Source organism: Cryptomeria japonica, chromosome 8, assembly GCF_030272615.1.
Source record: "Cryptomeria japonica chromosome 8, Sugi_1.0, whole genome shotgun sequence".
In the NCBI taxonomy this organism is placed as follows: domain Eukaryota; kingdom Viridiplantae; phylum Streptophyta; class Pinopsida; order Cupressales; family Cupressaceae; genus Cryptomeria; species Cryptomeria japonica.
In genome coordinates, this window is record NC_081412.1 from 414,006,029 (window position 1) to 414,078,117 (window position 72,089).

The window sequence follows — 72,089 nt, forward strand, 5'->3', positions numbered from 1 at the left end:
GATTCCGCAACAAAATCATAATATCTCTCATCCCTGAAAATTTTGAAAAAAGTTGTGAGGACCGTGTGCACCCCGAGCGCCATTGTCCCCGACATTTTTTTTGAAATTTCGGGAGCAAGATTTTACTGTATTTTTCTGCTAGAATCTAGAATCTTGGCTGATTTCATCAATTCTAACACTTTCAAAATTAAAGTCAAAGTTGGTCTAGTGATTGCTTGGATTAAGGCTTCTAATCATTCAAAAATTGTTGAAATTTAAATTTTGTGTTAAAATTGTGTTTCTTACTATCCTAAATCTGAAAAGTGTGTTGGCATTCATTCAAAGTTTCAGTGCTTTATTCAAATTTTTGCAATTTGTGACTTTTGAAATTAAGTGTTTAATTGCAACAACTTTGATTTCCGCTTTCAAAATTGAATTTTGCATGAAATTGAGTCAACTTTTAAATTTCAAAGCTTGCATTGCTTTCAATGTTCCCTCTAAAATCATAAAATTCAAAATTTCAGTTTCCCTCTCTTTTTCAAAACTCAAATTTTGCATTTTTCAACAATCTTGGTAGGGTTCAATTTTGAGATTGCAACTTTAATTTGGCCTATCTACAAATCGTAAAATCACTCAATTTTTTCAGATTAGCTTTAAAATCATCATAACTTTCATCCCTGAAAATTTCAAAAAAAGTTACGAGGACCGTGTGCACTTTGTTCGCCACGGTCCCTGACATTTTTTCCGAAATTTCAGGAGATTGTCATGTCTCAAGAATACCCCGATAGTCAAGCTCTTTCATTAATTGAGGGTCTAAAACATATGGTTCAAAGTGATAAGAATGGAATTGATATTTTGTGTAGTATTGCAAACATTGTGGATTCAAATGTGATGCCTAAGAAGAGTTGTGCTCAAACTTTAGGTTATACACAACCTCCTACTCAAGTCAATCATTCTATCCCTTTGACAATTTCTATTGCTAGTATACCTACTTTTACATCAAACATAATGACTACTTCAATATAAAACATTCCACCTATGATCACCAGTCATGGGGGCAATCCTTCCTCTTCAATTAACCCTCTTCCTTCATTCAATCTGACTTCTTCATTCATTCCTTCAATGAGTGTCCCTATTACATCTCCACAAATGAACATGACACAAGGGGGCAATTCATTCAACCATTCCATTCCTCCTTATAGTGCTCCTTTTTTCCAATCATCTCCTATGGCTAACTATCATAGTGTCCTGCCACCTTACTCTCAATCAATACCTTCTTTCAATAACATAATACCTCCATCACAATCTAACATGTCTAATATGAACTATTCGACTGAAGCGACCATTAACAATCTTGCACAAACTATCTCTTCGTTACAACAACAAATTGCCTTTATGAATCAGTCTAAGTTTAGTGTGCCCACATTTGATGTTGCGAGCCCACTTTCTCTTGACATTGTTTGAGCTATCCCCCCTAAGCATGTTGAAATCCCGTAGTTGGAGCTTTATAATGGTAAAGGTGATCCTCTAACACATGTTAAGACCTTTCAAACAATATGTACCGATTTTGCTCATGACCAAAGGTTGCTTGCAAAAATGTTTACTAGAACATTAAGAGATAAGGCTTTACAATGGTATTGCTTGTTGCCTTCCTATTCTATTACTTCTTTCCAACAACTTGCAAATGCTTTTATTCAACAATTTCAAAACAATATAAGTCCTAAAGTTACTTTGATTGATTTAATGCATTGTAAACAAGGTGTTAAAGAAAAAGTGACTGATTTCATTGGTAGATATAAGTATTTGTGTGCTCAAATTTCTTTTCTAGTACCTGACAATGATATTCAAAGAATCTTTATTTCTAATTTACAAAAAGATATTAGAGAAAAACTTATGTTTTTTGAGTTTACTTCTTTCCAACAGTTGTGTGCAACTCTTCACAATTATCAACTGACTGTGAGTCAAATGGAACAAGTAAATCCTATGGCTCCGAGTGATAAGGGTGATAGTAGTCAACAACCATTTGGGAAGTTTAAACCGAACAGAGGGTTCGTTAAGTTCAATGAAAACATCACCAACAACAATGTGAATGCAGCATCAAGTGTGCCTCCTATTTCTAAGTTTTTCAAGAAAGAAAGAGAGTTTACTCCTTTGAATGAATCATTGCATAGTATTATGAATAAGTTATTGGAACAAAATGTAATTACTCTCCCTCCTATAAAGCAAATAGATCCTGCAAAGATTAATTCACCCTATTTTGATAACAAATCTTTTTGTCAATTTCATCGTCAACCTGGGCATGATACTGAAAAATGTTTTGCTTTAAAGGGTAAAATTCAAGATTTGATTGATAATAATACTATCTTTGTTTCAGGTGTGAATGATAAAGGCAAGACATCTGTAGCTCTTCCTAACCAAAATCTTAAGATTTTTACTGATCCATTACCTTCTCATACCTCTAATGTGATTGAGACTAATGATTCCTCTTCCTCACCTGATGGTCTTGTGTCTATGACTCCGAATGTGATTAACTTTGTAGAGCAGCAGAAAATCCCTAAAGAACCTTCCATCACATTTGGTTCTAGTGAAACTATTAGGGCACCTGATTGTCCTTTATATATAGTTGCAAAAGTCAAGAATACACCTTGCCGTGGAGTGCTTATTGATCCTTCTTGCATGGTTAATGTCATTACTGAAGAATTTCTTTTTACTTTGCAATTGAATCAAGTGATCTATGACAAAACAAATGTGGTTGTGAAATTATTTGATGCATTTTCTTCTCCTGCAATTGGTTCTATTACATTACCTATTGAGGTCCATAACAAATCCCTTGATGTGAGCTTTGCTATTATTCCATCATCTGAACAATTTCGTGTGAAGCTAGGCTATCCTTGGCTATCTTCCATGGAAGCTATTGCTTCTCCTATTCACAAGTGTTTGAAATTTCCCCATAATTGTGAAGTTGTTACTATCAATCATAGTCTCTTTAAACCAGCTGAAAGAACTTCTAGTGTTCCTATTGATTTTTTTTGGCCTAAACAATTCCAATCTCTTCCACCGCGAAGTGATCATCTTTTCAAATCTTATCAAAAGTGGAAAAAAGATATGATCCTATCTCTAAGTGAACCTCGAACACCCAAACTTGATATTCCTATCGTTCTTGAGAAGGAAGTTCTTCCTTTGAAAGATAAAACTAATGTCTTTCCTCAAGAATATTTCCAACCCATTCCTATGGATGTGACTATGTCTATGTCTAATAAACTTTCTAAAAGTAGACCTATACCTCCTCGTCATGATGGACTTGGTCTCCTTCCTAAACCAAATATTCCTCCTTTATATGGAGCAGTTCCTCCTCCTTCCTCTTATAAAGAGAAGAGACCTTCCTCTTCTCCTATTATCCAACCTAAGAGACCACAACCTAAACACCCAAGTGATAAGGATGAGAACATTCCTCCTCCTCAATCTTCTCAACTTCCTACTAAGACTAGACGAAATCATTCTGCACGTGAACGCCGACGAAAGTGTCGTCTTAGAGCTCATGTAGCTACTTCTCAAACTTTGCAATCCCCAAAAACACCTTCAGCTAGTATTATTCCATTTTCTCCTTAGCCGAAAATTGAGCCAAAATCTCCTAAGCATAAGATGCATGATGGTTTTGATCCTGTGCAAGTTAAAGATCCTATTTTTATAAATCTTGATGATGATATAGATGAAAATGTTACCTCTCTTACTTCTGATAGTGAATATGAATATGTTGATATTGATAACCATTTATCTAATGAATTTCCTAAAGCACTTATCTTAGCTCCTAGACAAGAACAACGTGGCTTGGAACATGAACATAGCCCCTATTTGGATCTTGTGATAGCTCCATGTATTATGTTGGATGTTCCTCCTCTATCATGTTTCCTGCCTTCCTGAAATATTGATCAGCAAGATTGGGGGGTGGATGACGCGCTAGACTAGTTCATTAGCATAGTAGACTCTCTCCTCCTCTCTTAATATCTTTTGTTACTTCTTCTATGTGTTATTATCATTCTTCTATTTGTTGTCCTTAGTGTTGTGTACTTGAGGACGATGCAAAGCATTGAGATCTCTTTTGGTCTCTCTCATGTTGACTCAAAAGACACATGTGTTCCCTTCTTCTAGGTGACCTTCCTTGATTGGGGAATGAAGAACAATTATGCATACATACATATGATATACATGAATTATCATACAACATACTAACCCAAAGGAAAGTGAAGTCACCTCGTTCTTTTTGTTTTGTGTCTATTATCCTTGGGTTTATCTCACACTTAGGGGCTAAATCTTTGTGATAACATGCTCCTTTCCCTTCTCATTTCTTATGTGTATCACTACCTTAAAGCAATCACCCCCGATGAGGCATGTGCGATCGCTTTAACATAGGGGGCATACACTCCGTTCATATCTCTTCAAGATTCTTGAAAATTTCTTGGCAAACTTAGCTTTGCCTTGAAAATTTTTGGTATTTTTCTTGCATGACTCATAGTGAGGGAACCTTACTACTGACAGTCATGGTTCTCCCTCGTGATCTTCCCTTTTACTTTGTCAATCGAAGTCGTAAGATCCTTAGTCCACTGGGGGCTTGGTGTATCTTGCCTCCTTGATGTGGTGAAAGTCTGTCAATGTTGTTTCCTTGTACTTTACCAGAAGTATGGGTGTACGCTTATACTCCAGCTAAAGTGGGGGCTAAATGTAGCATCATAAAATTGCGATACTTGCAATTTCGACTACATTTGGGTCTTCATGATGGCGGTGCAATGTTGAACCTAAATGGAGACCCCAAAACCTGTTTACGACATCAAAAACTGCATCTTTCTGCACCTTAGCCTGATCCTCCTTGCACCCTGTTGTCCCGGGAGGTGGGACCATGGCGCCCAGCACCCTGGTCCCTGGCCCTATTTTGGGCCCGGTCTCTTGTTGGGCATCGGGTCTTCAAGTTTGCAATTCGGAAAATAGTTTTCCTAGGTCAGCCTAAGGTCAGAAAAATTAGTCTCCTAACCCTAATTAACAAGTATATAAACTACATTTCCCCTCCCAGAAAAGGAGGAGGAAAAACATATGTGTGCAAGAGGTGGAAGCTATAGGCAAACATTAAAGCATTCAAACATTCAAACATTCAAGAATTCCTTCAAGCAATTGAGCATCCTAGGTCTCCATTCAAGGCTAGGTGTTGCATTCAAGACAAGGATTCAACCATTGAAGAGGAGATCACCTACAACATACAACATCATTACACCTTCGCATGTAAGAATACAAACATTCTTACAACAAGGTATCAGTACTTGATTACATTACAAACATTTACATTTACAACATTCTCATTTCTTGGTTAATTCCAAAACTGGGGTTTGACCTGAAGGCAAACCCCTAATCCCTAATCCCCCAATTGTCCTCTCTTTTCTGTGTGTAGGTTGCAGGTACGCGGCTGTAATTGAAGATCTGGAATCCTTGTGTAGAGACGAACAGATTCCCCTTCATTTCACGGATTTTTTGAAGGACTATGTGCACTCCGGGCGCCATCATCTCGTCAACTTTCACTCAAACTTGCAGGACAACATCGTCTCGACATTTTATTGCTAATTTTAGGTCCGCAGCTTCATCCCGTGTCTCTATCTCCGTCTACAAGCGAATCTTTCCTACTTTTACATACACTTCTAGTTCAATCCTTCTATCTACATTCTTTACAAAAGAGGGTATCCTTGCTGTCTCAACTAATGAAACTCATTTAGAATTCAATCTTGCATTGTGTGGGATTGGATCTTGTGAGTTTCAACCCCTTTTTTGAATGTAAAGTCTCTCCTAAGTGAAAACCGTCAATCCTAGTGACCTCCTTTCTCTCTCCTTGGAGTGGGGGAACACCTAGGGTTCGATTTTCCGCTTTACAGCATGATAGTCTCATTACCAGATTGAATAGTCACATCAATATCATTCTTCTTCTTCCTTCTTGCAGTACTAGATGTAGATGAAGTGGTTACTTTTGGTTCTTGCTTCTGTGCCGGTATTTTGAATGTAACCTTCCTAATCAATTGATTTTTAGCTTCTACCTTTGTTTCCTCTGTTTTCTTCCTTACAACCCTCCTTAAAGCCAAGGGTGTGTCATCCTCAGATTTAGACTCTATTATAACAGGCTCAATGTGTACTTTTTGATCCTTCCTCTTCCTGCCTTTCTCTGGGACAACATTAATTAATGATTTAATGTCCTGTGAAACCTTCTCAACAAATTTACTAGCCTTTTCTTCCTGCTTCTCTCTTTTCTTCCGGTTGAAATCTATTTCAACTTCTTGTGTTTTCTATTTTGTAGTACCACAGGGATTCTTTGCCTCATCAACAAGTGCATCAATCAATATTTTTGCATAAGGATCAAGGATCTGTGCATCAACTTCATAGCCCATTTTCTCAATCCAAATATTATGGGGCTTAATCGCTTCCATAAGTGTTCATCCTTCTTCACCATGAAGCATATGTCAGTTGAGTATTTTTCAACAATATGCTTAGGAACCCTTTCCCAAGATTTCATTGTCTTCTGGAATCCCTTAAAAGATCCCCATACTCTATCATCTCTCTAACTGCCTAAAGTAGCAATTGACTATTTCAATTGTCTCCCTACCAGGATATCAAATGCTCATTGTTTTTTCCCAAAACCAGGAGTGTCAGTCCTAAAAAATAACATTAAGCAGACAATTAAGTTTCCATACCGGAAAGTTCCTTTCTTTTCACCTTTAATCTTTCTTAGGTTTATTAATAACTCATCTAACATCCAACTACATAGATCCAATTTCTCATTTTCTCTCATCATTTTGTATGCTGTGAAAATGCAAGAACTGGAAATAGAATTCAATTGGTTTGACCGAGTTACCTTATACTTGATGATCATGCTACCGAATCTGACGTCCATGTCGGTAATAATGTTTATTCTCATAGATCTTCTGTCAGATGTCACGCCGGTGATTTTATTCACATAATCATTCAAAACCTTCTTATCGGGATGTTGCCCAACCTGTGGCAAACCAGTAATTGCCCTAATGGATTCCTTGGTGTTCTTGTAAGGTCTATCTAACAAGATAAATTATCCATGTACTCTGCTCAAAACATACCTAATTATTTCATCTTCAAATTCCAGGATGTTCAAAATGCCAGTAAACTCTAAGTCTTCAATGTGCTTATATGTTAGTTTGATCTTTCCAAATTCTCCCATCAGTTCACTCATGTATATGCCATTTATTTTAGATGTCCCCAAGTCCTCAATGTGACAATGTATGTATGCCCTAACATCTTTGACATAAACAACTCCCTCTGGAAAATGCAAAAATTCTCCAACCAAATCTTCCAGGGTAGTCACATGTGGATACGGCTTAAAAATTATCTTAGGACGGTCCTTGACTTCTTCAACAATTGTATTTGCAACAAAGATTGGAATAGATGATGATCTTGCTTCCATATTTAAAGATAAATACCTGATGATTGCTTTCGGTGAAAACCTTAACAAATTCTTCTAGTCACCGGTGAAATCTCTCAAGAAGAAATTGTTACAAGGTGTATGCCCTTGGTCTCCTTGTGATGTGCAGCGCAACACTTGGGTTTGTGACATGGATTAACCGCTTCCTATGGATTCTATAAGTATAGTGGTTGTATCGAGCATTAATAGGTCGATCTTTTGGTGCAACGACAACCACACTTGTAATAAGTGGTATCAAAGCTTGGTCACAGGTTCAAACCCCTTGCTTACATTGGGGGGATTGTTGCAAGGTGTATGCCCTTGTTCTCCTTGTGATGTGTAGCGTAGAACTTGGGTTTGTGACATGTCTTAACCTCCTCCTATGGATTCTATAAGTCTAGTGGTTGTATCGGGCATTAACAGGTTGATCTTTTGTTGCAATGACAACCACACTTGTAACATAAATTTGATCGCACTGAATTACCTTTAATTGCACCGAATCACTCTTAACCATACTGAAATCTCTCTAAATACAAGGTGATAAAAAATAAAGTGAATTTGACCTTTTATCCTCCAAGAAAAACTCTAATCTTGGATTGACATCAATGACTACCGATGAAAGGTACTGAATCAAAAACAGAACACCTCCATGTCGGATAATCATCTCTAATGTCTGAAACATCTTCCAAAACCTCTTCCCAGGGCATATGTAACATCTTCATGAATTTTTCATACCCCTAAGATATATGATTTACTTATCATATGAGCTACCTGTCGATGCAGGAGCAACCTCCTCTACAGGATAAGTAACCGGTGCATTCCCATCTACTGATTATTCTTCAGTCTTCCTGACCCATCTCTGAATATGATCTTGCCGGATTTCTCTAACCTTTTCTTTCTCTTTCTCGTTTGATCCTCCATTACCAACCAGTGGATTTCTACTTCTACAGAATTTAGCAATATGACCAACCTCATTACATGCATAACATGTAACATTGTTCCTTTGAATTGCTTGACCTGCACTGATTAGCCATATGTCCAAATTTTCCACATGAATAGAATTTTAAATTCAATCCACAATCTTCTATCTTATAACCATACTTATTACATTTAGAACATTTACCGAGAACAGAATCAGGGTTCTGATTTGCTCTGTTTCTACATTGCCTAGCCATGTGACCAAATTTATTGCAAACAAAACTTATACCTGTATACACCTAAAAATGGTCTGAATATAATTAATTGAATAAGAAATTATTTAATTAATCTCCCTCCCCAATTTAATTGAATTCATCAAACAATTTGATTAAATCTCTCATTCATCTACTTATTAATAAATCTAAGGATTTATTAAATAGGTTCATTTCACCCCTTTAATTAATTAATTCCCTCCACCAAAATCATTTCTTCTAAATCCCCTAAGTAATTAAAACAAATCATTCATGAATTGTTGAGATTAATTATCCTTTTCCTATTATTTGAATTTTTAAATTTAAATTCTCCTAACTTCTACCATTCCTAAACCTAACCCATTCTACCTACCACCATGTCCCCTTTCATCCAACATCTTCTAGAACCTTTGTGACACTTGTCACTAAGTGTTCCCTTTAATCCAACTCCCTTTGCCAACCTCCTCCAATTTAACCATTGATTCATGCCAACTCACCCCTAGCCTTGGAAAATCCTATAAATAGACCTCATTTTGAGTAATATGGATCCCATCTCATTCGTAGCTTAAGCATTGTTACTATAGGCATCTAGCTTCTAGTTTATCATTTCTTAGGAATGTTATCATGCTCATTTTAGCTTAATTGCATCTTCATTATAGTTCATTTTCTAGATCAATCATGAACTCATATAGCTTAATCATGCTATTCTTGCAAGATCATGCATTTTCAGTATTCAAATCCTCCATCTAAGTGTAGTCAAGTCACTAAATTTTGCATAATCTGATCTTAGAGAATTTTTCATACTCGCATTTACTACGAGGCAATAAGTTGATTAGCTATGGTTTTTCATTTCATTGATTTAATCTACTAACCATGCTTGCAATGATTTATTGAGTGCATTGTGTTTGCAGGTACAGGTACACATCACAGAGCACGACATTTTGGTGCCCACCGTGGGGCCAAAATCATCATTTTCAGCCTCCCAAGCTTCCTCAAACTTCATCTCTACTAGATCAGAATTAGACTGTCATACGAGTTGCCTTTCTGGCTCGTACGAACTTCCTTTTAGTCTCGTACAATATCTCATCCTGACTCATACTAGGTATAATCCCGACTCGTACGATATTTTAAACTGCAAATTCTTGTCTCGTACTATGCTGGTCCTCTGTCGTACGAGTTTGTTTTCACTGTCATATGATAGGTAAATCCTTTTCGTATGAGTTTCTACTTTGAAAATTGTTTACTCGTACTAGGCTGATTTTGTCTCATACGAGTCTGTTTTGCTCTCTGTGCGAAGTTTAATCCTCTGTCGTGCTAATTGCAAATTTGTGTTGTACAAGTCTCTAGTTCTGTGTTTTTTTTTGAAAAAACTGCAAATTAGAAGTTTCAAATTTGTCTATACGTTGGTAATCTACGTTTTTGAAGGCTTTCTGATCATCTTTAGCCCTTGAGAGTGGTTGGCTGAAAGCCATGCTCTTTAAAAATTGCATCTAGAACTCTTGGAGACCTTTCCAACGAGGTAAATGACTTGTAATTTCGAGACCCGAGTAGAAAGTTATGCCTATTTGAAGTTAGGCTAAAATTTCATATAATTTTTTCTAAAAATTTCATAGTTTAGATCACTAATGGTAATCTTGTTATGTCTATGAGATGTTTGCAGCCTAACTCTTTTATGCAGGATGCTTGCCAAAGATATGCTTGTCAAAGACAAAATTCAAAACAATGACTACTAATGAGTTTTTGCAGGTTGCCTAAGGATTCAACAAAAAACTTTGTGTATTCTTTAAGATTTTTAGGCGCATTTCAATTTGGGCTTAAAGAAATGAACTATCATGTCTTGTGTGTCTTTGATGATAGGCAAGTATGCTCTCACCTTTATTAGGTGATCAGAAAGCTAGACTCATCTTTTTGCTTTCATTAGTGCATCTCTTTAGCAAGCCTGCCCTCCCGAGGAGTTATTAACTCTTAGCCATTAAGGCCGGTGAGAGGAGAATGACCTAAGTGGGAACGGCTAATGCCAAGTAATCCAACCCACTATAAAATAAATGTGTTTTTGATGAAAATCAAAGCAACGACAGTGCTCGGGAATAGCTCTCCTCCATACCTTTGGGTATATCAAACCTTGGTTTTCAAGGTTGGGAGACCTCTTAATTGAGTTTATACCCCGACGCACTGAACGGATCCCTTACTAGTGCCGGTTAAAATAGAAGCTACCTAATTCACCTCTGAAAGGGTGATAATCTTTGTGCAAGAGAGATAGTAACTCTCCCAAGACACTTGCCATATCGTGCCCCCATTAGCGTTTGAAGTCGGATAATACGGTGTTGAGAATCCATTGCATGAGACTCAACGACTGTATTCTGATTAGCTATTGGGTGTGTACCTAAGTCAACAAGCAAAGGTTTTCATTCTCAGCCAACTTCCTTAGGGTTTAGCTTGATTGAGAGTAATGCATCACATCATGTGTTTGCTATGTATTCATCCCTAAAATTGAAAAATCAGACACTTAAAATTGGAAAACCAAAGTAAAACATCAAAATTCAATGATCAAAACTCAAACAAAAAAACACTTTTTATCATTGTTCAAATACCTATCGTACGAGTCAGGAGTCTCTATCGTATTACTTGATCTTCTGTCGTACGAGTCAAGTTTCTATGTCATACAAAAAACTGCTATTCACATGAAGTCAGTAGTCTATCGTTCTATCTTGTATCTCTTGTCGTCCTATGCTACATAATCTGTCATACGAAACTCTGCATTTGTTACTCCAGAACTGTGTCTTACATGCCTGTTTTAGACTTATCATTTCTACCTAATCAATTTACAGTAAGCATAAACACCTGTTATTTGTCAATCTGTGCTTAAATTGTTTGCTTGGTTTACTTGGTCAAGTTATCACTCATCAAAATCAGACTTTAGAAAATATACACCTCAAGATTTTCAAGTGCTTACCCCCAACAAGTTCAAGATCTAAACATCTCAAAGTGCATATCACCCTCTTTGGTAAACTGATCACTCAAACATAGTTTCTCATCAGGATCAATTATCCTTTATCATGAAACTGAAATGTTTGGTTAGGATAACTTTGTCCCACATCGTAGGATAAATCATTCCTACTGGACTTGGTTCTTATCAATCATCATCATTGCACTCCTAAATCGAAGATCGAAAAAACTTGCAAACTTTTAAACACTTGAATCCTCTTTTAGTGTCATATCACTCTATTGCCTTGAAATTGACAATTGCTCACTTACCCAAAACAACCTTTTGGACAATCAAATCCTAAACAAAATAACACACGTGTATGCCCATTCTAACTAGAGCTTAGAGAAGAAAGATCGCAGAAACTGAAATTGAAACATTGGAGACAAATAACCATGGAACATGAAAATGAAGTACAAGTCAAAGAAGAAATAACAGAACAAAACATCACAGACATCAAGAAAGATCCCCAATTTGACAAATTTATGTAGAAATTGTTGGAAGAAGAAAAAGAAAAATACTTTCTAATGCTAGCCAAATCTGGTGCTACATTTCCCCAAGATTTTGATGTGAATAAACTGACACAAAAGGAAAGTGACCCTCCCCCTAATAACGAACAACATGAGGACATCTTTGGTATCAAAATGAATAACATGTCAATCCCTATTAACACCAGAAAAAATGAAGAGACTTACATCCCCAAAAGGGATGAAGTAGAAATTTTGAATAACATTCAATTTGATGAGAATACAAGAAGGACTAGAGATGAAACAAGACGAGATCCAGATCCTACTAGAATGCAAAATCATGGTCATGCAAGAACAAATCACGTCGATAATCCTATCATGACTCTTACACAACAACTGCAAGCAATGCAAACACAAATCCAAGAGATGCAAAGAGGAAATTTTAGACGATATTCACTTCAAGAAATATGTCCTTATCCTTTTGACAAGAATCTAAATATGATACCATTTCCAATAGGTTTTGAAACTCTGAGATACGAAAAATATGATGGAAGCTATGACCCTCAAGATCATATAAGAGAATTTTGTACCATGATTATGGAGTTTGCACATGAAGATACCTACCTAATGAGACTATTTCCAAAAAGCTTAACAGGACTAGCTATGGAGTGGTTTTCCAAACTTACACTCGGAATAAGATCATTTTCAGAGTTGGTGGATAAGTTCATTTCACAATATTCCTACAATATACAACATGAAGTGACCATGCTAGAACTTTGTAACACTAAACAAAAAAGTGGAGAACCCTTCATGGCATTCTTACAATGATGGAGATGCCTAGCATCACAGTATCCTCGCACATTGCCAGAGTATGAAAAAATGGATATATTCATTGACAACTTAAATGACCAAATGAGTTATTACTTAAAAATGCAAGGAAATAAAAGCTTTGGAAAAATGGTTGATAATGGAATCAGAATGGAAGAAGCCATGATAAAGAAGGGTGAGTTGAAAATATACAAAGAAGGAGTCCATCCTCCTAACAACAACAATAACAACAATCACAATGACAAGCCAAAGTTTTGGAATAGAAATTGAAATGTTGTCAATGATGGAATAGTAGATAACAACAATGTGAAACCAAAGCAACCAGTTTTCAATTTATCTACTCACTCAACAACAGCACAACAAAACAACAATCACCAAAGAGCAACTATCAAAACTTTCTTTCGAAGACAATTCACAAATATTGGTGAACCCTTGGGATCAGCATTAAAGACACTTCTTGCAAACAAATTGATCACTTTACCAGAAGAAAGGAACTACGAACCTCAAATCAAACCACCTTGGTGGAATGATAATCAATACTGCAATTTCCATCGAAACAAGGGACATCTCACAGATAACTGTCAAAAGTTGAAACATGTCATACAAGACTTAATTGATAATGGAGTAATCACTGTGGATGGACATACAACAAATGAATCTCATACAGCCTTTAAAACTCCACTTCCAAACTATGAGAAAGGTGAATCATCAATGACAAACAATGGTAAGGGTAAAGCAAAGGTAAACTATGCTCATACATATGACAATGTGGTGAATGTTATCGTAGTTAAAGAAAAACAAAATCAAGAACATGCTCAGGCTATCACAAGAAACGAGGCCAAAGTATTTTTGCTGGGTCCTACAACAAACACATCATCCACTACAACAAAACAATACAATCTAGTGGAACAATTGCAGAAAACACTTGCCCAAATATCAATCTTGGAACTTTTAAAACTTTCACCTACACACAAGAAGATTCTTGAACGAGCATTAGTAGATACAACCGTATCCAAAGATCTAGATATTGATCAATTCCAAACCATGGTAGGACACCTCACAACCCCTCATTGCTTATCATCATTCACTGACAAAGATGACATGTCCTTACAACACCCTCACAATGCTCCCTTACATATTGAAGTCCTTATTCACAAAATGCGAGTCAAGCGTGTTCTAATAGATGGTGGAACTGGCCTAAATATTTGCTCATTGAGTCTTGTGCATGCTTTGGGATATTCAGAAGATGCAGTTGATGTCTAGAAAAGGATCACTATAAAAGCCTATGATGAAGAAGAACGTTCCTCCAAGGGAATTGTGATACTACCAATCAAAGTGGGACCTCTACAAAAAGACACAGCATGCCAAGTTCTAGACTTGGACCTATCATATAATGTGCTCCTAGGGAGACCATGGATACATGACTTGCAAGATGTCCCTCAACCTATCATCAATGTGTAAAATTTCCCTATGAGGGACAAGAAATCACAATCTCTGTAGATGCAAATCCATTCCAATATTGTAGCAATCTAAAAATGGCTCAGGAAGTAATTGTTCCTCATAATAGGGAAGCAACATCTTCGAACATACAATCCAAGGAAAAATCATTTGCCTCTATTCTGTCAAGTATGGAAAAACAAATGCAGTTAAGAGATCGAGGGAATGGGGAATACTCAATATCACAATTACCACTTTCTCCTAAATCCTTGGGAAAACCATCAAGCTCTAAACAACAATCAACTGTGAAACATCTTCTGATATTTGATGGAGCATTTACTAGTGCTGGAACCTTATCAAAGGAGACAGAGACAAAGATGTACTACAATGGCTATACAAAGATGAAGAAGTTCAACAAAAGGTCAACAATGTTAGAATTCCTACAGAAAAATATGGAAAAGGATTCAACATTCTTCGAAAGATGGGATACACTAGAACAGGACCTATAGGAAAAAGAAAAGAAGGTATCTCAGAACCTATTAAGCGTCATACTCAGCAGAAAACTGACAAAACAAGATTAGGGTATGGACAAGTCAATCTACCAGAAAACACATCTTTTATTCCGTAACAAGAGGAATAAGAAAATAGACAGGAACAACTTGCAATTGAAAAGGAAGAAAAATCGGCTAAGAAGCAAGCACAAACAAACCTGAAATGGCAAAAGAAGCAAGCTTCAAATCAACGAGAGAAACAAACTAAAAACATCTCTCAAGCAACCTTAAATCTTAATAAAAACAAACATGAAGCTAATATTACTTCAGGAGAGCTTATAGAAAATTTGACAAAACTCAATCTCAGTCCTGAGGAGATTGAATATGAAAGAAGGAAAATCATAGCCAGAAAAGTGGAAGAAATGCTATATGAACAAATCTATAGATTGCAAGCTACAAGCGATAAAAACTCTAATGAATGGGAATGGGATTCCTATCACTCTGAAGAATCAGCTGAAGAAAAATGCTTTGAAGGAGATATAGAAGTTGATATAGTTCACATGTATGCAGGACAAATGTCAAGAACTAGTTCACTTGAATTAGAATCACATTTGGCTAACTTGGACTTAACCGAGGACAATCAGGAACTTCTTACGCGAGATCATTCTAACGAGAGTACCATTCTAGACATCGACACACATATTGAAAACTTTGATACCTCCATCATGACCCTTGAAACCCTTGAAATATACCAACTTGAAGATCCCTTACCTCTAATCCACCCTGAGCTTATTGATTGGGAAAATGAAGGACATACTGCCATTGATACCTTTCCAAATGATCATGCCATATCTGTATATCTTAATGCAATCGAACCCATAACAACTCTCATCAGGAATTTCAGCAACGCATCTTTCAGTCAAGTGGGTGCCAAATCTCCTAGTCGCAAAAGTGAAAATAAAGAAAACAATATCAAGTCTAATGCTGAAAACCATTAAATGGCAACATTAGACCAGGAAAAAGTAAAAATAAAGGACGCATCTAACAGTGAAAACCTCCTTGAGGCACCAAAAGATGGGAGATTTGACACTTTACCTGAGCATTATCAAGAAAGATCATCCATTTTGATCGAGCCAACAGAGGCAGTTAACATTGGCACAAAAGAGCAACCAAAGATTCTTCATCCAGCGACTTCTCTATCAAAAAAAGATATGCAACAATATATGGAATTTTTCAAATGATGGCAAATCAATTTTGCCTGGTCATATGCAGACATTCCAGGGTTAGATCTAGAACTTATTATGCATCACTTGAATGTTAATCCAAGAGATAAACCAGTCAAACAGAAGTTAAGGAAAATGCATCCACATATTGCTCTTCTAGTCAAAGTAGAACTAAAGAAATTACTAGATGTTGGATTCATCAGACCTATAGCATATCCTCAATGGGTATCTAACATTTTTCTTATTTCAAAACTAGATAAAAGCATCAAAATATGCACAGACTTCAGAGATCTTAATAACGCATGTCCAAAGGATGACTTTCCTTTGCCTAACATCGACAACATTGTAGATTGAATGACAGGACACTCCATGTTTTCTCTAATGGATGGTTTCTTTGGATACAATCAGATCAAAATAGCACTTGAAGATCAATAAAAGGTAGCTTTTACATGCCCATGGGGTACTTTCTGCTGGAACATCATGCCTTTTGGATTAAAGAACGTAGGTGCTACATATCAAAGAGCTATGACAACTATATTTCATGACATGATGCATACATTCATGGAAGACTATGTGGATGACATATTAGCTAAATCATACAATAGAGAATAACATATAGAGATACTAGAAAAGATCTTTGACAGATTAGAACAATACAAGGTAAGGCTAAACCCTAAGAAATGTGCATTTGGTGTTACTTCAAGAAGGCTATTGGGATACATTGTTTTAGTAAGAGGAATCAAAGTATATCCAGCTAAGGTAAAAGCAATCATGGAAATGGCATCTCCTAAGAATATCAGTCAACTAAGATCACTACAAGGAAGACTCTAGTCAATCAGAAGATTTGTGGCTCAATTAGCAGATAAATGTCAACCATTCACTCACCTATTGCATAAACATGTTAATTTCAAATGGGACCATCACTGTGAAGAAGCATTCAACAAGATCAAGGCATATCTTATGCAACCACCTGTTCTAATGTCACCAATTCTAGGAAAACCATTATTACTCTATGTATCAACTACCGAAGCATCATTGAGAGTTTTTCTCACACAAGAGGATAATGAAGGAAAAGAATGAGCCATCTACTACATTGCAGAACACTAGTGGGATATGAGGTTAACTATTCATCAACAGAAAAAGCATGCTTGGTAGTAGTTTTTGCTTCTCAAAAACTACGACACCATCTACTATCTCACTCCATCAAGTTGATAGCTAAAATCAATCCTCTGAAGTATTTGCTCAGCAAAGCCACATTGACAGGACGACTAGCAAAATGGATCATGATTTTAAGTGAGTTTGATATCAAATATGTTGACAGAAAATCTATCAAGGGACAAGTCATCGCAGATCAACTAGCAGAAACACCACTTCAAGATAATCATCCTCTACAGATTGAATTTCTTGATGCTAATATCTTAACAGTTACAACAAAAGCATGGCAACTATACTTTGATGGTTCATATACACAACATAGATCGGGAGCAGGAATTCTTTTCATCACACCACAAGGGCATACAATCTTGAAAGCATACAAACTAAGCTTTTCATGTACAAACAATATAGCAGAATATGAAGCATTGGTAACAGGTATCAAAATGGCTGTAGAATGGAATATTAAACAACTTCAAGTCTTTGGAGACTCTCAGCTTGTCATTAATCAAATCAATGATGACTATCAAACAAAAGATGACAAACTCATGCCTTACAAAAAGATGGTGGATGATATCAAGAAATACTTTATAGAAATAACTTTTGAATAGATCCCCAAAAATGACAACAAAGTAGCAGACGCCATGGCTACACTTGCTTCTCTATTGCAGTCACAGGAAAATCAAGAGCGTTATGAATTCTTGGTTGAAGAGTTGTTTCATCCCGCCTATAATTGTCCTGATTCCCAAACCATCTGTCGACTCATTGGACATGATTCATCCTGCTATGGCCAAACTTACACATACCTAAAAGATAACACCGTACCTCCTGACTTATCAAAAAACCAAAAGAGAAATTTTATTCGCCAATCCTCTCATTATACTCTCGTCGCGGATACCCTGTATAAACGAGGTCTAGATGGTACTCTCTTAAGATGTCTCAAACAAGAAGAATCTGAGAAGATTTTACATGAAGTCCATAATGGTATTTGTGGCACTCATTCAAGTGGTCTTACCCTTTCAAAAAAAATCATACACTTGAGCTACTATTGGCCGACTATGGAATGAGATTCTTTTAAGATAGCAAGAACATGCAAACAATGTCAGATCCATGGGAATTTGATCCATGCACCAGCATAAGAACTACATGCTTTAGCAACATCTTGGCCTTTTTGTCAATGGGGACTTGATCTAGTAGGAAAGATAAATCCTTCCTCATCTAATGGACACAAATTCATCCTGGTAGCTACTGAATATTTCACAAAATGGATTGAAACGGTACCTCTCATCAATATCACAGAAAACAAATTGCTACATTTATCTTGAACTACATCATCTATCACTATGGAATACCAATGACCATTATCACTTATAATGGGTGACCATTCAAGAATCAAGATGTATAAGAGCTCTGTGAGAAGTTCTAAATCCAACACAGATTCTCCACACCATATTATCCACAAGGAAATGGGTAGGCAGAAGCATCTAACAAAAACTATCCTGAAAATTCTTAAAAAGATAGTGAATGATGCTGGGAAAGATTGGCATATCCAACTAAACCCTGCTCTGTGGGCTTACCACACCAGTATCCACACACTGATAGGTGCCAAACCTTTCTCTCTTGTATATGGATCAGAAGCCATATTGCCAATCAAAGTAGAGATACCCTCTCTATGTGTATCACTAAAAGGACTCATCCCAGATGAAGAACAAAGAGTATCTAGACTGCAAGAGTTAGAACTAATCCATGAACGCAGACACAATGCCTTTGATCATCTAAAGGTATATCAACAAAGAATGTGTCAGAGCTATAATCATAAGTTTAAACCACGAATCTTTCAAGTTGGAGAACTAGTGCTAAAGGAAAATCCACGCAACCAGGCAGATCGAGAAAAGAAAGGAAAATTTGAACCAAACTATTGAAATGTGGTGACTGATCAGAAAAGTACTATACACTCAGCACGTATCCTCACCGAGGTCTGGGGCTGGGCCGAGCCTCGGGCAAGGGTTTGGGGGCGGCAGCCCCCGAGAAATTTTTTTTTGGGGTATTTTTGTTGATGAAAACCGACATTGTAATAAAACCCTAAAAAGGCCGACTTTGATTGTTGCCCTAAAAACACATGTTATAAGTGGCTGGGATGCTTAAGGCATTGTAAGGTTGATGTACTATTTTTGCTGGATAATAAGAAAAATTGGATGGCTGTGTATGGTGGACGTAACCCATTTTGGGTGAACCACGTTAAATCTCTGTGTTATTTGTGTCATAAGCATTAGTATACTAGTTAAATTACTAGATGACTATAACTAATATAGTTAGTACATATATAATACCCCTATATCTTACTATAGTATAGTTAATATATAGTATAATATACAATTATATATTAATATTAGTAACCATAATGATATTAGTTATTAATAGGTTAGTTTATAGTTATCTAATTATAAACTAGTATAATATTAAATTAGTGTATAAATATGTTAATACACCATAATATATTAAACTATATTAATTATTATAACTATAGGTATATAGACTAATTAGTAACATATAATATTAACTAGTAACTAATTATAGTATACTTATATTAATTTGGTATATTAGACTATATTAAAGATATAAGTATAACCATAAGTATTAATGTACCTAGTATATTATATAGTAAAGATATAATTACATAAAATACTCATATCTAACTCTTGATATATAATTACTATTACAATAATAAGGTATACTTAATTAATTTATATAAGTATTAATATATTATATAGTTAGTTATATTAATAATATATAAGTTAGGTACATACTAATAACTATTTATATTTAATATGTAGTATATGAAAGACATATAGTAACTATTAATATACTATTATGTCATTAGTAGCTCAACACTATATTAATGGCCTACTAATAGTATTTAGCTAATTATATATTAATAGTATAGTAACTAATATCTATTTATTTACCTAGTATACTATTCCATATTAATGTTAATAATATAGTAGTAACATAGTTAAATCTATATATTAGACTAATTAATACTCTAATTATAACTAGTCTAATGTATAGTTGACTATAACTATACATGTAAGGGTTAACCTAATTACATAGTATATAAATTATAATATTATCTAAGTATATACTATAATAGTTAACTATTATAGTATACTATTATACTAGGTTATATCTTAAAGTACCAAATTAGTAATAATATGTACTAATTTTGTTAACTCTAGTATGTAATAGTTAACTAGTTATAATATTTACTGTATATATAGTACATTAAAATTATCTATACTATTTTATCACCTATAGGTATGTTTAACTAGTTTATATATACCATTAATAATTAGTTATAATAGTCATAATACCTTAATATATATACTTATAGTTATTAGGTATATAGTAATTTGATATAATATTTAATGGTAACATGTATATATATAATATTAGTTAATATAAGTTATTATAACTAATATTATATTTTACTATCTTTATATATTTTAGTTACCTATATATTACACTATAGTTAACTAAAATATATAAAGATAGTAAAATATAATATTAGTTATAATAACTTATATTAATAACTATAGTTATAATATATAACAATAGTCTATGGTTAAAATAATAATATAATTTATATATTGTATAGTTATAGTATATATCTTATATTAGAAGTATATAAGATAACTTATTTAATGATAAGTAAATAATTTGGTATACATAGTAAATATTATATAGTTAGCTTGTAGTATATTATATAACTGTTTATTACTATAACTATAGTAACTATTTAAAAGATATATATGTTATCTATATAGTGATATACCTCATAATATTAATTGTTATCTTAATATATAAATAACTGTCTAGCATAATATACTCTATAATCTAATATATTTATAGATTATATTAGTTCATTTAGTGATATTAATAGTATATCTAATATAATAATAAACCATTACTAATTGATATATTATTGTTATCTAATTAATTAATTAATATTACTAGGGATAAATTAATATACTTAATAAATTAAGTATATAGACTATTTAATAGTTTCAACTATATGTATAACTATGTAAATATGATAACTATATATAGTTAGTTTAAAGTTTATATATAGTTATCATATTTACTACCATACTTAATTAATTTATCCCTAGTATATGTCACTAATTATGTCATATCATAAACATTAATATAATATTATCATAATGTAATAAATATTATTATTAAGTAGTAATATAATATAGCCAATAACTTAAATAGTTATAGATTATATAATATAGGTATTATATAGATTAAGTATAAATTAGTTAACATTAATTTATGATAGGGCTTATAATAAAATAGACTAATTAACTCTTTATATAGTTATAGTTATCTAACTATATAAATATGACCTAGTTCCTATAGGTATAATATAGAGTATAATCTATATTATAATTATAGATGATATAGAAGTATATAACAAATACTTCTATTAATTATAGATAACATATTATTAACAATTTAATACTATGTATCCAATATAGTTACCATAGTGACATGAAACTATTCTTATATAATTGTGTAAACTTATATATCATGTGTTATATTGTTCTATGTACTAATAGTTATCATATAATAATGTATAATTATTAATTGAGTATATAATTTGTGAACATACCATTAGACTATATAAGTTATAAGATTAATACAGTTTATAAGATACTAATAGTTTTATACATAATATCATAGTATGTATAATCTCATAGTAACTTCAAATTACTAGCTATAGTGTACCACTTATATACATTACCATTAGGATAACTATAATCCTCTATATCCATGAGATTATACAAATCATATATACTAATTAATATGTTAGCTAAAAGATTATTCGTTATACTAGTATTATAATGGTTATTAATTGTATTAATTATAATGTATTAACCGGATATAATAATTTTTGATTAGGACTAGTGATTAATAGATTTAAGTATAAGGGTATCTAATAATATATTATCTAGTATTATAACTAGATAATAATACTACTAGGATTTAAGGATTAATGATACCCTTAACATGTATGTGTTGGATGTTATCTTATGGTAGGTAATTTATATTAATAGATAACCTTAATAATAGTACCATATCTTTATCTGACTATAAACTCTAAAAAAGATAATATTAAATAGTATTATTATATGATCAGAGTAATTATATATATTAGTTATTAATATTATTAATTAAGTAATACTATGATGCCATACTAGGTTTAGGCCTATACTAATTGATTACAATACTTATAATAATATTGTATATATATAAGCTAATTGAATACATTATTTATACCCTATATGTTACGACTATCATAGTGAGTATATTATATAGATTGTCTCTCATAACCTTACATGAAACTATATATTAAATATGGCTATAAATCATTACTAATTTATAGTTATTTATGATACATTATCTACCTATAGATATAAATAATGTATTTAACTGATTTGTCTCCATCCTTATAGATCTCTTGAATAAATATGTATATATATATATATTAAAAACTCTAAGTGTTATACATTAATTAGTAATTCTAGTCTCTCAGATTAGCTATATAATGATGAGTAATATAGTTTAATTATACATATTTAAACTTATGCACTCTTAAACGATTGATGTCATGTAGACAGGTGAGAAGCAAGATTAAACCTACGAATATCTAGATAATAGGCAGACTATATCAAAAAGTTTATGTAGACATTAAACTAAATATACATAATTAGTCATTACGAATATATGATTAATCTAACATTTCTTAGTCCAGGTTAATTAGACTATATCAACCTTTAACTTAATGCTCTTATATGTACATATATAATTTCAATTCTTACTTCAGCATATATAAACTCATATAATATTAAGAAATGATAGATCCACTAAGAAAATTAATAATTATGGAATTACTAAATTTAGATGTTCAACTAACATAACATAGTCTTAAAAAGAGATGGAGTTACTAAATTAGTTATATAAAGTGGTTACATATGTAAATATATACTAATTTTTACAATTCAATGTTGTCAGGGATTCTAAAGAAAAATTTGTACAATCAAGGAGGAACAAGATCAGAATAAAATTGTTCACATAAGATGAACCTTAGCGGGATGCAGTCAATTTGAATATAGTATAGAGGCAAAAATATTATATGATAGAGTTACCTATAGTTTTTAAATCATTACGTCCAAGACAGTGAAAGATTAAATATTTCGTGTTTTGATCAAGTTGATATTTGATCATATAAATTGTTGCTCATCTGTGCATGGTGTTATCATGGAAATATTCAATCATGGTAGAGTTAATTGTGGAATCAATCAAGGTTAGCTTCTCTAACTCCCATATTCCTTAATTGTTAGTTCATATTTGGAAATCCTAATAATTTTTCTTATCTTTTGTATTTAAATCTGCATATAATTGTTAGTTCATATTTGGAAATCCTAACAACATAATTTGGAAATCCTAATAATTTTTCTTATCTTTTGTATTTAAATCTGCATATAATTGTTAGTTCATATTTGCTTCGGATCTACTTGAAACCCTAACAATTGGTATCAGAGTATATGTAATTGTTAGTTCATATTTGCTTCGAATCTAATTGTTAGTTCATATATGTATCCTTGTCATATATGTATTCTTGTATATACGAAAAGAATAGTATATGTATTCTTGTCTTGCTATGAATAAGTCACTAAAGTCAGAACCACTTGTTTTAATCAGTACTTTTTGTTTTTGCAAATTTTATAATTGAGTCATTATTGTTACCAGAATAATGACTATTAATACCAAATTAAATTAAAGTATCATTTCATATCACTAGTGAAGTTGGCAAAAATACTATATGATAGAGTTACCTATAGTTTTTAAATCATTACGTCCAAGACAGTGAAAGATTAAATATTTCGTGTTTTGATCAAGTTGATATTTGATCATATAAATTGTTGCTCATCGAGACGTAATGATTATATGATAGAGTTACCAAATTAAAATAAAAATTGTTGATGTTACACTAATCAAGTTGGCAAAAATATTATATGATAGAGTTACCTATAGTTTTTAAATCATTACGTCCAAGACAGTGAAAGATTAAATATTTCGTGTTTTGATCAAGTTGATATTTGATCATATAAATTGTTGCTCATTTGGACGTAATGATTATATGATAGAGTTACCAAATTAAAATAAAAATTGTTGATGTTACACTAATCAAGTTGGCAAAAATATTATATGATAGAGTTACCTATAGTTTTTAAATCATTATGTCCAAGACAGTGAAAGATTAAATATTTCGTGTTTTGATCAAGTTGATATTTGATCATATAAATTGTTGCTCATCTGTGCATGGTGTTATCATGGAAATATTTACGTGAAAGATTAAATATTTCGTGTTTTGATCAAGTTGATATTTGATCATATAAATTGTTGCTCATCTGGACGTAATGATTATATGATAGAGTTACCTATAGTTTTTAAATCATTACGTCCAAGACAGTGAAAGATTAAATATTTCGTGTTTTGATCAAGTTGATATTTGATCATATAAATTGTTGCTCATCTCGACGTAATGATTATATGATAGAGTTACCAAATTAAAATAAAAATTGTTGATGTTACTCTAATCAAGTTGGCAAAAATATTATATGATAGAGTTACCTATAGTTTTTAAATCATTACGTCCAAGACAGTGAAAGATTAAATATTTCATGTTTTGATCAAGTTGATATTTGATCATATAAATTGTTGCTCATCTGTGCATGGTGTTATCATGGAAATATTTAATCATGATAGAGTTAATTGTGGAATCAATCAAGGTTAGCTTCTCTAACTCCCATATTCCTTAATTGTTAGTTCATATTTGGAAATCCTAATAATTTTTCTTATCTTTTGTATTTAAATCTACATATAATTGTTAGTTCATATTTGGAAATCCTAACAACATAATTTGGAAATCCTAATAATTTTTCTTATCTTTTGTATTTAAATCTGCATATAATTGTTAGTTCATATTTGCTTCGGATCTACTTGAAACCCTAACAATTGGTATCAGAGTGAGGTTTTCTGTAAATTGGCAAGACTTTCAAATTTGAGTGGGAGCAATGGAGGATTCCAAATTCAAGGTCGAAAAGTTTAATGGATAGAATTATCAGTTATGGAAAATGCAGATGGAGGATTACCTGTATCAAAAGGATTTGTGGCGGCCATTGGAAGGAAAGGCAAAGAAACCGACCACAATGTCAGATGAAGAGTGGGACATTTTAGATAGAAAGGCACTAGGATCCATTCGATTGTGCCTTGCACCGTCTATAGCATTCAATATAACAGAAGCAAAAACGGCTATAGATTTGATGGCAACATTGGCTAAGCTGTATGAGAAACACTCAGCTTCGAATAAGGTATTTCTTATGAAGTGTTTGTTTAATTTGAAAATGAGTGAGGGAGGATCTGTAGTGGAGCACTTAAATGAATTTAATACAATTACCAGTCAATTGTCTTCAATAAAAATTACCTTTGCAGAAGAGGTTAGGGCTCTCTTGATTTTATGTTCTTTGCCAGAAAGCTAGAATAGCTTGGTTATGGCTGTAAGTAACTCTGTCTCTGGTAAAAATACTTTGGTGTTTGATGATATTATTGGTGTTATCCTAAGTGAGGAAATGTGAAGGAAAAGCATAGGTGAGACTCCAACATCATCGGGTAGTGTTTTGAATGTAGAGAACAAAGGAAGATCAAAGGAAAGAGGAAAAGGCCCTTGGAATGAGAAGTCATGAGGGAAGTCAAAGAAAGGATGCTCTCAATCTAGAGGAAAGAAAGATTGTTGGTACTGCGGAAAACCTGGTCATCTAAAGAAAGATTGTTGGTCTCAAAAAAACAAAGGAGACAAAAATGAAAATGACAGTAAGGAAGCTAATATTGCAAGTAATACTTTACAAGATGCTTTAATCTTATGTTTGGATAATGTTAATGATTCCTGGGTAATAGATTCTGGGGCTTCATTTCATGCTACACCCCATAGAAAATATTTTCTAGATTATGGTCAAGGTGATTTTGGACAGATATATTTGGGTGATGATGAGCCCTATCAAATTGTTGGAAAAGGAAAGATAAAGATCAAGTTGCAGAATGGTAATGACTGGTTTCTATAGGAGGTAAGACATGTTCCTAATTTAAGAAGAAATTTAATTTCTGCAGGGCAACTAGGTAGTGAAGGTTGCATAGTTACCTTCTCAGACAGTATGTGGAAGGTCACTAAAGGATCATTAGTAGTAGCTAAAGGTGCAAAGGTAGCATATTATATCTGTGTACTGGTAACACTTACTCTACTTTAGCTGCTACAGATAAAGTTACTGCAAGGACAACAACAATAAATGTTGCAAGAACAGATTCGATAATGTGGCACCATAGGCTTGGGCACATGAGTGAGAAAGGGATGAAAACCCTTCACTCCAAAAATCTATTGCCAGGACTAAAGAAGATTGATTTAGAGTTCTGTGAAAACTGTGTTTATGGTAAACAGAAAAGAGTCAAATTTCTCAAGGTTGGGAAAGAGAAGAAGAGTGAAAAGTTAGAGCTTGTACATTCAGATGTATGGGGACCGGCTCAGGTATCATCTCTTAGTGGCTCTTGTTATTATGTTATTTTTATTGATGACTCAACCAGAAAAACATGGGTATATTTCCTAAAACAAAAATCAGATGTTTTTGAAACTTTTAAGAAATGGAAAGCTTTGGTTGAGAATGAAACAGGAAAAAAGTTGAAGCGTCTCAGATCGGATAATGGAGGTGAGTATTGCAGCAAAGCATTTGAAGATTACTGCTCCTTAAATGGGATTAGAAAGCAGAATATAGTTCCAGGAACTCCACAGGAAAATGGTGTGTCTGAGAGAATGAATAGGACTATCATGGAATGCGCAAGGAGCATGAGATTGCATGCTAGATTGCCCTTACATTTTTGGGCAGATGTTGTACATATTGCTATCTATTTGATAAATAGAGGACCTTCAACCCCTTTGGATGGTGGTATTCCAGAGGAGGCATGGACTGGTAAAAAGGTAAATTATTCTTTTCTAAAAACTTTTGGTTGCGAAGCTTTTGTCCATGTTGATAAAGAAAATAGAACCAAGCTTGATGCTAAATCTCAGAAATGTACCTTCATTGGATATGGGATAGATGAATTTGGCTATCGGTTATGGGATTTCTAAAATAAGAAAATAACTAGAAGTAGAGATGTTATATTCAATGAGAAGGTTATGTATAAAGAACAGATGTAGGAAAAGAATCATGAATAGGAAAAACAAGAATATGTGGTGTTGGATGAGATTCCTGAAAATGAAATGCCACAGGTACCTGATGCTCAGCAACAACAAATTGTCCCACAAACTCCTACAAGTGTTAGACATTCTACGAGGACAAGTAGACCCCCTGAAAGATTTTCTCCTTCTTTGTATTCTATTTTATTAATGGATTTTGGTGAACTAGAAGAATATGAAGAAGCAATGCAGGTGGATGCCAAATAACAATGGGAGCTAGGCATGAAAGAGGAGATGGACTCCTTGATAAAAAATAAGACTTTGAACTTAGTCCCTTTACCTGTAGAAAAAAAAGCCTTGCCTAACAAATGGGTTTATCGGCTGAAGGAGGAGGAAAGAGGTCGAAAAAGATATAAGGCCAGACTTGTGGTAAAAGGTTTTGCATAGAAAAAGGGTATAGATTATGATGAAATATTTTCTCTAGTTGTAAAAATGACTTCAATTAGAACTGTACTTAGTCTTGTGGCTGCAAATGATTTACATCTTGAACAATTAGATGTCAAAACAACTTTTCTCCATGGAGATTTGGAGGAGGAAATTTACATGTTGCAACCACAGGGATATGAGGTTAAAGGTAAGGAGAACTTGGTGTGTAGGTTGAAGAAAAGTTTGTATGGCCTAAAGCAAGCACCCCGACAATGGTATTTAAAATTTGATAGTTTCATGGCTGAACACGGTTATCATAGATGTCATTCTGATCATTGTGTATATTTTAAGAGATTGGATAATGGCAAGTATATTATCCTGTTGCTTTATGTTAATGACATGCTTGTTGCTAGTTCTAACATGGAACATATAAATGATCTTAAACAAAAATTAGCTAGGTCATTTGCTATGAAAGATTTGGGTACAGCTAAGCAAATTCTCGATATGAGGATTACACGAGACAGGAAAAATAGAACCTTGAATTTGTCCCAAAGTGAATATATAAAGAAGGTGTTGAAAAGATTTAACATGCAAGATGCAAAAGCAGTTAGTACACTTTTGGCCAGTCATTTCAAATTAACTAAGGAGATGTGCAGTCTGATGTATGCAATAGTATGCACAAGGCCAAATATTGCACATGCAATGGGAGTTGTGAGCAGGTTTATGAGTAATTTGGGTATGGAAAATTGAAATGCTGTGAAATGGATTCTTCGGTATTTGAAAGGAACTACTACGAAGGCATTATGTTTCAAAGGATCTAATGCTGCTCTGAGTGGATTTGTTGACTCTGATCTGGTGGGTGATATTGATTCACAGAGGAGTACTACAAGGTATGTTTTTACTATAGGGGGAACTGTAGTCAGTTGGGTTTCTAGGCTGCAAAAGGTTGTTGCGCTTTCAACCACTGAAGCTAAGTATGTTGTTGCTACAGAAGCCAACAAGGAGATGATTTGGTTAAAATGTTTTCTGGAGAAATTGGGTCAGACACAGGAGGATTGCCCATTGTATACTGATAGCCAGAGTGCCATTAATCTTGCGAAGAACTCTGCTTTTCATTCAAGGACAAAGCACATTCAGCTCAGGTACCACTTCATCCAAACTATTTTGGAGGAGGGTCAGTTACAGCTTGAGAAGATTCACACAAGTGAGAATTCTATCGATATGTTCACAAAGGAAGTTCCACAGGAGAAGTTGATTTCTTCATCAGTTTCTGTTGGTCTTCTTGATTGATAATTGTGGAATTTATACCAATCAAGTCCTAGTGTTTTATCCAGCAGATGTTGCATGTACAGTGGTGTTGTGTAGTATCAGTCTCCAAGTGGGAGATTGTTTGGTGTGGAGCCCGATCAGTCTCCAAGTGGGAGATTGTTGAAATGTGGCGACTGATCAGAAAAGTATTGTACACTCAGCACGTATCCTCGACAAATTTTTTTTGGGTTTTTTTGTTGATGAAAACCGACATTGTAATTAAACCCTAAAAAGGATGACTTTGATTGTTGCCCTAAAAATGCATGTTATAAGTGGTTGGGATGCTTAAGGCATTGTAAGGTTGATGTACTATTTTTGTTGGATAATAAGAAAGATTGGATGGCTATGTATGGTGGACGTAACCCATTCTGGGTGAACCACGTTAAATCTCTGTGCTATCTATGTCCTGTTTTATTTCTTTATCTTTTTTATTTAAATCTGCATATAATTTTTAGTTCATATTTGCTTCGGATATGCTTGAAACCCTAACACAAACTGGTTAGGTCCTTTTGTGGTCACAACAGTATTTGGATCAGAAGCATATTCGTTATCAATACAAGACGACGATCAACTCAATGAACTTATCAATAGAATGCACCTGAAGAAGTTCTATGTTTGAAAAATTAAAAAAAATCAAATAATAGTGAAAAATCAAAAAAATCAAAAACAGGGAAAAATCTGAAAAATCCTAAAAAAAAAAAAAAGTGCTTGGCAAACAGGCGCTATCTGTCGACTGGCTCTTCCATCTATTAGTTCATGCATTTTTTTTCGCTTGCATTCATTTTCCATCAGCGCTGATCATCATGAAGCCTTTATACATATGCAAGCATCCTAGATGGCTTCTTACCATGGTTTGGATCATTGGATATATCATAACAACTTTGTTTCTAGGCTTGGGGAAAAATCCTACACCTAGCTGGGGGAAAACTCTTGATCAATTTTGAGCTTAATCAAACAAGTAGACCAAACAGTTAGACAACTCTTATCAAGTGAAAACTGAGACACATCCAACATTGAACACAAGATCAAACTATCAACTATCAAGCTATCACGAAGTCAATCTAAGCACATCACACACTTTTTAGTGGATAATATCTTTTTGAATAATGATTGATTGTAACATAATTGTTCAACTTTTTTATATTGCTTTTCGCTATCATGATTTTGAATGACTCCATGATGTCTTTGACTAGAGGAACAAGGAAGAAACATGATATTTTTCTTATCTGTTGCCTAAAAATTAATCATTAATATGTGAAAATTTGTCTCAGGACATGATCATCAAAATATCATTGAAGACATTTCCAATTTGCGTATTGAAATTATTAATACTGCCTATTTTATGCAAACAACACTCGGGTCATCTCGGTTCAATTATACCTCAATGTTTGTGTTAACTTGCTATATCAAAATCCAAGAAAATAGTGCTCAGGTCATCATGGTTTAATTATACCATCAATGTTTGCACTCACTTCCCACATTTCAAAAGCTCAATGATGACAAAAATGCAAAATAATCCAGTGACTGGTCCAGTCATAGCTTTGCATTCTAGCTTGCATTTCATTCTTGCATGGATCCCAAAAGCTCTTTTCATCCAAGGTCAAATCTATCACAAGAATCATCAAAGTATCATCAAAAGTATATACATAATCAGAATGATGATTCATATCTCTCCAAATATTGTCAATTCAGCAAAAATCTTATGCTATCTCCCTCAAATGCATCAACATCAGCATATCCAAAAATTTCTACAACTGAGATCAACAAACTATCAGTTCTTTATCTAATCAATCTTATCAAATGAAATCAATCAATCAAACCTAATCAACTCATGTCTTATATAGGATGAATCCTTCCTAAAACCAAATGTTATGATCATCCATGTCTTATACAGGATGAATCCTTCCTGACACCAGACAAACTAATTCTGACTCATGTCTTATACAAGATGTATCCTTCCTGAAACTATACGTGACCATCAATGTCTTATACAGGATGAATCCTTCCTGAAACCAGACGTTATGATCATCCATGTCTTATACAGGATGAATCCTTCCTGAAACTAGACTGAATCAAATCAATCAAGATTTTTCAATCTTATCGATCTAGGAAATCAAGCTAATCAAAGAACTCACACTTTCATCAAACAACAGTTGCAAAAATCAAATAAAATCTATCGGGATATCAATCTCGCAAAAACTCCAAAGATCAATTATCTCAATTGATCTCCCGAGGGGGCATCATCATACCAGAATTTAGCAATCAAGAGCTAGGGCATCCTATCAAATCAATACCATCATCTAAATGAGATTATTCTTTGAATCAACACGTCATCACACCTCGCTTCAAAGAGGGGAAAAATGTATACACTTAAAATGGTCTGAATATAATTAATTGAATAAGCAATTATTTAATTAATCTCCCTCCCCAATTTAATTGAATTCATCAAACAATTTGATTAAATCTCTCATTCATCTACTTATTAATAAATCTAAAGATTTATTAAATAGGTTCATTTCACCCCTTTAATTAATTAATTCCCTCCACCAAAATCATTTCTTCTAAATCCCCTAAGTAATTAAAACAAATCATTCATGAATTGTTGAGATTAATTATCCTTTTCCTATTATTTGAATTTTTAAATTCAAATTCTCCTAACTTCTACCATTCCTAAACCTAACCCATTCTACCTACCACCATGTCCCCTTTCATCTAACATCTTCTAGAACCTTTGTGACACTTGTCACTAAGTGTTCCCTTTAATCCAACTCCCTTTGCCAACCTCCTCCAATTTAACCATTGATATCTTCAGATCAATCTCAACTGTTGATTCATGCCAACTCACCCCTAGCCTTGGAAAATCATATAAATAGACCTCATTTTGAGTAATATGGATCCCATCTCATTCGTAGCTTAAGCATTGTTACTATAGGCATCTAGCTTCTAGTTTATCATTTCTTAGGAATGTTATCATGCTCATTTTAGCTTAATTGCATCTTCATTATAGTTCATTTTCTAGATCAATCATGAACTCATATAGCTTAATCATGCTATTCTTGCTAGATCATGCATTTTCAGTATTCAAATCCTCCATCTAAGTGTAGTCAAGTCACTGAATTTTGCATAATCTGATCTTAGAGCATTTTTCATACTCGCATTTACTACGAGGCAATAAGTTGATTAGCTATGGTTTTTCATTTCATCGATTTAATCTACTAACCATGCTTGCAATGATTTATTGAGTGCATTGTGTTTGCAGGTACAGGTACACTTCACAAAGCATGACAATACCATTAAATTTATAAGCATTAAATTTCCTTATCGGTGCCTTATGGTTTTGATCCTCATTAGTAGTATTGAAACTCTGTCCTTGCTCAAATCCAAGTCCACTGGAATCTCCAATTTGCCTTTGTCTCTTCAACAACTCATCTAGTTGTGTTAAACTAATCTTGAATTTTTCTTTATACTCACTTTCATTAGTTAGATCTTCTCTCAAATTTATCATTTTTTTCTCAAGCTCTTGTTCATTACTCTGGGATTGTACTAAATCAGTTCTCAACATACCATTCTCATGAACCAACCTACCACATTCTTCAAATTTATTCTTTAGGGATACAACAAGATTTTCTTCCTTTTTCTTTCGGTCCTCAATCTCTTTAGACATTCTTATAGTTATAGCTTGCATTTCATTTCTCATAACCATGTTCTCCTAACTCAATTTCTAATATTGTTCCCTAAGTGTATCTTTTTCTTCATCATCTTGACTTTGCAAATGTTCCTTCCTTCTAGCTTAAACAAATGATAGCCTCTCTTGTAGGACAATAATGAATTCCTTAGCAGAAATCAATTCATTTTGTAGCTTTAAGCTCTTCAACCTTTCAACATCATAATCTTCAAGTGCCATCTGAAGTTGCTTTTCCAAGCCCATGTCCATGGATTCCAAATTCATGATCTTCCTCAAGCTGTTAAACTTCCTCTGAGGCATAAGGCTTTGATACCAATTGTTGGAATCCAATAACACTGAGAGGGGGGGGTGAATAAATGTTATACCAAGAAGTCCAATTTTAACCTTATTAAAACATGCATACACCAACCGGTATACCAATACATATAGAATTGAAATAAGTAAAGCAAATAATAAGCCAATCACATAAATGAGAACCATAACACACATAATTATACGTGGAAAACCTCAAAGAGAAAAAACCACAATGGAATTTGTGACCCACAATATCAATCCACTGCCCATATGAAGAGATATTACAAAATATGAGGGGCCTACACTTGCAGGAAGGCTTACAGCCTAGAGCACACTGTTGAATCACATAAGGAGCCTCACTAACTACATATGAATCCATACTACAATCCAGAGAAGTGTTGAAATTGCAAAAGATAGCATCTTCTATGACAAAATATAGTTCCGGTTAAGCTCTGTTTGTTCCAGTCTAAAACCCTAAACCCTTTACTAGAATAACCCTTACATAAATATCCTCACATACATAATCTCTCTGATGTATTTCACATCATTTCACATCCACATATCCATCACCATGTCTATATCAAAATGATATAATCTAACTAACCTATATACCCTATACAAATTATCATGCCTTATGTTGGCTTACAAAGATTATCACAATATCAAATCACATGTCGGCCAAATAACATAAATACATGAATAACAAAAACAATTTCCAATGTCGGATCCAAGAGATGTCGGCCTCCAATACCGATAACCATATTCTAAACCATGTCGGCTTGCATTGCCGGCAATGAAAGAAATACTTCTATCCTATCGGTACTGGTGTATGTGCTGGTGCTGGAGCCAGTGCTGGTGTAGTGTCTGTGAAGTGCCTGTCGGTACACAACTAAACCAAAACATGAAGCCAGAACAAGATACCATGTTGCCATCAATGACAACATAGTGAAACCAACCAATTGAGTGTAAATTGCCAACAATGTACTGATGACTCCAATGACCACAAAGTAGGTTGACATCCTCTTCTTTACTGGTGACAAGCTATATTAGTAACCTGCTATACTAGTTGACATCAATGACAACTATACCAACATTTTATCATACCAGTTTCCATGCTAAACCGATTGACATCAATGACAACACAATGTCAACAATCTCCCCCTTTGGCATTGATGTCAACACATGTAGTATCTGACATACTATAGATTCTCTCTCACCCTTTTAAAACAATGGTAAAAGGAACTGACAGAGCTTCTCTCTCCCTTTTCTCTACCGGTTTCTTCTCCCTCTGTGACCATTATATTCTACATCGTCTCCAACAACAACACTTAAGATGGAGAGCTCAGACACCAACTGACACCAATTGCTCAACAACAAGATGTATATACAAACTGAATACCACTTGTATATATAAGACTGATATCAATTGTAGGAAAAATATGGCAATGAATTCCACTTACCTATCGATCAGACTGCATCATCACCACTTTGATATGCAGAAAGTTATTCTAACCCCAATTTGTTGATACCAAGTGTTGAAGCGGATACTGATACCAATTTGATATCACTTGCATATTCACTGATACCAAATATATGTTCTCCTCTTGTACAGGTAACTCTCTCGGTGGTTTGATTATGATTTCAATAAAGTACAAATTGAATAGACAATGAACTACTTCACAAACATGGACCGATGAGCACATCCCAAAGTCTCAATCATACCAGTACAACCATAGACACTTTCTCTCGCCCTATGTCTAGCATGTCTAATACCAATAAGAAAATATGGTTGTGAACTCCTCCTGAATCATAGATCTGAGGTCTTCATTGCCTTTCAAGTCCTAAATCGATTCTCCAATCTATACCTTATATCAGTTGAGCTAAGAATATGTGATCAATTGATGATCTTCCAGCTCCATGACATCCAACACATCTTATGACATGATTTGATATGAACACAATGCCATACCACATCACTACCATGCCAAAAATCAAGTCTATTAGCCCAAAAATATGTATGCACATAAGGTCAGCTACCGGACCAACACAATGTCATTAAGGTCTTTACCAATATCACCTGAGACATAATCTCCTCAATCCATGCTATCAGAGTTATTGCAATGATCCCAGAACTCGTTGACTTACATAACCTACAATACCGGTCAATATACATACCGGTTTCATACTGCACATACCAGTTTCCTATACCGGACCAACATCTCCACCAGAGCACCTTCCTCTAACTCTTGTCTTCTTATGTCAAGTGTGTAGTGTCCACCCTTGACTTGACTTGTTTTGATTAGAGTTGACTTTTATTTCATGCATGATGGACTTATCTTGACTATTTATGATGATTTGGACAATGATTATTCATATGTTTTAGTTACGCATTGTGATGACAGACATTATTGGGCATATGCTATTTTGGATTATTTATACGAAGTTGATACTATCATTATTGATGATGTGATTTGATGGATACTGTATGCTTACTTTGTGATAGATTATCGAAAGATTATATTGATCATGGATTTGATGTTGATTATGATTACAATAACCCTATTTCATGATACATTTGATGAGATGCCTATGAAATGTGTTTGACTATTGTTTGATTGTCTTTGTGATAGAGACAATTCCACATCACTCATTGCGAGCGTGATGTATCGTCATGACTCTCTATTACTTTCTTGTTAGGATGTATATATTTATATGTTGTATTATCGTTTTGTGGTTGTTGGACCTTGCAAGTATCAAACATCGACTCCACCTGGCTTCATAGGTTTGAGCATGTCTTTAATTCCAATGGCTTATGTGGTTTGGAGATGACATGAGTTCCCTTCACATACTCTAGGTCTAATATGTGCACCATGTGTCGTTAGCGTCTTGGCGTAATTCGCCACCTTAGTTAGTGAGTTTGATCTTTTCAGTATTGTGAGTATGTTTAGAGATGGTTGATTTATTTGATTATGTTTAGATTAATTATATGATACTTGATGTGTGATTTTATAATTAATAATACTTATTTTAATGCATTTAATTTATTGGCTTTGAGTATTTAATTATTTAATTATTTATTTATTCATTTAATGTTAATGGTTTAATTATTTATTTGGTATTTAATGTTTATTTATTTATTATTGATTTATTGTTTAATTGACATTTATTTATTTATAATTTATTGTTTAATAGTGCTTTTATATTTTAATGTTGATTAATATTTATTGGTGGCTTTTAATTTATTTATTGAGCCTTGGTTATTTTGTATTTATTAATTTAGTCGGCTTTTATTTTATTAGCCTTGGGAACTTGTATTTAATTATTTAATTAGTTTTATTTTAAATGGCCCTTAGATATTTAATAGGGAATGGTCATTATTGTTTGTGCATTGGTAATCAATACTTTATAATATCTTATTACATTTCTCTTGTTACTTGGTAAATAATATTTTATATAAGTTTAGCTATTTCTCTCATTACAAGAGTAAATGAGTTTATTATATTCCCCACCTACCATTAAATGCTAGTGGCTTGCTTATTTATGAGATTATATTTGATTTAATTTATTTATTTATGGCTTATGTTCTATTTATATAGTTGACTTTATTTATTAGTGGGAGTATATGAACACATTTGAATAAAATAATAATATTTTTCCACTTAGTTATATCTGAAGATTTTATGTTGCTTCTACCTACCCTCCATTCTCATTAGTTGAATTTGAAATGGAAAATATAAAAGTAACCTAACATGGGGTTAGTAGAAAATATTATATTTTGGATTATTTTTTTTGGCTAGGGTTTTTGCTTTTAATTTCTTTTGATTGGGTAGTTTGGGCTTGTTGTCGAGTTACCATTCTTGGAGATTTTTCTGCAACATTTGTATTTTGGCTTGTTTTGCTGGAGCTTGTCTTTGAATTGTGGATTTGGAGCTCTTCATCAAATTTCTTCTATTACTTCTAATTCCAAGTTGGAGCTCTTGTCTTTCAGAAATTTATTTTATTTTCTTGCATACTTCGTGTCTGCAGAATTGTTGTTTGAGGGTTTATTTGGGGAAAAGATTTATTGTCTAGTTTATACTATAGTTTTGGAGAAATATTTATGTACATAAGATTTTATTATAAAGTTGAACTATAGGGCTTGGGAAAAATACTTTATTTTCATTGGTTGGGCGTGTTGTCATGAATGCACAACTTTGTGTAATTTCTATTGCTTGAATCTTGACTCTTTGCTTTCTTAGAATAGCCTGGCTTGAAGGATTTTTGGAGGAATTTGGTTGTGCTCAACGATTTTGGGTTTATTTGTGATATTGGATTACTCTTGTGAATTATTTTGCATAGGTACTATCGTGAAGGGAGTTTGCAGAGAGTTAATCTTATTATCCCTTGTCTTTAATTGATTCTATAAGGTATTCTTGTGGTTCTTGAGTGTGGTTTAATTTGGAGAATGTGATTTAGTCTTGGTTTGAGTTATCTATATTAAGTTTTATGTGTATTGTGGAAGGAAAGCTCTTATGTTTGAATTGCATTTTCTCCTTCATGAATTTATGAATTTGAGTTCCGTTTGTTGCTCTTATTTAGTCTTTTCTAGTCATCACTTATTCACTTGGTTTCGAGACTTGGAAAAATTCCCTTGATTTTTAATTTAAACTCGTAATTTTACTATTTATCCATGTTTTATGTTGTCTAAGTCATATGCGCTAAACAAATTGTTATATGCATCATTTTGGTGATTGTATGCATCATTATTTGATTATATGTGCTATTTTGTCATTCGTATACACTAAATTTCTGGTCACATGCACTGAAACATTAGTCATATGTGTCAATTAATTATTCATACGCTCTATAGTAAGTATCATATGCGCTATTCTGTGGATTTTCAGTATTTCACTCAGTTTGAGTTTTTTGTTTGGCTTTCTTGAGTCTGATTTTTGCACCAGAGGCTTTTCAAATGTTTATTGATGTTTTTCCAGATTGTACATTTGATCGATTGATGAATCTTTTATGGTTTCACTTCTATATGATATTTATGATGGATTTATGCCTCTATCATGTTGAGAAGCCATGGTAGAGAGAGTTATTTATTGTGCTCAGTCCAGCAAGTTGATGTGCCTTGTTGTTGATGTTTATTTCATTTGATGAGCATATTTGGTTATCTTATTGATGCATTTTATGCTATGGGGCTCTTGATGTTTAATTATCTTTGTGACCTTTGGATGACCATGCATATGTATGGTTGTATGATGATTATGATTTCAGATTTGATTATTAATATGAGCCTCTTTTTGTATTTATTGTTTGGGCCATGTTAGGGGGGAGTGGGCTTCCATGTGATGACTGGGGTCACAAGAGATAGGATTGCATGAGGTTTCTTGTAAGGATGCATGAAGTTTAGACTGCCAGGACACAGTGGGAGTTTACCATGTTTTATAAATAAGTGATAACTTAATAATTAATGGGTTGTGTAGCTAGATTCATTAATAAAATAATAAATTGATTTGAGCCTCATGACTTAGTCCTAGGGGGGATGTTTTAGGATTAGCATGCAAAAGTTTTGAATATGGTAAGCTAATATCCCTTAGTCTCTCATAGGTTGAGATGGATCCACATGTCCATCAGGCTAGTGCCTTATATTATTATGTTTTTGAGGATGGCATGTACTGATGACACTCCACTCCTACATGTGTTCCCCTTGAAGATTTATGATTATGCCCTATTGGAAGCATTTATGTCTTGTTGAGTTGTACACCTCTGCGAGTTTATTCTTGTAGTAATGTGTGGGTTCTTACATGAGAGTCCTTTTGTGGTTGGTCTCTTTGGTTAGGGCACTAGTTTAGGTTTAGAGTGTGTGTTGGGACCTTGTGTCATCTACTAGCATGGGGGGTGGCTCCTTTGGTTCCACATGGTCAGGTGGTTGGTGCTTTTTAGCCATTGGGATGTTCTCTTGGATTCTTCATGCGTGGATGTGGATTCTCCTTCCTAATGGATTATGGATGTACCTTGTTGCAGGTTTATGTAATGAATATGATGAAATGCATGTATGTAGTATCTTGTATGTGGTAGATGGAATCATGTAAAAGGAAGATCTGTGTCCATGATGTTTTGTTATGTAAATGTATTCGTAAGTAGTTCATAAATGGTAGCTAGGATATGTCATGGTTTGCAAATGTGGCAATGAGATGTATGGATATGTTCTTTTTAAATTAAGGGAATGATTTCATGTACCCAAATTTGGCAATGGAGTTGCAATTGAAATAGATGTGATTTATAATATGATCTTTTTGTATTGGTAGAAAGGAATTTTATGGTTATTCTTTAGGTTGTGATTTAACATGTGAAAGAACCTTGAGAAATGGAATAATCTTAAATGTGAGTATTGAGGATGTTAGATAATATGGATAAGGTTTATATGTTGATGTCTCTATGTGTATGCATTGGAAATTAGGAAAAGTATGCATAGAATGCAAAAAGAATTATTAAAAGAAAATATTAGGATTCTTGCATTATTCTTTGGGGTTATTGCCAAATCAAATGATGATGTTAGGAAAGTGGTTGAATGTGTAATTGGATCATGAAAGGAAACTATTTCTATTGGACTTGTGGATATGCTTTTGATGCTATGTGAAAAATATGATGTTATGAAGGAATTATTAATGTGAATAGATCATGAAGCTAATAGGAAATGGCATTATTTGCATAGTAATGGAATGTATACCATGCTAGATATATAGTAAATGACTTGTATAAGATGTATGCCATGTACTTGTATTGAAAGTAATAGATTTATATTGTTATATGTTTGTAAGTTAATAAACCAACTCTATGATTGACGGATTAGTGTGATGTTCTGCTTGCTCATGTTTAAGTAAAGAAATAAAGGGACTAGTTTATCATGTGGATTGAAGAATGAATAATAGTTTATACATTATGAGTAGATAATTATAATAGATGGAATGATATCATGTTAGTATTAGAAGCCATTGAAGTATGTTTAAATGGATTATTAAAAATGGATCATACCCATGCATTAGGATTGCAATATCATGGAAAAGGATAAAGAGCATGTAAATAGGAAATGATGGGTTAAAACACATTTTCTTTTGGTGCATAAAATGAATGTAGGATTAAGGGGTTGTCTTGCATTTTTAAAAGAAGAAACGTAATATGCTAGTAGAATGATAGAATGTTATGCATATCTTGATGTATAGATAAGAAAGTAGATTGCATATCTCATGATTAGGAAATTAAATATGATGCATTAATTCAAGATGGAGCATGTTTGTCCTATGAGTAGGATGTCAATATGGAAGTTAAATTAAGTAATAATGTTGAAGTACCCTAGGAGAAATTTTAATGGTGTTATGTTATTTCCGCTTGCGTTAATTAATGAAATGTGTAATGATGTATGTTCATAATGGGTAAATGGTTAGTGAATGTAGTTAGATGGAGATGTTATGTGTTACATTAGTTGTTATTAGATGTTAATAATTTTTTTTTAATCTCCATTAGTATGTTAGATGTTCAGTTTCTCTAGGGTATTTTGGCGGGAATTACAAAGTGCCTATGATCCCAATGGCATTTTGAACCATCCACTGACACATGCGATAGTAATCCATCTTTTATCTGTAGATGTGTAGCCAAAGCAACAACTACACACTCTGCTATCTCATATTCTTCCATTTGCCTTTTTCACTAAGGGGGTGAATGATGTGATCAATAAGGTCTTGCATCTCCTTTAAGCCTTAGGAGATATCACCTGTGCATTGAATACACAATTCCTGTCTATTGTTCTATTCTCTTCCTTCTTCCTCCATACCCGCTTGATCTCCCTTTTCATCTTATTTGAAGTCTTGGGAGAAGGTCTTACCTTCTTCTACTGATTGGTCCTTGCTCTACCAAATTCTACAACATGACCATAAGTATTTCTATAGAAACATACTGTGTTCATACCAAACACATGATTGGAGGACTTTCTATCATACCAGTTTGACAATCTTCATCTGGTCATGCTATTGTATCCAACAACTAGAACTAGTGAATCTCTTGATCCTATAGGGGAATTTCTCCTTTGGTTCCATGCAGGTCTTTGATGTCCATATGCTCTATAACCATTTTCATATTGAGCATAGATGTTATACCGACTTCCATATGACAACAATCTCTTCTTTCTGCAATCATGATTTCTATGGCCAAAATCATTACATCTTTGACATGCTAGATTGTTATTCCTAGGAAAAACCTTTTGTCTATTCCTAGACCTATTTTTGCATTCATTTTCCCTATGGACATAATATTTTCATGCAAAGAAATAACTGGAGAAAGGGCGCTCATAACTTACAAATTTATTCTTCCATGCATGAGGAGATCTTACTGGTTTGGCATCTCAATTTTTTCTTCTCTAGGGATTGTTCTTGAAATGTTCAAGCACTACAATCCTTTCATCTTATCCCTTCTTTTCCCACACTTCCTTTTTCTTGTGGGCAACAACAATTATTTATCTTCTATTGATAGGAGATCTTCTATGTTGTCTTCTTCTCAAGCTCTTACTTCAGGTGAAGCTATCTTCTCTCAACTTTCCTTTTCCTTTAGGATCAGCATGGTTTCTCCTTGTAGCATTGTTCTTCTTTAGCTTCATGTCCTCATTGGTTGTAGTTAGATCAAAATTCTTCCTAGGAGTATTCTAAATAGTGAATTTTTGTCCTTTTTTTTTTCCATTTGTGGAAACAAACTAAATGTCCTTGTGGGAGACATTCCTGCTAGTGGAGCATTCACCGACACCACATCCTAATTCTCTGGCATCCTTGGAATGTTTTTGCTTCTTCAACATCTTGTCCAAGGCATCATCATTGCCATCAAATTGGATCCTCACCTTGAGCTCATCCTAACATTTCTCAAGGTCATTTTGGATATTCTCCATTTCTCCTTTTAGCTGTTGATACTCTTTATCCTTTGCCTCTAGCTCTGATGCTATATCTTTACACCTGTAGTCCTTGATGTCTTCTAGCTGAGTCTTCAATTCTGAGATACATTCATTAGATTCATCAAGGCATTTGAACAAATGGTTTTGTTCCACAATAGCAGCATTCTTGAACAACTTGTATTCATTTCTCACTCTACTAAGCTCCTCGAGTGCACTTACAAGTTCTCCTTCAAGATCCACTTCTACTTCATCTTCTTCTTCATCTTCACTATCACTTCCAAACACATCTTGCCAGTAGGATTGATCTTCATGATCACTTTCAGATGTGTGCCTCTCACCTTCTATCTCTTGATCCATGAAGAGATGGATTTCCTCTTCATCATTGTTGTTGCTTCTAACAGATCTACCTTCATCTATAGACACATGTGTTCCATTTTTCTTCTTGCTCTCACAAACCAAGTCTGCAATGGTAGGCTCATTACCATAGAGCTTCTTCAATCTGTCCCACAAACTCTTTGTTGACTTGCATCTATCCATCTAAGAAGAAACATCACCAGATAGCCCATTGAGTATAACATTCATGGCTTCAACATTGCATTCATTTCTTATTTCTGCTTTAGGACCGGTGGGAGAACTGACCGGTCTAGAGGGACCATTTACAACTGACATTCACACATCATACCCTAAGGAGGATAGGTAGACTTCCATCCTATAACTCCAAATGGAAAATATTGAACTATCAAACACCAGAGTAGGGGTTGACATAAAATAGACCATTGTGTTCACACAAAAACCAGAATCTACCCAAGCTGGAGAAAGATTATCAACCGGGAACCTAGGCTCTGATACTAATTGTTGAACACAAGATGTCACTAAGAGGGGGGGTGGATCAGTGGTTTCCAAAATTTAACCTTTTAATCAAACAAATTGAACTGAGAAGCACAACACAAAATTCTCCATACAATATACCTTTACACAAGCATGAGATTAGGCACAAGAGAGAACAAAATTCACAAGGGGAAGTTAAGATCTAAAAGTGAAAGTGAGAAAAAGTGAGGCAAAAACAACTACTTATATGCCCAAGGGATGCATTTAATGTCGATATGAAATGTGGGGCCCATCGAAGGTCGGGGATCAACGATCCCTGAAAAGGGAATTGGGGGCCGGGGACATAGACATCCCTGATCCCTGAAAAGGAAAAAAAGAAAAAGGAACAAACACAAAGGGTGGTCGAGGATCGAGACTTCCCTAATCTTAGAAAAGGGAAAAGGGAAAAGGAAAGTCTGACCACAAATCCTTGAAAAAGCAGAAAAGGAAATAAAAGACAAAAATGAATAAGAAGGAAACAAAAGAAAGTACAAGGGAAAGAAAAATGGTGTTGAACACAAGATGCCACTGAGAGGGGGGGGTGAATCAGTGGTTTCCAAACTTTTACCTTTTAATCCTAAGTGTGTGTACTAGTTAGCAGATCTAACATAACGTAAACATACCGATGAGATAGGGAGAAGACTCAAATGCAAGCACACACAAAAGAAACATCACATAACACCAGATATACGAGGAAAACCCAACATGGGAAAAACCTCGGTGAGAAATGTTGCTGGAGTCTACTACTCCAGTCCAGCCTCACAATGAAAATAATGGTTACAACATTTAGGGCACCAACCCAAGGAGAACCACCCCTTCTTTAGGGCATCAACCCAAGGAGCACCAAATCATGATTTAGGGAACCAACCCCTATACCGAGCTCCAACTCAGTGATTACAAAATCATGCATTAATACAAAAGTGATAACCCAGTTACAAATTAGTTTTGTAACCTCTGCAACTTCTCTTCCGATTTTACTCTTCTCAACCAGTCTTCCTCTACTTTGCTTTCTACCTGTGTCCTGCTAACTGGTTATCTGTTCTTCTTTCCTCTTTGTTGCAACCTTACCAATTCCTCCTCTATTTCTTCTCTATCGGTATTGTGCTCTTTGTTGGTTCTTAGCTTGCTGGTGAAGCCCTGTAGTGTTCTCTGGCTTGCCAGATCTCCTCAACTACTAACACTGCACTGCTTCCCTCTCTGCTACCTTCTTGTCAATTGGATCACTACCAAATCACCTCACTGTCAAGCTCAATGAAAGTCTACGATTTTACTTAGCCTTGTCAGTTGCACTCTTCTTACTAGTTCTCTCTCAAGCACTCAGTCACCTTGATCTTTAATGAACTCTCTGACTAGTTGGCTCTCTGTTGCACATTCACTCTTTGTTCTTTAATATCCGACTTGCAGTATCATCTGGAAACATCAATCCTCTTCTATATTTAGTTGGCATATTTATACCTGATTTTTCCTGCCATGACTGACATTCAAACCTTTGGCATGCTAGGGTTTGTTCATCGACCTTGAGGCCAACCAAATCCAATCATATCTCCTTCTAGAGATTGACCACCTATAACAGATCAATCAACTCCACCAATCTCATTGCGTCCAAAACACGTTTGCCATATTTAGCAAACACAACCTCTTTGTCATCCTACACTTGTCAACCATGATGAAGCGATCACACAGTTAGCTTCACCTACCCCAATCAACATCTGGACACACTGCATCAATCATGATGCCAATGAATCAAATCTCTGTCCTCTTATCACTCTCGAGCCACATCCTTCTTCTCTTGACCAAAATGTAAAGCGGAAAATCGTGAGCGAACCCTAAGTGTTCCCCCCACCACTCCAAGGAGAGAGGAAGGAAGGTCACTAGGGTTGACGGTTTTCACTTAGGGGAGACTTTACATTCAAAAGAGGGGTTGAAACCCACAAGATCCAATCCCACACAATGCAAGATTGGATTCTAAATGAGTTTCAAGGATTAAGACAGCAAGGCTACCCTCTTTTGTAAAGAATGTAGATAGAAGGATTAAGCTAGGAACGCATGAAAAGTGAGAAAGATTCACTTATAAACTGAGATAGGGATATAGGATGAAGCTGCGGACCTGGAATTAGCAGTAAAATGTTGAGATGACGCTGTCCTGCAAATTTGAGCGAAAGTTGACAGGACGATGGCGCCCGGCGTGCACACGGTCCTCCGAAAAATCTGCGAAACGAAGGGGGGTCTATTCGTCTTTGCACAAGGATTCCAGATCTTCAATTACAGTTGCGTACCTGCAACCTACACACAGAAAAGAGAAGATGACTAGGGGTTTAGGGATTAGGGGTTTTCCCTTAGGTCAAACCCCAGTTTTGGAATTAACCAAGAAATGAGAATGTTGTAAATGTAAATGATTGTAATGTAAACAAGTACCAATACCTTGTTGTAAGAATGTTTGTATTCTTACATGCGAAGGTGTAATTGTTTTTGTATGTTGTATGTTGTAAGTGATCTCCTCTTCAATGGTTGAATCCTTGTCTTGAATGCAACACTTAGCCTTGAATGGAGACTTAGAATGCTCAATTGCTTGAAGGAATGCTTGAATGCTTGAATGCTTGAATGTTTGCCTAGCGCTTCTGCCTCTTGTACACATATGTCCTCCCTTTTTCCATCTACCAAAATGGGAGAGGAAATGTAGTTTATATACTTGCCAATTAGGGTTGATAGACTGATTTTTCCGACCTTAGGCCGACCTGGGAAGATTATTTTCCAATTTGCAAACATAAAGACCCGAGACCCAAAAGAGACCGGGCCCAAAAATAGGGCCAGGGACCAAGGCGCTGGGCGCCATGGTCCTGGGGGACCAGGGCACTAGGTGCCCTAGTCCTGAAGGACCAGGGCACTGGGCACCATGGTCCCACCTCCCGGGACAACATGGTGCAAGGAGGATCAGGCCAGGGTGCTGAAAAATGCAGTTTTTGATGTCATGAACAAGTTTCGGGGTCTCCATTCAGGTTCAGTGTTGCATCACCATCATGAAGACCCAAATGCAGTCAAAATTGCAAGTGTCACAATTTTAGGATGCTACATTTAGCCCCCACTTTAGCGGGAGTATAAGCGTACGCTCATACTTCTGGTAAAGTACAAGGAAACAACATTGAAAGACTTTCACCAAGTCAAGGAGGCAAGATACACCAAGCCCCCAGTGGAATAAGGATCTTATTACTTCGATTGACAAAGTAAAAGGGAAGATCATGAGGGAGAACCATGACTGTCAATAGTAAGGTTCCCTCACTATGAGTCATGCAAGAGAAATACCAAAAATTTTCAAGGCAAAGCTAAGTTCGTCAAGAAATTTTCAAGTATTCCTGAAGGGATAGACGGGTATATGCCCCCCTATGTTAAAGCGATCACACACGCCTCAACGGGGGTGATTGCTTTAAGGTAGTGATACACATAAGAAATAAGAAGGGAAAAGAGCACGTTATCACAAAGATTTAGCCCCCAAGTGTGAGATAAACCCAAGGATATAGACACAAAACACAAAGCACGAGGTGACTTCACTTTCCTCGGGGTCAGTATGTTGTATGATAATTCATGTATATCATATGTATGTATGCATAATTGTTCTTCATTCCCCAATCAAGGAAGGTCACCTAGAAGAAGGGAACACATGTGTCTTTTGAGTCAACATGAGAGGGACCAAAAGAGATCTCAATGCTTTGCATCGTCCTCAAATAGACAACACTAAGGACAACAAATAGAAGAATGAGAATAACACATAGAAGAAGTAACAAAAGAGAGGAGGAGAGAATCTGCTATGCTAATGAAACTAGTCTAGCACGTCATCCACCCCCCGATCTTGAATTTTACCCTTTAAAGCAAAACATTTTTCAGTATCATGCCCAGGTTGACGATGAAATTGACAAAAAGATTTGTTATCAAAATAGGGTGAATTAATCTTTGCAGGATCTATTTGCTTTACAGGAGGGAGAGTAAGCACATTTTGTTCCAATAACTTATTCATAATACTATGCAATGATTCATTCAAAGGAGTAAACTTTCTTTCTTTCTTGAAAAACTTAGAAATAGGAGGCACACCTGATGCTGCATTCACATTGTTGTTGATGATGTTTTCATTGAATTTAATGGACTCTCTATTTGGTTTAAACTTCCCAAATGGTTGTTGACTACTATCACCCTTATCACTCGGAGCCATAGGATTTGCTTGTTCCATTTGACTCACAGTCAATTGATAATTGTGAAGAGTTGCACACAACTATTGGAAAGAAGTAAACTTAGAAAACAGAAGTTTGTCTCGAATATCTTTTTGTAAATTAGAAATAAAGATTCTTTGAATATCATTGTCAGGCACTAGAAAAGAAATTTGAGCATAAAAATGCTTATATCTACCAATGAAATCAGTCACTTTTTCTTTAACACCTTGTTTACAATGCATTAAATCAATCAAAGTAACTTTAGGACTTATATTGTTTTGAAATTGTTGAATAAAAGCATTTGCAAGTTGTTCGAAAGAAGTAATAGAATAAGAAGGCAACGAGCAATACCATTGTAGGGCTTTATCTCTTAATGTCCTAGTAAACAGTTTTGCAAGCAACCTTTGGTCATAAGCAAAATCGGTACATATTGTTTGAAAAGTCTTAACATGTGTTAGAGGATCACCTTTACCATTATAAAGCTCCAAATGTGGGATTTCAACATGCTTAGGAGGGATAGCTCGAACAATGTCAAGAGAAAGTGGGCTCGCAACATCAAATGTGGGCACACTAAACTTAGATTGATTCATGGAGGCAATTTGTTGCTGTAAAGAAGAGACAGTTTGTGCAAGATTGTTAATGGTCGCTTCAGTCGAAGAATTCATATTAGATGTGTTAGATTGTGATGGAGGTATTATGTTATTGAAAGAAGGTATTGATTGAGAGTAAGGTGGCAGGACACTATGATAGTTAGTCATAGGAGATGATTGGAAAGGAGGAACACTACAAGGAGGAATGGAATGGTTAAATGAATTGCCCCCTTGCGCCAGGTTCATTTGTTGAGATATAACCGGGACACTCATTGAAGGAATGAATGAAGAAGTTGGATTGAATGAAGGAAGAGGGTTAATTGAAGAGGAAGGATTGCCCCCATGACTGGTGATCATAGGTGGAATGTCTTGTATAGAAGTAGTCATTATGTTTGATGTAAAGGTAGGTATGCTAGCAATAGAAGTTGTCAATAGAATAGAATGATTGACTTGAGTAGGAGGTTGTGTATAACCCAAAGTTTCAGCACAACTCTTCACAGGCATCACATTTGAATCCACAATGTGTGCAATACTACACAAAATATCAATTCCATTCTTATCACTTTGAACCATATGTTTTAGACCCTCAATTAATGAAAGAGCTTGACTATCGAGATACTCTTGAGACATCCATTGCTGAAGATCATCAAATTGGTTATCCAATTTCGAAAGTTGTTCTACAGAAACCTCATGGAGAGCTTCTTCATCATTAGGAGGATTAGAGGAATTACCCATGTCCGTGTTAAAAAGGCCATTCAAATTAGGTTCCATCTCCTCAGTAATTAAACCTTGAAAAGACTTAATTCTAAGGCTTCGTCTAATGGGAATAGTGTAAGTAGGGCTTATTGTCGTAAAACTCATGCACTAGAGAGGGAGAGAAGATTTTGAATTTAGAGGTAGAAAATTTCAATAAAATCAGCCAATCTCCTAGATTTAAGTTGTTAAATGCAATCACGACAATCTCCCGAAATTTCAAAAAAAATGTTAGGGACCGTAGCGCTCGGGGTGCACACGGTCCTCGCAACTTTTTTCAAAATTTTCAAGGATGAAAGTTATGATGATTTTAAAGCTAATCTGAAAAGATTGAGTGATTTTATTATCTAGTAGATAGGCCAAATTAAAGTTGCAATCTCAAAATTGAACCCTACCAAGATTGTTGAAAAATGCAAAATTTGAATTTTGAAAAAGAGAGGGAAACTGAAATTTTGAATTTTATGATTTTAGAGGGAATACTAAGAGCAATGCAAGTTTTGAAATTTAAAAGTTGACTCAATTTCACGCAAAATTCAATTTTGAAAGTGGAAATCAAAGTTGTTGTAATTAAACATTTAATTTCAAAAGCCACAAATTGCAAGAATTTGAATAAAGCACTGAAATTTCAAATGAATGCCAACACACTTTTCAGATTTAGGACAGGAAGAACACAATCTTGACACAAAATTTCAATTTCACCAATTTTTGAATGATTAGGAGCCTTAATCCAAGCAATCACTAGACCAACTTTGACTTTAATTTTGAAAGTGTTATAATTGATAAAATCAGCCGAGATTCTGGATTTTAGCAGAAAAATACAGTAAGATCTAACTCCCGAAATTTTGGAAAAAATGTCGGGAACGATGGGCTCGGGGTGCACACGGTCCTTGCAAATTTTTTCCAAATTTTCAGGGATGAAAGATATTATGATTTTTTTGCGGAATCCAAAGTTACAGCCGATTTGGAAATGTTTTGATCAGTGAAATTATCAGTCAAAGGTTGAATCAAGAGGGTTTTAAAAATTAGGGTTTTGACACTTAACCACTTAATTTTCAGAATTAAAGCACAAATATGAATTGATAATTTGCAATAGAAGGGTAGATCTGAAACAAGCATTAACATTTAAACACTTCACGAGCTTAATAACTAAAAAGAAAATTTAGGGTTTTTATGCAATTAACCTCTAAAATTTTGCAAAAGATCAAACATGGAAATGTAATTAAGGAAGCAAATTTTTCAGATCTAACCATGAATAATCAGAAAGGATGTTCACGTCGGGTTCACCAAAATGTAAAGTGGAAAATCGCGAGCGAACCCTAAGTGTTCCCCCCACCACTCCAAGGAGAGAGGAAGGAAGGTCACTAGGGTTGACGGTTTTCACTTAGGGGAGACTTTACATTCAAAAGAGGGGTTGAAACCCACAAGATCCAATCCCACACAATGCAAGATTGGATTCTAAATGAGTTTCAAGGATTAAGACAGCAAGGCTACCCTCTTTTGTAAAGAATGTAGATAGAAGGATTAAGCTAGGAACGCATGAAAAGTGAGAAAGATTCACTTATAAACTGAGATAGGGATATAGGATGAAGCTGCGGACCTGGAATTAGCAGTAAAATGTTGAGACGACGCTGTCCTGCAAATTTGAGCGAAAGTTGACAGGACGATGGCGCCCGGCGTGCACACGGTCCTCCGAAAAATCTGCGAAACGAAGGGGGGTCTATTCGTCTTTGCACAAGGATTCCAGATCTTCAATTACAGTTGCGTACCTGCAACCTACACACAGAAAAGAGAAGATGACTAGGGGTTTAGGGATTAGGGGTTTTCCCTTAGGTCAAACCCCAGTTTTGGAATTAACCAAGAAATGAGAATGTTGTAAATGTAAATGATTGTAATGTAAACAAGTACCATTACCTTGTTGTAAGAATGTTTGTATTCTTACATGCAAAGGTGTAATTGTTGTTGTATGTTGTATGTTGTAAGTGATCTCCTCTTCAATGGTTGAATCCTTGTCTTGAATGCAACACTTAGCCTTGAATGGAGACTTAGAATGCTCAATTGCTTGAAGGAATGCTTGAATGCTTGAATGCTTGAATGTTTGCCTAGCGCTTCTGCCTCTTGTACACATATGTCCTTCCTTTTTCCATCTACCAAAATGGGAGAGGAAATGTAGTTTATATACTTGCCAATTAGGGTTGATAGACTGATTTTTCTGACCTTAGGCCGACCTGGGAAGATTATTTTCCAATTTACAAACATAAAGACCCGAGACCCAAAAGAGACCAGTCCCAAAAATAGGGCCAGGGACCAGGGCACTGGGTGCCATGGTCCCACCTCCAGGGACAGCAGGGTGCAAGGAGGATCAGGCCAGGGTGCTGAAAAATGCAGTTTTTGATGTCATGAACAAGTTTTGGGGTCTCCATTCAGGTTCAGTGTTGCGTCGCCATCGTGAAGACCCAAATGCAGTCAAAATGACAGACTCAACACTTCTTTATTCTTCCTTCGATGTCCTGGTGGCTCAACTTTATAACCCTAGCTGATCTGGTGCATATCTATAACTTCATTCAGCTGAGGCATCCTTGTGTTTCACTAGTTCATCCAGTGTGAGCCTTCAATCACTTACCTTTAACTTCTTGAAAAACCTATCTCGAAAAGTTATAATGCATTCCATGCATGTTGGGGGATAAGCTCCACTTACCAATGTGAGTGGATCCTTGTCATTTTCTTTTGGCATAGCACTGATATGACCTCCTTATTTGAGCAAACACAATTTTAACCTGACATGTGATCCACTTGAGCACACTCTTTGTTAGTCTTCTCTTCATCTGGTGTGAGTCTTTCTTTTTCAAATCCAAACATCCAACAATATACCCATTGGAACTTCTTCAATGGATCATCCTTGCTTACTTGTCTACCACATGCTTACTAGTTGGCAACCATACACTGCCAACACATCACTTACTGGTTGTCATACCATAACATTTTCCAATACTTGTCTTCAACACAAGCCAACACTAACATGTGTACCAGTGACTCTAATGACCACAAATCAGGTTGACATCCTCTTCCTTACCAGTGACAAGCTATACCAGTAACCTGCTATAGTAATTGACATCAATGACAGCTATACCAACAATCTCTCATACTGGTTTCCATGCTATACCGATTGACATCCATGACAACACAATTCCAACAAATAGAGGGAACAAATGATAACACAAAATAAAAACAAAGAGTGTCCCTATTTCTTGAAGCAAGAGATGGAATGTGAGTTTTGAAGGCACAACAAATAGCCCCGAACAAAGATGAGATGTGATAAGCATGCTCCATAGTGAAAACTATACCCAGATCATCATCAATTGAGAAAAAAAGAATGAAACACCAATATGTGGTTAATTTTTTATATGAGAACCTAAAATCCATCCCATGTTGAATCCAAATGTGTGCATGGTGAGTTTGTCCTTCCCTAAACTCTTGAAAGACTTCCTCAGAGAGGACCCAAGTTAGAGTAACATTTTGGCAAGGTGTGTTTATTAAAATTCCTAAGCATAGATCTATTGGATGTTGTCATGCATTGTTGCTACTAGGATATGTTGTCATTGATGTCAACATATTCCTGTGATTTATTCCAGTGTGACTAGGAAGATTTTTTGTTTCGGTTTTGTAGTTTGGTTTTGTTGATCACTGTAGACACCTAAAATTGTCATGTCTAATTAAATAAATATTTTATTTATTTAATTATTTTAGCCTAATTCTTCTATTAATTAAATAAATCTTTATTTATTTAATTAATTCATTTATCCTCTTCTAGCCTTATTTTTCATTTAAATAAATACCTTTATTTATTTAAATCATCCTTTTCTTAAATTAAATAAATATCTTATTTATTTAATTGACCCCACTTCTATTAATTAAATGAATCTTTATTTATTTAATTAATTCATTAACCTTTTCTACCTATGACACATGTCATTCATCTCTTAATTCCTACACTACCTACCCTCCCATTATTTTCTTATTTTTTCTACCTACCCTCTAATCATAACCGACCATTTATCTTTTACACCTCTCAATCTTATCCCTCCATTTCATATAGTGTCTTCTATATAAGGAGATGCTTCCTTCATTATCAAGCCCCGATGATTATTCAACTACACTACACCTTTGAACTTTTATATGTGATCCTACTTGCAACCACATTTATGTTCTTTGTTGAACTCTTGTGCACACATAAAATCTGAGAGCAAATATATCAAGCAAGATCAATGAAGATAGGAAGAATGAAGATCCAAACCCTATTAGACATGTGATGGTATAATCTTTGTGATTTCATTTGATTTGCATTGTCTTAGGTAATCTTCATATGTTATGGTGGATCTTCATTGTTGTTAGGTTAGGGTTTTGTGGTTGAATTCATTATAGCCTTTCAATATTGTTGTTATCCATTTTCACCATAAATAATCATTGTTTTGCAGAGGTTGATATATCCTTCGATATATTCTAGTGTGATCAGATATTGTGCTGAGACTTTGGGATATTGTTTTGGATGGTCTTATGTATCTTTATTTTAGATGGTTCATGATTTTTGTGCTTTTTTCGTGGCAATTGTTGATTGGTTATGTTCTTGAGCTTTCAGACGTTGACTGAAGCAGATTTAGAAAATGGTGTCGGTGCAGCTATTCCAGATGATTCTAACATGCTTGCTAGTGTTTCGTAGTCACGTCCTATTTGTTTTGGAGATCTTCATTGATCATTGTGTGAGTTTTTGGTAGTTTTCATCAACCGGTATTGATTTTTTGTGTTATGTGGTATTTATGGTGATGTAGCGTGTTACAGTTGATCTTGGCGTGATTTGCAATGGATTTGATTGTTTGGGAATTTGATTTAGGATCATGTTATTCTATGAAAATAATTATATTGGTCCATTGATCGATCTTTGTATCATATGATATAATTATGTAATTGTGAGTTGAGGGTTAGGGTTTAGCTGACCTTGTTATCAAGGTTGATGAATTGTATATATAGGTGATTTATTCATATAATTTGGGTGTTGATGGTGTGTCTGCATTATCAGAGAGAGGTGTTTGTGTGAACAAGTGATTTATCCTTCGGTGTTGAGTTTGAGGAGAGATTGGTATTGCAGGATAGACAACTGTGCTTAACCTGAACTATAATCAGGCATTTTGAGATGCTATTCTTTTAGTTCATTCCTTTTGAATTGTAGTTCAAATCTTATTGTAGGTCAGTGAGACTTCCCTTAGGGTTGTATCCCTCCGAGCCATCATATTTGAGCAGTGATCTCTAGGAAGTCTACCTGAATGCACGTGCATTCCCCATTGTAATATTTTTGCATACTACTATAGAGTATCATCTTATTGTGGGTAGGTTCCCACTATAGTTTTTCCCTTAACTAGGTTTTCCACATCAAAATCTTGGTGTTGTGCATTATGTTGTTAATTTGCTTATCTTTCTTATTATTGTAGTTTATTAGATCTGTTATTGTGTTTAAAGTTTGTGTATCTAGTGAAGACTGATTCACCCCCCCTCTCAGTCTTTCTTCTTGATTGCTGCTAACAATTAGTGTTAGAGCTAGATCCTTTGGTAGAAGCTTAATCACTTGAGGAGATTCATAATGGAATCTCAAGGTATTCTCTTTAAGAAGGACAGTCTGAGGTTTGATGGAAGCAATTATACTATATGGAAGAACCAGATGGAAGTGCACTTGAAATGTCTTGGAAAATATTACTAGAAGATTACAAAGAATATCTACATTATTCCTCATAATAGAGCATCTACTCCTGATTAGGTTAAGGACGCAAAACATAATATTAGATCAAAGGAAGCATTACTTAGTGCCCTGATAGATTCTAAGATGACAAATGTTATGGGACTTCATACTACACATCAGATCTGGGAGAAGCTTGAAATCTTGTATGAAGGTGATAAACATGTGAAAGTTGCTAAGTTGCAGAGTTTGAAAGGAAAATATGAAACATTGAAGATGTGAGATGATGAGAACATACACTCTTTTATGGCTAAGGTGAATTACCTTGTCCTAGGTATCAGATATGTCGGTGGAACCATTGAGGAAGATGAAATTGTTGCTAGGGTTTTGAGATCCTTTCCTCCTAATTATAAACATAAGGTTGCTGCTATTGATGATATCTGAAGTGTGACTATAGTGACAAGAGAAGTGTTGGTTGGAAAGCTTGCTGCATTTGAGTTGAGTGAGTTTGGTGAATCACACGGAAAGTTTGAGAAAGCATTTAGAGCATCTACATTTATATCCGATAAGCATAAGTATGATCTGAATGAGTGCAAAATATTCAGATATGAGAGAGAGACAGAGAGTGAAAAGAGATAAAAGAGCAAGAAAGAGAGCTAGATGAGCTTGAAGTATTGATTGCCCAGAGATTGCCTAAAGGAGCCAGTAAGTATGATGAAAAATTTCCTTTGAAATGTTTCTCTTGTAATAAGATAGAACATTTTTCTTCTAGATTCCCAGAGAGAATGTCTAAGTATGACAGGCATGATAAGTTTGATAAGCATGATAGGAATGATAGATATGAGAATCATGAGAAGTATGATAAGCCTTATAAGTTTATCCAAAGGTATAGAAATCAGAAGAACTATTATTATGATGTTGATGAAGGTGTTACAAATGAGGAATCAGAAGGAGACGAAGTTGTGTTTATTGCCGTTAAAAAAGATAGACTTGTACCTATTGATTCCACTAGTTGTTATGTTGAGGAGAAAGCTTTGGCAGCTAAGGTAGAAGAGAAGGATGAATGGATGATTGACATCAGTTGTTCACATCATATGATTGGCAATAAAAGAAAATTTGTGAGCATGGAAAGGTATGATGGTGGAATAGTTAGATTTGGAGATGACAAAGCCTGTGTAATCCGTGGGAGAGGTTCTATTTGTTTTGATGGTAAGAATAACACTAATGATTGTTAAGATAGATGGTGAGAAAAGTTTTTTGATTGTTAAGATTGATGAGAGTTGGTTGTGGCATAGAAGGATGTGTGATGTAAATTTTGATTCAATGACCAAGATTTTTTCTACACCTATTGTTAGAGATTTGCCTAAGATTGTTAAGCCTGCTAATTCGATATGTATGGAATATCAGTTGGGTAACCAAACATGTTGGCATTATGTGAACTAATATGAGGACATAATGATAATGTATGTTGTCATTGATGTCAATATGTTGAAGAGGTGAAAACCGGCATAACACTATGAACTGGCATTCATGCCAAAGTGAAGCGGTGTGCTTGTTCAAGGTGAACCGACATATGGTTATGGGAATAGGCACATGGAAGTGTTGTATGACTACCAGTTGGTAGTCTCAACTTCAGGGTTTCCATTTGAAGTGCTTCAAGCCTATGTGGCTCAACCAGTGACATTGTGTGATGAGCTAGCATTGTAATGAAGAACAGATCATGTTGTCACGTCAACCTTGTGCACATGAAGGATCTTGCATGAACGAGATTGTTCCTATCTACCTCAAGAATGTGCGAAGTCTGTAAAATGGTGATAACGTGTGATGGGTTATTAGCCGCCATGAAATCGGTGAAAATGGATGATGGGAATGTCTTGATATTGGATCAAGACTATTGCAATTAATGGAGTGTTCTCAACAGTCAGGATTGAACCGTTTGAATTCCTTAACCTAACAGGTTTAGGGTTTAGGGTTTATGCTACCGACCTATCTATTTTCCTATAAGGTCGATGTTGTGTCTCTTTTTGAGGTTGTTGGCAAAATTTGTGTATGTGTATCCGAGAGAAGGGATACGTAATTCTTGCCAGACCAAAAGGAGAGAAGTGATACCTGCAGAGTGTAAGTGCAGAAGGTGAAGAGGAGCTTAAGCGGATCTGCATTGGCATTGAGTGTTGTTATCAGATCATTGTAATACTTGTTGATCTCTAACCACCTCAACAATTGGAAAATCCCTTAATAGGGTAGCCTTAACCGGCTTGTTGAAAATCCCTTAACAGGATAGCCTTAATCAGCTTGTTGTAAATCCTTTAATAGGGTAATTCAAAGCTATTGAGTTTGAAATCCTTTAGCTATTGAGTTCTTGAAATCCTCTAACAAGGTAACCTTTAACAGGGTTTAACCCTTAACCGGGTATTGTAGCCATCCCTTAATTGGGTGATCTCTAACAGGATCGGTTCCTAGTAGAACCTTTTGTAATGTCTCTAACCGGACAAGGCTCCTAACAAAGCGAACTTCTAAAGAGTTCAAAAATAACTTGTGGGTATTAATCCAAACTGTGGTTTTTGCCAGTTGGTTTTCCACATGAAAAATATGTGTGTCATGTGTGATGTTTTTATCTTGTGATGCTTTGCTATTGTCTGTCAAGCATATAATGGTTCAGTGTTTTATGCATGTCAATAAAACATGTTGAACTAGCTGTTATTATGATCTGATGGTAGATTACTTGTTTATGCATAAGGGAGAAATGGTAAGGTAGTCTTGAGTTGAGTGAGAATCTAAGTGAGTAACCAGTTAATGCTTGTCTCGGTCAGTCTTAGCTTTACAGGTTGCACTCTGTTTCAAACCGGTGTCACTATTTGCCAGTCATTTGAAGTGTCTGCTATCAAACCGGTTTAGGACTATATTTTTGTCTGTATTGATTCACCCCCCCTCTCAATACCGGGTTAGTACTATTAGTTCATCATTGAGTTATCAATTGGTATCAGAGCGTCCTCCAGGTCCTCTGTGTTATAAGCTTAACCACTTGAGGTAAAGATCCCAGTCTAATGATGAAGAGGGAAGGGCCAAAGTTTAACAGAGAAAATTTCAATATATGGAAAGATAGAATGAAGATATTCATCGGAAGCATGGGTGCTCAACACTGGAGCTATGTTGAGACTGTCTATGTTTCTACTACCGGTACCCTTACCGATGACCAAAAGAGAGAGATACAGGAGAATGGGCAAGTCATGGAAGCCCTAATTAGTAGTTTAGCTGACATTGAGTTCATTGATGTTCAGGATAAGCTAAATCCCAAAGAGGTATGGGATACTCTTGAAAATATCTATGGCGGTGATGAACATGTAAAACACACTAAGGAAGAAAGCCTTAGAGGGAAGTTTGAAGATATGTGGATGGTTGAAGGTGAGACCATTCAATAGTATGGAATAAGAATCAAAACTGTTGTTGGAGATATCAAGAGTGCAGGTGGTAAAATAGAAGATGCCACTGTGGTAAGAAAAGTCCTGAGATCCCTATTGTCAGTCTATGTAATAAGGGTTGTTGTTATTCAAGAGCTAAGATCAATAGATAAGACTAAGGTATCCCTAGACTCCATTATGCAAAGTTGATAGCCTATGAGCTAAATAGTTTCGATGGCAGTGTTCAAAAGACTGAATCAGCTTTTAAAGCTTCTGCAGTACCATCCAGAAAAGGAAAAGAAGCTAGCACTAGTGGTGAACCAAGATAGCGTAGAGAAATGGATGATGAGGAGATTTTGATGGCATTTGAAGCTTTACTTTCCAGGAAACTTCCAAAAGGAGCCAAAAAATACAAAGGTAAGCTACCTTTGAAATGCTTCTCTTGTAACTGGATGGGACATATTTCTATAAACTATCCTAATGGCGATAACAAGGAAAAATCGAAAAGGTTCGAGAAATTGAAAGGAGGAAACCGGAGAAACTATTTTGTGGTAGTTGATGAAGGTGTCATAGATGAAGAATCAGAGGATGAAGAAAATGAAGATATTGTGTTTGTTGCTGTCAAGGAAGATGTGTCAGACAAGAAGGCTCTTGTCTCTCGGTTTGATAATTCCAATGAGTGGATCATTGATAGTGGTTGTTCTCACCATATGACTGGTGACTGGAGCAACTTTCTATCATTGGAGGAGTATGATGGTGGTGTGGTTCTCTTTGGCAATGATGCACCATGCATGGTCAAAGGTAGAGGGTCCATCTCTCTAAATGGAAAGAGTAGTGATGGCAATGTGTATTGGGTTGATGGTCTTAGACACAACCTTCTGAGTGTTGCCTAGTTGAATGATAGTGACCTCACTCTGGAATTCAAGAATGGAGTTTGCAGAATCAAAGGAAAGGATGGTGAACTGGTGGCCACCAGCATGCAGACCAAAGGTAACCTATTTCATCTGAATGCAAATATAAGTACATGTCTTATGGCTAAATTTGATGATAGCTGGATATAGCATAGGAGACTCTTCCATGTAAACTTTGATAACATTATGAAGGCTAGTAAGATCAAGGCAGTTAGAGGGTTGTCGGTGCTAAGAAAACTAGATAATACCTTGTGTAGAGAGTATCAATTGGAGAAAATGTCTTCCTCAACCTTTAAAGGTAAATCTTTCACTGCTGACAACTTGCTTGATCTTGTGCATACTGATTTGTGTGGTCCTATGAAAACTAGAAGTGTGCAGGCTTATAGGTACTTCATGATTCTCACTGATGACTGCTCAAGAATGATGTGGGTCACATTCTTGAAAGATAAGTCTAAAGCCTTTGTAAAGTTCAAAGCTCTCAGAGCTTTAGTGGAGAAGGAAAGCGGTTAGAGGATCAAGTGCCTGAGAACCAATCAAGGAGGGGAATTCACTTCCGGTGAATTCAACAAGTACTGTGAAGAACATGGCATCAAGAGGCAATTGTCTACCCCCCAGACTCCATAGTAGAATGGCCTAGTAGAGAGGAATAATTAGACTGTGGTTGAAGCAGCTAGAACCATGTTGATTCAAGGAAAGGTAGCTCACACCTTTTGGAGAGAAGCGGTGAGCACTATAGTCTACAAAACGAACCGGGTACTCATCAAGAAAGGTAAGGATAAAACTCCTTATGAGTATTGGACTGGTAAGACACCTATGGTTAACCAATTTAGAGTGTTTGGTAGCAAATATTACATCAAGAGGAGTGAACACCAGAGCAAATTTGATGCGAAGTGTGATGAGGGAATATTCCTAGGATATTCCACCAAGAGAAAAGCTCTCAAGTGTTTCAACAATAGGACTCAGAGAATTATGGAAAGCATCAATGTAAGAGTTGATGAAACCTCTGAGAAAACTGAGGAAACTGACAGTGAGCAAGCGGTAAACGAACCGGTTGCGACCTTCTGGGAACTAGTTGTCAGTCAACCAAGTACTAGTAACAATGTTCCTACACTGGCAAATGTAGATGTTGATACTGATGGAGATGAGGATGAAGAAGAAAAGCAAGAGGAATCTGTCAAGACCATTCCTTGGTATGTCAAGCTGAATCATGATCCTAAGCAGATCATAGGAGATAAGGATGCAGGAATCCTCACAAGAAGAAAGGTCAGAGAAAACTCATGTATGATCTCTGAATTTGAGCCTAAAACATTCAAAGAGGCACATAAAGATGAAGACTGGATCAAGGCAATGGAAGAGGAACTTGACCAGATAGAGAAAAATAGTACATGGTCTTTGGGACCCAGACCAGAGCACAAAAATGTCATTGGTACTAAATGGGTGTTTAGAAATAAGCTGAATGAGGATGGCATAGTGATCAGGAACAAAGCCAGATTAGTGTGCAAAGGATATGCTCAAGAAGAAGGAGAAGACTATGGAGAAACCTTTGCTTCTGTAGCCAGATTGGAAGGAGTCTGTATGCTTCTCGCATATGCAGCTTTTAAAGGTTTCAAAGTATATCAAATGGATGTGAAATCTGCATTCCTAAATGGTGTACTTGAAGAGGAGGTGTATATTGAGCAACTAGATGGGTTTGCCCTATCTGAAGACACTGACATGGTATGTAGGCTACATAAAGCCTTATATGGACTAAAGCAGGTACCTAGGGCATGGTATGAACTTCTGCATTCTCATCTTGTGGAGATTGGATTTGAGAGAACAAGTGAAGATAGTAATATCTACTTGAAGTCTGAAGGAGATTGGATCCTGATCTATGAGGTATTTGTTGATGACATTATTTTTGGTGGAGATGACAAGATGAGTCATGATTTTGCAGATGAGATGAAGAAAGAGTTTGAAATGTCACTCATAGGAGAGATTAAATTCTTCACTAGGTTGCAGATCCAACAGATGAAGGATGGAATCTTTATCACTTAGTCCAAGTATGTCAAAGAGGTGTTGAAGACCTTTGGCATGGAAGATAGAAAACTAGTTGGTACTCCGATGGTGACCGATTGTAAACTATCTAAAGAAGATGACTCATAATTGGTTGATGAGAAGGAATACCGATCAATGATTGGTAAGTTGCATTATGTAGTGCATAGCAGATCGGATATTGCACATGCAGTTGGCATTACTGCAAGATTCCAGAAAAGTCCAAGAGAATCTCACTTGGTTGCAGTCAAGTGGATTCTTAGGTATATCTGAAGGGAACTATTGACTATAGATTGTGGTATCCTTATAGTAAGGATTTCAACTTGAAAGTATACACAGATGCTGATTGGCCAGGCAATATAGATGACCAGAAAAGCACAACCGGTGGTGCATTCTTTCTTGGTGGTAGACTAGTCTCATGGATGAGTAAGAAGTAGAGTTGTATCTCTTAGTCTACAGCGGAAGCAGAGTATGTTGCAGCTTTCATGAACTACACTTAGACAATTTGGATGAAGCATGTATTAAATGGCTTCAAAGTTCCTATATCTAAACCGATAAGTATATTTTGTAAAAATACTAGTGCAATTAATATCTCCAAGAATCCAGTTTTACATTCTAGAACCAAGCACTTTGAGCTTAAGTATCATTTCTTAAGGGAAAAGGTTCAAAACAAAGAGATTGCACTGGAACATGTTTCCAGTAAGGAGCAGTTTGCAGACATATTCACCAAGCCTCTCCCAAAGACTACATTTATGCACTTAAGAGGTGAGTTAGGGGTATTGCCCCTTTAGGAGGTAAACTAAAAGCATATTCTCCACATCAGTCAGGTAGTACATAGTCAAATTTATTTTGGATTGATGTGTTGAAGGATGCTACTCCTCAGGGGGAGCAGCATAATGGAATAGGGAAGCATGTGCCTCCACTTTGGCATTGTTGTCAAAGGGGGAGAAGATGTGAAGCGGAGAAGATATCTGCAGAAATTGGGGGAGAAGATGTGAAGCAAAGAGATATCTTTGTATATTGCCATCAATTCCAAAGGGGGAGATTGTTGGCATTATGTGAACCGGTATGAGGACATAATGACATTGTATGTTGTCATTGATGTCAATATGTTGAAGAGGTGAGAACCCACATAACACTGTGAACCGACATTCATGCCAAAGTGAAGCGGTGTGCTTGTTCAAGGTGAACTGGCATATGGTTATGGGAACCGGCACATGGAAGCGTTGTATGACTATCGGTTGGTAGTCTCAACTTTAGGGTTTCCGGTTGAAGTTCTTCAAGCCTATGTGGCTCAACCGGTGACATTGTGTGATGAGCTAGCATTGTAATGAAAAATAGATCATGTTGCCACGTCAGCCTTGTGTGCGTGAAGGATCTTGCATGAAGGAGATTGTTCCTATCTACCTCAAAAATGTGCAAAGTCTCTAAAATGGTGATAATGTGTGATGGGTTATCAGCTGCCATGAAATCGGTGATAATGGATGATGGAGAATGTCTTGAGATTGGATCAAGACTGTTGCAATTAATGGAGTGTTCTCAATGGTCAGGATTGAACCATTTGAATTCCTTAACCTAACAGGTTTAGGATTTAGGGTTTATGCTATCGACCTATCTATTTTCCTATAAGGTCGATGTTGTGTCTCTTTTTGAGGTTGTTGGCAAAAGTTGTGTGTGTGTATCCGAGAGAAGGGATACATAATTCTTGTCAAACCAAAAGAAGAGAAGTGATACCTGCAGAGTGTAAGTGCAGAAGGTGAAGAGGAGCTTAAGAAGATCTGCATTAGCATTGAGTGTTGTTATTAGATCATTGTAATACCTGTTGATCACTAACCACCTCAACAACTGGAAAATCCCTTAATAGGGTAGCCTTAACTGGCTTGCTGAAAATCCCTTAACAGGGTAGCCTTAATCGGCTTGCTGTAAATCCTTTAATAGGGTAATTCAAAGCTATTGAGTTTGAAATCCTTTAGTTATTGAGTTCTTGAAATCCTCTAACAAGGTAACCTTTAAAGGGTTTAACCCTTAACCGGGTGATCTCTAACAGGATCGGTTCCTAGCAGAACCTTTTGTAATGTCTCTAACCAGACAAGGCTCCTAACAGAGCGAACTTCTAAAGTGTTCAAAAAAAGCCTATGGGTATTCACCCCCACCATGGTTTTTCCCAGTTGGGTTTCCACATGAAAAATATGTGTGTCATGTGTGATGCTTTTATCTTGTGATGCTTTGCTATTGTCTGTCAAGCATATAATGGTTCTGTGTTTTATGCCTATCAATAAAACATGTTGAACTAGTTGTTATTATGATCTAAAGGTAGATTACTTGTTTATGCATAAGGGAGAAATGGTAAGGTAGTCTTGAGTTGAGTGAAAAGTTAAGTGAGTAACCAGTTAATGCTTGTCTCAGTCAATCTTAGCTTTACCGGTTGCACTTTGTTTCAAACCGGTGTCACTATTTGCCAGTCATTTAAAGTGTCTGTTGTCAGACCGGTTTAGGAGTGTATTTTTGTTTGTATTGATTCACCCCCCCCCTCTCAGTACCAGGTTAGTACTATCAGTTCATCATTAAGTTATCAAAACATGGATTTCTTTCAAAGGAAAATAATATACATCTGATGGACTACTAGATCTTGTGCATACTGACCTATATGGACCTACAAATGTTAGAAGTATGCAGGGTGATAGATATTTTATGCTGCTATTTGATGATTATTCCAGGATGATGTGGGTTGTCTTTTTGAAGAAGAAATTAGAAGCATTGAACAAATTCAAGATATTCAAATCTAAGGTGGAGACTAAGTCTGGACTGAAGGTGAAGTGTCTGAGATTTGATAGAGGTGAAGAATTTTGTTTCAATGAGTTCAACTCATTCTATGAGATGCATGGAATTAGAAGACAATTGTCTGCTCCTATAACCCCTCAGCAGAATGGAGTTGTTGAGAGGAAGAATAGAACTATTTTGGATCCTGCAAGGACTATGCTGATTGAAGAAATGTTCTAAAAATTTACTGGAGAGAAGCCATTAGCACTGCTATTTACACATTCAACAGAGTTCACATCAAAGGTGATACTGGTAAGACCCATTATGAGCTATGGTTTGGTCATGTTCCTACTTTAAGATATTTCAGAGTATTTGGTGGAAAATGTTATATCAAGAGAGATGAAGATATAGGAAAGTTTGATGCTAGAAGTGATGAAGGTATCTTCTTGGGATATTCGACTAAGAGCAAAGCTTATCGGTTCTATAATAAGAGACTAAGAAATATTATGGAGAGTACAAATATGAAGGTGGATGAGAACCTTGGGAAAGAGATTAGAGCATGCAGTTATGATGATGGTCAACATGATGTTCTAGCCCTTATTCAGATTGAAGATCCCGAGCAGAATGATCCAATAGAGACTGTTAATTTGGATGTTGTTGCAGCTAGTGACGAAGTGTAGGAACCTGAGAATCAGAAGACTCCAAGGTATGTAAGATTGAATCATTCTGAAAATTAGATTATGGGTGATAAGAATAAGGGTGTAATGACTAGAACAAGGTTAGCTACTGAAGAAGTATGTATGATTTCTAAAGTTGAACCTAAAGATGTTGCTGAAGGTTGTAAAGATGAATTTTGGATGAAATCTATGGAAGAAGAACTAGATCAGATTGAAAAGAATAATACATGGGCACTTGTGCTTAGACCTAAGAATAAGAATGTTATTGGTACTAAATGGGTATTCAAAAACAAACTGAATGAAGCTAGTAAAGTTGTCAGAAATAAAGCTAGATTGGTCTATAAAGGATATTCACAACAAGAAGGAATTGATTATGAGAAGACTTTTGCTCTGGTTTCCAGACTTGAAGTTGTTAGACTGTTGCTTGCTTATGCTTCTTATAAAGATTTCAAGGTGTATCAGATGGATGTCAAATCTGCCTTTTTGAATGGTAATCTAGAGGAATAAGTCTACATTGAATAACCTAATGGATTTTCATTGTCCAATGATGGAGATGGTATGTAAATTGAAGAAAACTCTTTATGGATTGAAACAAGCTCCTAGAGCCTGGTATGCTAGATTAGACAAATATTTATTAAAATTGGGATTTACTAAAGGTGTTGCTGATAGTAATCTATATTTCAAGATGGAAAATGATAACATCCTGATTTTGAAGTCTTTGTTGATGATATTATCTTTGGTGGTGATGATGAATTGAGTATGAAGTTTGTCGGTGATATGAGAAAGAATTTGAGATGTCCATGATTGGTGAGATGAAATTTCTCTTAGGTTTGCAAATTGCACATATAGGAAAAGGTATATTTATATCTCAAGCTAAGTATGTGAAGGAATTGCTGAAAAAGTTTGGATTAGATGATTCCAAACTGGTTGGAACTCCTATGGTGACTTGCTGTAAATTGTCTAAAAATGATGTATCTCTGAAAGCTAATCAAAGTTTGTACAGATCTATGGTTGGTGGATTGTTGTATCTTACACAGACTAGAGCAGACATTATGCATGTTGTGTGCATGGCTACTAGATATCAAGTTGATCCGATGGAGAGTCATGTCACTGTTGTTAAGAGGATATTCAGATATTTGAAGGGAACTATGGATTATGGACTATGGTATCCGAGAAATGATGATTTCATGCTATGTGCCTACACTGATGCAGATTGGGATGGTGATATAGATGACTAGAAGAGCACTACTGTTGGAGCAATCTTTTTGGGAAAGATGTTGATTTCATGGGCAAGTAAGAAACAAGATTTAGTGTCCTTATCTACTACTGAAGCTGAGTACATTCATGTTGCTAGTAATTGCACTTAAGTGGTTTGGATGAAGCAGATGTTGAAAGGTATCAGAATTGTTTTTGATGAAACTATTTCTATTTACTATGATAATTCCAGTGCTATCAACATGTCAAATAATCCAAGGAAACTTTCAAAGACTAAACATGTATCAACCAAATATCATTACTTGAGAGAACAAGTCATTGAAGAAATGGTGAAGCTGGAGTATGTATATACAAAGGAACAAATAGCTGATATTTTCACTAAACCTTTGCCTGTAGATAGATTTGTTTACTTAAGAGACAAGTTAGGGGTATCCTCCACTCCTGATGAGAACTAGATGCCTTGAGCTGCATCAATCTGGTGGATTTTAGAGCCTTATCTTTTTATCCAGATTAGTGAGTTGGTGTTGCTCCTTTGTTGGAGTAGTTTGTTGATCTGGTTATGTGTTTTAGGGGGAGTGAGATTCAAGTTTTTTTTTGGCAGAGAGAGTTTGGTTTTATGTTTCTGAGATCTTTGGAATTGTTGTCAAAAGGGGAGAGAGATCATGTGAAAAACTGCTTTATCTATCCTAATCTTAGGGGGAGTTTTGCTGGAAATATCTTCTTTCTTTGCATTGACTATTTTTCACATTCATATGTTGCCATCAATGGAAAAGGGGGAGATTGTTGGATATTGTAGTACATTATTGTTGCTAGGATATTTTTTTGTCATTTATGTCACAATATTCCTATGATTTATTCTGGTGTGATTGGGAAGATTTTCTATTCCTCTTTTGTAGTTTGGTTTTGTTGATCACTATTTTGCAGAGGTTGATATATCCTTTGGTATATTCTGGTGTGATCCGATATTTTGTTGAGACTTTGGGATATTGTTTTGGATGGTCTTGTGTATCTTCTTTTCAGATGGTTTCTGATTTAGTGCTTTGCAAGTTATCTTTCTTCGTGACAATTGTTGATTGGTTGTGCTCTTGAGCTTTCAGACATTGACCGATGAAGATTTGAAAAATGGTGTTGGTGCAGCTGTTCTGGATTATTCTAACATGCTCACTAGTGTTTCCTAGTCATGTCCTATTTGTTTTGGTGATCCGCATTGATCATTGTGTGAGTTTTTGGTGGTTTTAATCAACGAGTATTGATTTTCATGTTATGCGGTATTTCTGGTGGTGTAGCATGTTACAGTTGATCTTGGCATGATTTCCGATGGATTTGATCATTTGGGAATTTGATTTAGGACCATTTTATGCTATGTAAATCATTATATTGTCTTGGTGATCAATCTTTGTATCGTACAATGTAATTTTGTAATTGTGAGTTAAGGGTTAGGGTTTAGCCGACATTGTTATCAAGGTTGATGAATTGTATATATAGGTGATATATTCATGTAATTTGGGTGGCTGTATTATCAGAGAGAGGTGTTTGTGTGAACAAGTGATTTATCCTTCGGTGTTGATTTTGAGGAGAGATTGGTGTTGCAGGGCAGACAATTGTGCTTAATCGAAACTGTAATCAAGCATTTTGAGATGCTATTCTTTCACTTCATTCCTTCCAGATTGTAGTTTGTATCTTATTGTAAGTTAGTGAGACTTCCTTTAGGGTTGTAGCCTTTCACGCCATCATATTTGAGCAATGAGCTCTAGGCAGTCTGCCTGAATGCATGTGCATTCCCCATTGTAATATTTTCACATACTAATGTAGAGTATCATCTTATTGTGGGTAGGTTCCCACTATGGTTTTTCTCTTAACCAGGGTTTCCATGTCAAAATCTTGGTGTTGTGTGTTGTGCAATTAATTTTCATATATTTCTTATTATTGCAGTTTATCAGATATGTTATTGTGTTTAAAGTTTGTGTATCCAGTGAAGACTGATTCACCCCCCCTCTCAGTCTTCCTTCTTGATTGTTGCTAACAATCTCTGCTACTAGTCGGGCATCCATAGCCCTGACAAAGATACCTTTCATTCACTCATATCATAGCTCCACTACCAACCAGACGTTTATAGCCCTAATGGGGATGCTAGAATCACCCCATAGTACATTACATATATTTTTCTCTTTCTATCTTTTTTCTTTTACACAATCTTTTATTTCATTATTTTTAATTATATTACTTCGTATCACAAATCTTAAAAATCTTATAACTCATATTAACCTCCTTATTAGGGTTAAAACCACAAATGGAATTTCAAGAAAACACATTTGGACAATATTGTTCTATCTAGAGTCTATCCTTAGGAAACCCTCAAGAATCTAGTATTTAAATGTATATAAAATATAGGTTCAAAATGTGAGGGGGAAGGAAAAATTGCATGTAATTGAATATCCAATTAAGCACAAGGTACTTTGCAATTCATTCTCTCCAGCAAGAAGGAATCAGGAACAACTCCTAGATAGAAACAAACTTATAGCACTAAATGGCTAGGAGATTTGAAAGCCTATCCATTTGGGGACTAGCCCTAAACAAACTCACACACCCCAAAAAAGGATGAGACAAATGAAAAAAAATTAATAAAATCCCTCTATGGAAAACAAACAACCTCCCAAAATTAGTCTCTAATTCTAAAAACCCAAATGAGAGTGGAATTTGTTAATGTTGATTGTGGTGTTAGCACAACCAATGACAAGAGATTCAAAATGAAAATTCTCTCTTGAAAATCATAAAAAGTATGCTCCAAGGTTCCGAAAGGCTAGGTCTTAGTCATGCAATATAGATCAATCAACAACAAATGTGTTGTAAAAGAGGGGACCTTCTCGTTTTATTGATGGAAGTACAATAACCTTTGTCATGCCAAAAAAAATTATATTCTAATAATATTTGGATGAAATGCAAAAATGAAAACTATAATCTATACTAATTGTCCTATACTACTGGACATTGTAAAGAATTGCAAAAGACATAGAGTTAAGAGATGATTAATTTTAGACAACAAAATATAATAGAGAAAGTTAAACAATGAGTAATTCAAAGCATGGAAAAGGTAAAACTAAAACTAAAACAATCAACCATATACACATAAATTATATTAACACAATTTATGAGAATTTGATGCAATCATCCAAGGAACAATTAATACCGTAATCATTTTCAAGATCCATCACATTGCACAACCAATTTGAATACACATATGCAAGACAAACTTCCTAATATGCTTCTCCAAGATTTGTTGCAACTAATTTATCTATTAATTATAAATCATTCAATGATCAACAATTCCATCTACATAAGTTGTTTGGATCATTAAGCACAAACTCAACTATCAGAACATGAGCAAGCTTCATTCACACTACAGAAAATTTTGGTAGAAACATCATACCAAAATTGCATTAATATCTTAATAAATGTCTATGTAGAATATCCAACCCCTTATTACAAACAAGAGAGGGGTTTATATAGAGTCTAAAACTAAAAATGATCAAACCCAAAAGTAGGGTTTCTAGGGAAAATTACAACTCAAAACTTAATAAAACTAACTGAAAAACTATAGAAAAACAGGTCTAAACTAAAGTTTAACTCCCCTAAACTATAACCAAAAGTTAAACAATTTATTTGGGTAGCCAAATTCATACAAAAGAATAGCTGGATCCACCATTTTGAACTGCCACTAGCCAGTTGTATTCTACTCATAAAAATGCACAAGATCAATTCTCTTGTTCTTCTATCAGCCTTGTGTGATCAATTGAGAGTTAATTGGGTGACCTGGACATGAAAAACAAAGAATGAAAAAATCTGCTTATCATTAAAATGTTGGCATTTGCATGAATATTGCATTAATGATATGTTATATTGTCATTGATATCAATTGAGCTGGTAATGATATTGTTGATATTGTTGTTATTGTTGGTATTGTCTTATAACCTATAGGAAGAGCTTTGTGAAGGTTATTGTAAACCGGTATGTAAGTTTGTTAGTTGAACTGGTAATCGAAGTAAAAGGTTAAACACTTTCTATGTTATGTAACTGGTAAACCCTACCAGTTGTTTTTTTAAACCCTAACCGATTAAGGTTGTTGAATTTGTTATGTTGGTTTATGATATGATGTTGAGCGGTAATGATAGGGACACGTAAGGTCATTGTATGAAGACAAGTTCAAAATGTTTTGGCGCGATTGTTTGTCTAGGGAATCACCAAAGTGTATTACATCTAATGCAAAGCACGTTATGAGTTACTGAGCTCGATAAAGCAGTCATCAAGGAACGGTTGAGGTTTTCTTGATTGATGTGTAGAGATTGCTATGAAGTCCAACGGTCATGCTTGTACTGACTTTATTGTAATGTCTATGGGAGGATTAGATTTTTGTTGTGTTACTGACCTAATTGATTTGTATTTAAGGTCGATGAATTTGTTTTATTTAGAGTAGGCAAGAGTTGGCAGAAATTAGTTGAGTGTGTGGTTGTCGAATTGGAGAATGAGTCTACAGTTTGAGTAAAGGCATATAGAAGCTTAAATGGATCTGATCAAGAAAGTGTAGTTCTATTTAGACAGATCAAGAAACTCTTGTTGTTCTCTAAAAATTACAACAGAATTGAAATCCCCTAACCGGGTAAGCTCTAACAAGCTTGGTTACTTATTAAATCCTCTAACAAGGTGGTCCATTAGATTGGATTTTCAAATCCTCTACTAAGGTTACTCCTTACAGGGTATTTACTTCTAACAAGGCATTTATAGTCAATCCCTTAACCAGGTAATTCCTAATAGGATCAATTCTTAACAAGAAATTTGTAAAAGCTTTAATAGGCTTGGATCCTAATAGGGAAAACTTCAGAAGAGTTCAGATATTATCTTGTGAGTCTCATCTCATCATAGTTTTTACCTATTTGGGTTTTCCATGTATAAATACTTGTGTCATGTGGTGAATGTTTTTGTGGTTATGATCTTATGGTTGATTTGATTAACTATTTAACTATTTCTGATAAGGCATGATAACTGGAAGCATTGAGAAATGAAGCATTGGCATATGATAAAGCATTTGGATGTTTACAAGTTAAATGTTGTTTACGATTAAGTTGTTGTAATAGTCAACCGATATTCTTATGAGTATTGATCTTGATAGTGGTATTTCATTGATAAGTCTATTTTGTATGTTTGAATTTGAGCTTGGGAAGTTTGTATCAGTTTTTCTATTTACCCCCCCCCCCCTCTCAGTAATCTACCAAATACTTATTCCTTCATCATACTATCAATTGGTATCAGAGAATCTCAAGTCCTCTAAGGTCTAAGCCTAATAGCTTGAGGAAAAGATTTGCTAGATCATGATAAATAAGGAAGGTCTAAATTTCAACAGAGAAAACTATAAGATATGGAGCGAAAAAATGAAGATTTACATCAAGAGTCTAGGAAGTCAGTATTGGGATCATATAGATACTAAGTATATTGCACCTACTGAAATTCTAACTGATGATCAGAAGAAAGAACAACAAGAAAATCATGAAGCATCAGAGGCTATTATTAGTTCCTTGTCTGATGTTGAATATGTAGATGTTCATGGTCTTGAAACTGCATATGAAGTATGGAAAAAACTTGAAGTGATTTATAGCGGTGATGAACATGTTAAGATTGCTAAAGAAGAGAGTCTAAGAGGAAAGTTTGATAACATGAGGATGTCTAAAGGTGAGAATATCCAACAGTATGGTCAAAGGATAAAGGAGATAGTCGGTGAAATTAAGAGTGCAGGAGGGAAAGTGGAAGATGCCATAGTAATGAGTAAGGTACTGAGAACCTTGCTACCGGTATATGCTATTCGAGTTGTAGATATTCAGGAGTTGAAGTCCATTGACAAAACTAAGGTAACTCTTGAATCCATCATTAGCAAGCAAACTGCTTTTGAATTAAATGGTTATGATGGTAGTGTACATAAATCTTAGTTTGCTTTTAGAGATTATGTTTCTAACCCATCTATGAGAAAAAGTAGAGATACTAGAGATCTATGAATCTAGACCCAACATAGATGTTGATGATGAAGATAGTTTAGTGGAGCTTGAAGCATTATTGGCAAAGCAATTGCCTAGAGGCATTGGTAAATACAAAGGTAAATTACCTTTAAAATATTTTGCATGCAACAAGATTGATCACATAGCGACTAATTGTCCTAATGGTGAAAATGAACACAAGAGAGATAAATTCAAGAAGTATAAGGGTAAAGGAAAAAGAGATTGTCTTATTGCTATTGACAATGGTATCACTGATGAAGAATCTGATGGTGATGCTAGTGAAGATATTGTGTTTGTGGCTATTAAGGAAGAGATGTCAGACCAGAAGGCATTAGTATCGAAGATGGATAACTCTGATGATTGGATCATTGATAATGGTTGTTCATATCATATGATCGATGATCAGAGCAAATTTATTTCCTTGAAAGAATTTGATGGCGGTGTTGTTAGATTTGGCAATGACTCACCCTGCATGGTTAAAGGTAAAGGAGTTATTTCTGTTAATGGGAAGAGAAGTGCAGATGATGTCTATTGGGTTGAAGGACTAAATCACAATCTTTTGAGTGTGGCACAACTCAATGACAAAGGATACCCACTGGAGTTTAAAAATGGTATGTGCAAAATCTTTGAGAAAAAAGGTGAACTGATTGTAACCGAGAAACAAACTAAAGGTAACCTATTTCATCTTAATTCTAAAGTTAGCAATTGTTTTATTGCTAAAAATAGATGATAGTTGGCTTTGGCATAGGATATTTTGTCATATAAACTCTGATAACATTGTTAAAGTGAGTAAGTCCAAGACAGTGAGAG